We start from the raw sequence: 72,089 nt of genomic DNA on the forward strand, positions 1-72,089 counted from the left end.
AAAAGGCGACTAAAGGAGAGCAAGAAATGCGCATCCTTATCCCAGTCATGGGAGGGGGATGCCATTTCTTGCGCGCAGATCGAGATGTCTGGAAGCGGTAACCGGAAATAAGAGCGTTGCCGACTAAAGGTTCATCCGATCGCAAACACACACGGCACAGGGGAGACGGCTGTGTCGTGACACCAGCCGCCCTCCTTTATATGACCTCAGGGTTATATCGAGGAGGGTGGTTACCGTGTCCCCTAATCTCAAGGAGGCGTCGCGCCGAGGAGATGCATGGCCCTGGGGTGACAAAGAAGCGGTCGATAGCGATAACCTCCGTACCGGGCGACCCGGAGGAATGATAGCCCTACCAGCGCAAGCGGGGCTCTGCGCTGGCGGACCGAAAATTTCCCTAGCTACTCGTGGGAACGTACATGGAAAAACCAGAAAAAAATGGGGACGACGGGGAGATCAAGCATGAGGAACACAGGAACAAAGACGCTGCCCAAAACAAACAGCGGAAACGAAGTAGTCAAGGACCAACTGTTCACAAGCAGTGCTGGGGAGAACACTCCGGTAAAGGATGTTTTTGCGAGAAGCTCAAAGATAGCGCACTCCCCTCAAAGAATGAGGTTTAACTCGCTTCCAGACTACACAGACCTAGGTACTGAGCACGGAAACGAAGGCGAGCGCAGTAAAACTGAAGAGCAAACCAGCAAAAGGAAAAGAATGGATACGCCAGTCAATAGCCAAGAATATCGTTCACAAACAATACAAATAGCCGAAAGAGAGTATCAAATGCTAAAAGATATCCTCAATAAAATTCAGGAGGAGGCGAGTGTGTTAAAAACACTAATCGTAGAGATACCTAACACAAAAAAAGGTATCAAGAATGCAATAATCAAAATTGACAGCCATACAAAAAGAATACCCAAAGACATGGGATTCATTGACGAACTTCTAAACGAGTTTAAATCAGAAACCATCAATAAAAAAGACGTAGTTGAAACCACCGCCTCTACGGATTCCACCGGAAAGCAAATGGTGCAAACTTCAACTCAAACTGTGGAAGGAAAAATCAAGAAGAAGACCGTGGCAGATGCTGGTACACAGACCGAGAGTCCACAGCAGGTGCAAATGTTAAGACTTACCTCCGAGATCGAGAGGTCCCTGGAGCTAAACTTGGATGATGGGAACTTCCTAAAATTTGCCGATAATGCATGGCCAGAACAGGTGTACGTTAAGTCCAAGCGTCTTAGAGGTAATCTGACGGGCGATGAAGAAAATCTAGTCATCGTTATCAAAGAGGACGGCTTAAAAAATGGAGCAGTCATAAACAAATTAAGAGAGAGAAATCCGCAAATAATGAAGTATGTAAAAGAAGAGATACTTAAACCTGGTGAGATGGTTGGAGGCTTCACGGTAAACGGCATAATTGAAGAAGAACAGAGTAGTGGCCAAAATACAGAGAGGTATACTTATGCCACTAGAATAGGAAATTTCTCGACAATGGAGGGCAAAAACAGCCTTAGAAAGAACCTTGCTAAAATAGGTAAGGCCATCAAAGAACGTAACGGGAGAGAGGCCGTCTGCATCATAGAGGAAGGTGTATATACGAGAAATATCATGGAGCACATTGGCAGAAAGGAAGGAATTACCTTTAATATTCTGATGGATAGGAACAGGGCCACTACGATAATTCAAGATGATCCAAAATGGGAAGCTGCTAAGCGAAAAAGAAACCTTGAGGAAACAATAATTGTTAAACCAAAGGGAGATAGTACATACTCGGACATCATTAGGAGTATGAAAAAGGAGATAGGTACAAAAGGGGTCTCGGAACATAGTCCTAAAAATCAAAGGTAAAGAAGACAAAGATAGGGAGGCTTTTACAACCGCCTTGAACTCCAAACTCACCAACCTAGCCCAGGTCGATGTTAAAAAGAAGGGGAAAACCTTTATGCTAATCGACATAGACGAAACGGTAAGTGAAGATGAGGTGAGAGAGGCTATCACAAAGGAGTTAAATATAGAAGGAACCTCTAGAATAGACATGACGATTAAGTTAGCACAAAAGACCAACCAAAGAGGGTATAAATTCGCCTTTGTCACCATGGAACATGATGCAGTGGATCTTATCACTAAGAAAAAAAGAATAGGCGAAGGCTGGAATCGATGCAGAATCAGAGAGCTCGACCTCTTAGATAGATGTAGGAAATGTTTTCAGATAGGACATATAGCAAAAGAGTGCCAGAGAAAAGGGAGTCAGGATAGATGCCATAGATGTGGGGAAGAGGGTCATAAGAGAGGACAGTGCAGCGGAGAAGAGAACTGCTACCTCTGCAATGAAAAAGGGCATGGAGCGGAAACCATGAGGTGCCCGAAATACAGAGAACTATTAAAGAGAAAAATGAGGAGAAGAGGGACCGACTAGATAGTGTCTTTTCGTAAGCTTGACAAAAATGTATACAAAACTGCTACAAGTAAACATCGATAGGAGTCCTGCGGGAACTGACCTACTATTCAAAAAGTGCGAAGAAGAAAACGTAGATATAATCCTGATCTCTGAACCGAACAGAAAAAAACTTATAACAGGCCATTGGTTTGTAGAACAAAATCTGGATGCGGCCATCAAAGTAATCAACAACCAAACTAAAGTTCTTAAGCATGGTGGAGACAAAGGTTTCACATGGATTGAAATAGGCACCATGGTGATATACAGCTGTTATATCTCGCCTAATGTGGATATACAAACCTATACACAGTTTCTTGACAGACCTAGGACAAGTATGAAAAAACATAAAAAAGAAATACTCGTAGGAGGGGACTTTAATGCCAAATCAGTTGAATGGGGCTCGAATAGAGACGACAGGAGAGGTGAAATAATGGCAGAATGGCTAGCCGAAGAGAACCTTATAGTTCATAACAAAGGAAATACCCCTACATTCGTTCGTGGAGACTACGGATCAATCATTGATGTTACCTTTTCGACAAGGAAACTAGCTAAATGTATACACAACTGGAAGGTGCTGGAGGAAGAAAACCTAAGCCCACATCAGAGCATCATCTACGAAATAAAACAGCATAATAAACATCAAGACCCCACACCGGTAAGCAAAGGATGGCGAGTTGTAGAGCATAAAATCCAAGCACTCACGTATAGAATCGGCGTAAAGCTCGAGAACAGAAGTGATAATATGACAGCCGAACAGCTCATGGCATACATTACCAGCGCGTGTGATGAGGTACTTCCCAAAAAACATTGTAGAGGAAAGAAGAAACCAGTCTACTGGTGGTCAGAAAAGGTGGCAGAGATGAGGACTGCCTGCAACCAAAGCAGAAGAGCCAAGACCAGGGCAAATAGAACAAACAACGCACAACAAAAACTGTTGTTGAACGAACGCTATCAGGAAAGTCGACGAGCCCTAAAGAAGGCTATTCTGGAAGCCAAGAGCGATGCCTGGAAAAAAGTTATAGAGGAGGTCGATAACGATGTATGGGGCAAGGGATATCGCATAGTTACTGACAAGTGGATACATAGATTACCGACATGTTTGTCCGACGAGGAACAATACCAAATCGCAGAACGACTTTTTCCCTCGGATCCAGAAGTAAGGTGGAATAAACTGCCAGTATTAAAGGAGAAAATCCCACCTTTTACACTAGAAGAGTTACAAACGGCGACCGACCGTATTAAACCCAAGAAGGCACAAGGTCCGGATGGCGTACCGCCCGAAGTTATCAAAGCCGTGGCAAATGAACATCCGCTTAAACTGCTGCGATTATTAAACAGGCTCCTCTCGACTGGAGTTTTTCCCGACACGTGGAAGCAGGCAAGGCTCATACTCATCGAGAAGAATAAACCAGGGCAAAACGATAAAGCATACAGACCAATATGTGTACTGAATGTCATAGGAAAACTCTTCGAGCAACTTATATTAGGTAGGCTAAAGGAACAGATCGTTCAAACTGGTGACCTAGCATCGGAACAATACGGATTCCGGAATCAAAAGTCAACCGTACAAGCACTAAAGAGAGTACAGGAGATAGCGAACGAGGCAAACGAAAGAGTAGGAAGAAGACGATGTGCATTGATAACACTAGACGTCCAGAATGCCTTTAATACAGCCCCGTGGGAGGGTATAATTGAGGAACTTCGCCGTAGAAATATAGCCCCATACGTTTTTAATATTCTTGCGAGCTATTTAGAAAATCGTATCCTATATATAGGAAACAATAAGGAAATGAAAGTAACGTGTGGAGTCCCCCAAGGATCCGTCCTAGGGCCCACCCTCTGGAACATCTACTACGATGGAGTGCTTAGGATACCAGTTCCTAGAGGTGTCAAATTGATTGGGTATGCCGACGATCTCGCAGTAGTTGTGGTAGCCCAAGATGCCGCCAGCTTAGAAGATACATCACGTGAAGTGATAGAAGACGTGACGGAATGGATGCAAAGAAAGAAGCTAACACTAGCATCGAAAAAAACTGATAGTCCTCCTAGCCGCGGGAAGAAAAATTAGACATTTCTATGCAACTGGAGAATACTGTCACGAGTAGGGATAGCATCAAATATCTAGGCATAAATATGGACAAAAACATGAGGATGGGAATACATGTTCGCAAAATAGCAGAGAAAGCAAACAAGGCAATTGGAAACCTCAGCCGAATTATGCCTAACGTAGGAGGTCCCAAGGAATCCACAAGAAGACTACTGTGCTCCGTGGCAAATTCCATAATACTCTACGGAGCAGAGATATGGCAAAGGGCTCTAAGAAAACAAGTACATAGAAACGTCCTTCTCTCTGTCCAAAGGAAGATAGCCATACGCATAGCCAGTGCATATAGAACTACCTCCACTATGGCCCTTCTAATAGTAGCGAGGGTACCTCCCATAGAACTGCTTGTCGAAGAACGAATAAGAGTAGGAGAAGGCGAGAACAGAGCAGAAGTTTGGAGATCAATAATCGATCAATGGCAAAATAAATGGACACTGAATGAGGATAAGGGGCAATGGACCAAACGCTTGATACCGGACATAAGGACCTGGATAAATAGAAAGCACGGCCAAGTCAACTATTTTATAACACAAATGCTAACAGGACATGGAGGTTTCAGAGAATATCTACATCGATTTAAGATAAGCCAGACAGACGAATGCTTCTACTGCAGTTTAAGGGATACCGCAGAACACACATTCTTCGAATGTCAGAGGTGGATCCTGGAAAGAAATAGGGCAGAAAATGTTCTTGGAATACATAGTTCATAAGATGTTGGAGAGCAAAGAAAATTGGGAGATGCCAGAGAAAACCAGATGGCTACGATAATAATGTCCAATAAAAGAAGGGAAATTGACAACTAGGAGTGCTAAATAACAGGCGCGGAGCGTACTTGGGATTAGGGAAAACAGGAAGAGAGAAGACACAGGAGAAGACAGGGACAAAAAATGGAGAGGGAACCACCTAAACCCTTCCCGAAGGGAACGGGTGGACGTACCTCACGACTCATTCCACCAAATACAACTTCACCTCTTGAGGTAATGCAGGAAGCGGTTCCGAGAGGTCTACTACAAGTTCATAAGGGCCACTAAGTTGTTCTGAAAAGAACCAAACCAAAGCTCGTTTTCTTACATTGTAAATTGTATGTACACCTAAAAAATAAAAGCGGTAGCTGGGAATTCCAAAGCCTCGGCGGGTGGAGCCTCTGATGACAGAACAATATATTAAAAAATCAGCTGTCTTAAAATACTTACTCGAAAACGTTGCTAGCTCTTAGACCAAGCCTTATTGGAAAGATCGGAAGTCAGTAACATATTATGAGCCCTTACCTCACGATGTGATGTAGTTAAAACCAAAAAGGTTTTTTAAATTATGAGTTATGCATTAATTTTTTTATGCCTGGTTGCACCAACAGATCTTAAGCTTAAGACGTGCCTTAAGCTCAGCTTACGAAACATACGCGTTGCACGGTTGAGTCTTAGATCAATTTGCTGCTTGCCACAATGGATTGCATCTTAAATTTCGTCTCAGTTAAGACGTGCTTAGCTAAGAATCGAAAATTATGGTGCAAAGTAAGTGAGACTTAAAGCGGCCCTATCTATATGCTGAGCTCGGCTAAGCTGGAGCTTAATATTTGTTGGTGCAACCAGGCATCAGTTACCTACATAATTAAAAAAAAATACCCCATGAAATTAAAAACTCATTACCACTTATAATAAGAAAATAGGAAACACGAACTTTGTAAAGTTGTATCTTAGGCAGATAATTACCTGTATTTTCTTTCCGCTCTTTAATTTTCAACTTCTCACTTTAATAGCAGTACTATTTTTGGATTTATAAAACATATCTTTACTATTAGACTCATAGAATACTTTGTCTCATACTTACATACATACTTACTTGTTCCTTAAACCATGTACTTAAATCTTCATATAATACTATATAGTAACATTAGCAAGTTGACATATATGTAGTTTGCATACATTATCGAATAATTAGTGTTTTTGCGTTTAAACGGTATGGCTTTAAGGAAAATACATTTTTCTAGTATTCGTAACTAACTACATAATATTATAGCAAGGTGCTATGCAAAACTATTTGCAAAGAAAAAAGTTTTAAGGAGGAAACGCATTAGAGAGTCGCGGACGCGACTTGGCTAATTGCAAACTAGTCCAGCTCAGATTCTTAACGTTGTTTTTAATCTTCATGGATGCAATTAAAAGTCGCGGCCGAGGCGCAGTCCCGATGAGGACTCGATTCAGTCTTTGATGAGGATCTCAAAACGTCTCGGTCGCGTTTTGTCAAGCCATCGACTCTATAGTGCTCGTCAACACAGGGACTCGGGCACGTCACAGACAAGGCAACTTTGAGTATTCGTTTGTATTTTGTAACTGAATTCCTTGTTCTAGCAGCTTTTCCAGCTGCCTAAATTTTTCGACTGACAGTCGAAACGACTGTTTAAAACGTATTTCGTCTCTGCATAATCTGTAGAATGATGTGTAAAATTCGCCTTCTAATGGCCGGAAGAGATTTTTTGGATGTACCCAATATTTTGTCATGGGTTTTGAAGTGAATACTTCTTATTCTTATTTTTTTATATATTGAATAAAGGAATTATATTACTTATTTATTATTTGGATTTAAACAAATTTTGTTATATTCAAATAATACATAAAAATAAATTATAATGTTTGTATGTATCAAAAACGCATATACGTTGTTTAAATTTGAGTTTGACAGATACGTCAGAGACAAACTAAATTTTAAATTACCTATTAGTTATTTTTTGTCATGGGAATTTCTGTCAGTCTATGTATCATGCTATGTATCATGACAAAAAATAACTTCGAGATAGAACTAAACATCATTAAACAAATAGCAGTAAACAACGGCTATAACGAACAAACAGTTAACAAAATTTTAAACCAAAAACTCCATAAGAAACCCTGAAATTAGTGTATCCACCACCACAGAAAGAACCCAGTACCTTCTGCTCTCTCACATATACTGGCAAGATAACAACAAAAATAGCCAGATACATAAAAAAGAAAGGAATAACACCAGCTTTCAGAACTAACAACAACTTAAGCAAATATATTAAGAACAATAAATGCCGAAAGAGAAAGCAACTACAGTGACTGTCCGAAAACGTACATCGGTCAAACTGGCAGAACTTTTGACAAACGGATAGCAGAACACAAAAGGGCATTCAACAATTGGGACCGTGCAAGTTCGGCAAAGCGACCCCTATTTCTACGCTCTGTACTTTTATTCGCACTTTTAATTATATCGGCCAATTATATTAGTCCTGGTTACTGGATAATTGTCAAGGCCATAGTCCAAAAAATAATAAGAAGAAAAAACAAGATGCAGGTTATGTTATGCAAACGTAAACAATTGTATGTAGTAAATAAAATTAGTTATTAAAATGCAGTACTGCAAGCAAAATACAATTAATTAAATTTACCTTTATATAATAATTGCATATCATATCGATATTGTGGAGCAATATATAATTTTTCTGCTTCAATGACAGAAGCTATGAAATATACGTCAATTTGACAATTTCAATTGACAATATGAATTATTTAAGCTAGTTGCAATATTTCTCCACGACTCGCGCACGGTCGTTTCTCGTTTCCCTTCCAAGTACTTGCACATCGCGAATAGAAAAACAGATTCTACATACGCACTTCACCTTCTAGATCATAATCATTCTTTCAATGAAGAGTTCCAAATTCTGCATATTCAAAATAAAGGCCTTAAGCTATCTTTTTTAGAATCTATGGAAATTAATAAACTGAAAAATACAGATATAATTCTGAATTACCAACTCGAGACAAACAGCTCCCCACTCCTCAACCTCTTCAGTTGAAGACTTAAAAAGGCAAACACATTGTAAACTATATCACTTGAGAAAGGCACTCTGCCGAAACAGCTGTAGTCACTTAGTTATAATAAATTTTGTGGAAGTATAGAAAACAAACGTTTTCAGTGTTTTATTGTTAGATAAAATGAACTTCCATCAAGTAACGGTCAAATCCATCAATTATTATACGAGGTATTTATGTCAAAAAATTATATTTCGCGCAATAAATATGTACCTTTATAGTTCACAATATTTCGATTAGAAGAGTGTAATTGCATATTGACACATCGTTTTTAATTCTGAACAAGTTTCCATAATAACAATTTTCAGTATTATGGAAAATATAGGTATACTACTTAATGAAATTTTTATTTATCGACATATCTTGTACAAAATTGATAAAAATTAGAACTGATAAAGTCTTAGAATATGTAGAGCTTTTTACTAAGAATAACTTTTTTATTTATGATCCCATTTCAACAATTTTTTGAATATTGAAGAGATAGATTTTGAATAATTTGTTCTTTTGTGAAAATTATTTGTTTATCTTTTTTTTAAGAATGAAATTCCATATTTGTTTGATTGGATTCTACTCGTTTTTCATTTAAATATTCGCCATTTTGGATCCGCCATTTTGAAATTTAAATTTTTAATCTTTAATTCAGATTCAACAACCTGTTAAAAATAAAGACAATAAACGTTTTAGAAAAATGTTCTTTTTAGAAAATCCGCATTTTGGATCCGCCATTTTATAGTTTATAATGTTAACATTTGAGTTAGGTTTATCAAAGCTCTCAAAAATAAATATATGTAGAAATAAATACATTTTGTAAAGATATTATCATTTTACAACTATTTTTTAAGTTATCCGCCATTTTGAATTTGCAAATTGTAATGTCAGATTCGGGTTCAGCATAATCAAAACTAAAATAAAAATATTTTTTATCAAAATAAAATGATGAATTCACCCATATTCTTAACATTATTTATACAAAACAATTGTTATTGTTTAAACAATTAATAAACAATTAGCGGCGAAATTTGTGAGTAGAACTTTTTACTTTAACATATTTATAAACTAACAAAAAAAGTTTTAGAAAAATATACCCTTGTTTGATTTTTTCCGAAACATTGTATCTTTTCGTTCTAATTGCACTCCCTTAATTAATAAATATCATTTTTGATAGTGAATTTAATTATTATAAAAAATAAACAAGATGTTTAAAAATACAATTTGAGTTTGAGTATAGTTTGTAACGAATTGATTAACTTACTTTTACTTATATTTATATTTATAACGGCTTCTACTTTTAACGGGAGTAACTATACAGTGATGAGCGCGTTAATAACCGGCAAAATAGCTCAAAAGATAGTGAAGGTGGAAATTATCGTTATAAGCGTCTAAAATAACATTACATTACATAGTTTCCTACCTTCAAACGTCTGTGGCAGGAGTATTTTATAAAATTCTACTGTCATAGTGACAGTTGTCATACTCCTCTGATACGTCTAAAGGTGGGAAACTATGTAATGTAATGTTAATTTATACGTTTATAACGATAATTTCCACCTCCACTAGTTTCATCTCTTTTTGTTTCGCAATGTATTATGTTTTCCAACTTTTGAGCTATTCTGCCGGTTATTAGCGTTCTCATCACTGTATAATAGAACATTCCGGAGATAGCCCCATGTATTTCTTATGAACGATAGAAGCGCGCCGATGCCACGCCGTACTGATTAGAATGAATGGTATATCGGCAGTCGATTAGCCACCCGTGCCCTAGAGGTTTTGCAACACTGATCTCCATAAACGTAATTCTATTCTTAACGTGAAACAAAGTATAGTAAGTAATAGACTCGTCCATCATTAATTTATTTTATGTACCTAAATGAACAATGTTTTAAAATGGAGTAAGCCCAAATTATTTAGCGGGAATTGATAAAATAATGTTTGAACTTGAATTTAGATACTTCGTAGTTTCCAAATTAATATTTTTTTACTTGTGTTTTTGACCCTTAAAAATCGTAGTTTTTCGATTTTTTTTTCAATTTCAAATTATTTATAACTCGAAAACGATTAATAGAGAAAAATTACCGAAAACCTTTTTTGTTCCCAAGGATCCAAAGAACCTAAAATAGTATCTTAGTGTAGGAAACAAAGGTTGAACCTTGCAAAATGGACACAAGTCTGGTTTTATTTTTTTTTCTGTTATATCAAGGGGTGCTTATTATAAGACTAACTTTTTCTGAAAAAATTTCGCCCCGGAACCCCCCTTTTCACCCCTTTGAAGGGGGTAATTTGTGGTTTTTGCGGAACGTAGCCCTTCCTGTACCTTTTACAAAAAATTTCTTTTATAGAAATATGAAGAGGACTATATTTTCTACGATTTATTTCCCGACAGCATATGTCTATCATCCATTGTTTAGCGGGGGTGGCGCCCCAAAGTTGACAAGTTTTTAAAAAAGATGTTTTAAAAAATATATATTTTTCCCTAACTGTAACGGAAATTAAGAAGAGATCCTGCGGCAATTATTTACAAATAAGTGAGAGATTTTTTGGTATAGGTTTTACTTAAGGGTAATTACCCTATTTTTAATTACAGGGTGTTACATTTTAAAAAACCCCTTTTTATACCATCTGAACCGTTTATGCTAGAGTAAAAAGACTTTCAGCGATTACCCATGTACTGGTCCTATTTACAAATTTGTATAATGCACCCCCATTTTTTCCCCGGAACCACCCCAAAAAAAGATGAATTAATAAATGAAGTGATTTTCTTGGAATCCTTCACACACAATACCCTTTATTAATATGCTTCATATATCATTTTTTGCACGTTATTATTACCCATGCATGGACACAAAAAGCGATTTCCTAGTGCAACCCCTGTAGCAAAAAAAAAATAAATAAAATGGGGAGTTGAAATTTTTTTTGTTTTTTGCTTTTTGATCCATATGGGCATATGCTTCATCAATAGTGCTTTTCAAAAATATATATGGTTACTGCAACATCCCTGCGGAAAATCCTTGAAAATATACTGCAGAAACTACCCCTATCCCTTGGCGAGGATGTTTTTACGATTTTCTCATTACCTATGCATTCTTTTTAAACAAAACTTATACAAGGTTAAAGACCATTATTTACTCTAAAAATTAGGTCCTATTCATTTTTTTCGTATAAGCAACCGTTACGACACAGTGGCGCAGTAAACCTCATATATGCTTTGGCGGGCTCCAGTTTTGTTTTTTTTTCGTCATCTGTTCGTTTTATTGATAAAGTACTTATGTAAAATAAAACAACACAGTGTAACCTACAGATTATGACCTATGCACATTTTACAATCTTTGCGCCCAAAGCCACAGTGGTGGCCCAAAATCAGTTTTTGCATATTTTCGCCACCTAATTTTATTGCATGGACTTGGCATCGAGGCTTGACCTTGAACGATGCTGTCAAAATACGTTCCGTATTAAAATATAAAAATTTAGTGTAACAAAGTGAAAAATAAACTAATACAAACAAACTATAGTGAATTTAGACAGACGACAGTGCTCCCGATAAAAATAGTTCGTCAAAATTCAGCAGAAACTAGTGAGTAAGCATTGCAAAAAGCATAATAACCTCTCAAACAATTAATAAACAACAGACAAAAACATTCCGATAAGAGGTGAAGTTCCGTCGAAAATAAAAGCGACGTTGCCGGCTATTGAAAAATTTCTGCAATAAAGCCGAAACATTAATACGAAAATCTATATCTGAGTAAAACTTTAAAGTGCTGAGAAGGGTTGACGCTCCGCCAAGTCGATTGGGCTGACCCCCTTACCGCGGTACAATGGAGCAGATATTAGAAAAATTAGAGAGAATGGATGAAAGAAATGTAAGAATCGAAAGCAAAATAGATAAAATGCAAGTAGACCTGGATAAATTAAATAAAGAAAACGAGCAGTTGAAAGCAGATAACCAAGCAATGAGAACTAAAATCACGGAACAAGAAGTTAGAATTGAATTACTGGAAAGACAAGCCAGAAGAAAAAACATAATAATACAGGGGGTCGAAGAAAACCAAACAGAAAGCGAACAAGAGATGATAAATAAGATAAAGGGGATAATGAAAAAAATCGACGTACAACCAAACCTAGATGAAGAACTGGTAGAGATGAGAAAAATAGGTAGACAATGTGATCCCCAAAATGTACCCAGACCCATCTTATTAGAAATGAAAAAGGAATCTACGAGAATGGAAATTCTGAAGGCTGCTAAAAACCTAAGAGGAACTAAAATATATATCAATGAGGACTTCCCGAAAAAAATACTACAAGAAAGGAAGCATCTTCTCCAGCACATGAAAATGGTACGCCAGGAAGGACACACAGCCGCACTAAAATACAACAAATTATGGATAAATGGTGAACTGTTCTCACTGGACCAACTAGAAGGCATGGATGTAAATTACTGGAGGAAACCTGAAGAGAAGAAGAGTAACGCTAGGACAATAAACGACAGATCCCCCCTATCTGATGATATAGATCCACGCGGAAAATTGATAAAAATGACGTCAAAAAACTAACAAAACATATAACAAAAGACGGCGACAGTATAACGGAGTTGGCAATGAATACGGACATGAAAATATTTTGTAAGAAAAGACGCAAAAACAAAACAAAAACAAATAAAATAAAAGACAAAAACAGGAAAATAAGAATAGGAACGTGGAACATTAAAACACTTCTAAGACCAGGCAAAATGGAAGAGTTGGCAAAAGAAATGACAAAATACAGGATGGAAATACTAGCGCTACAAGAAATAAGGTGGGCAGGAGAAGGGATGATCAATAGAAGAAACCACACAATGTACTACGCAGGAGAAAGCAAACAGGGTCGCAATGGAACCGCCTTTCTAGTTAGTAATAGCGTAAGAGACAAGATTATTAACTTTAAAGCGGTTGATGGAAGAATATCATATATAAGAATGAAAAATAAACAAGCAAATTTAACATTTGTTAATATATATGCACCTACAGAGAATGCTCCCGAAGAAGAAAAGAATGAATTCTATGAGAAACTTGAAGAATTGTACGAAGAAATACCAAAGAACGACATACTAATCCTATTAGGAGACTTTAACGCAAAGATAGGGAAAAAAGACACGAACAGAGAAATCGCAGGAAAAGAAACGATCCATCAAAATACGAACAACAATGGCAGGAGAATATGTAATCTAGCAGCAGCAACCAATACTTTTATTATTAGCACCCAATTCAAGCACAAAAAGAGCACAAAGTAACGTGGCTAATACCTGGAACGACAGACGGAAACCAAATAGACCACATCCTAATTTCAAAAAAATGGAGAACAATTGTACAGAATGTGAGGTCCTACAGGGGAGCCAATGCTGATTCGGATCACATTTTGGTGATAGGCGACATGAAATTGAATATACTTAAAGACAAAAACGACAGAAAGAAAAGAAAGAGGTGGAATAGGTCAAAACTAAACACAGATAATGCAAACAGAAAATTCTGCACTAAGTTGGAAGAAAAACTACTAGTCCTAAAACCATCGGACATAGATGAAACATGGGAAGACATAAAAGATAGTATTTTAACAGCAGCAGAGGAGACGATAGGACTAATGAACGACAATAAAAGAAAAGATTGGTACGATGAAGAATGCGAGCAAGCTAGTAAAGGCAAGGACCAAGCAAGACACAGGTGGTTGGCCACAGGGAAACAAGAAGATCTCCTACACTATAAAGAGAAAAAGAAAGAGTCAGACAAATGTTGCAGAACTAAAAAGAAGAAATGGATTGAAGACTTACTGCTGGAACTCGAAGCTAATAGTAACGATAATGCAAGACTATATAAACACATAAAAGCACAGAATAAGAAGAAGATTCCGGCAAATATTGGAAAAAAGGAATGGGAAACACACTATAGAGAATTGTTCAAAAAGAAAGGCGATGCTGAAAATGCAGAAAATGAAGAACAAACAGTAAATAGGAATGAAGAACAATCAGAGCCTCCCTCATACAACGAAGCATTGGCGACCATAAACAGATTAAAGACAAGGAAAGCAGCAGGACCAGACGACATTATAAATGAGTTCTTCAAGAAAGGGGGAGAGGAACTAGCCCACAGAATCCACAAGCTGATAGAACGAATATGGGAAGAAGAACGCATGCCGAACGACTGGAATTGCGGTCTGATAACACCAATCCCTAAAAAAGGTGACAAGACGAAATGCAGTAACTACAGGGGAATCACGCTATTAAATATAATGTACAAAATATTAACTAATTTGATCAGACAAAGAATAGAAAAAGAAACGAGAACAAAAATAGGTGAATACCAACATGGATTCAGAGAAGGTAAGTCAACAATAGATGCAATACACATTGTAACGCAAATCGTCGAAAAAAGTTACGAGCATGGAATAGATCTACATATACTGTTTATTGACTACAAGCAAGCCTTTGACAGTGTAATAAGGGAGGAGCTAATTAATGATATGAAGCAACTAGGCATTCAAGAAAAACTAGTAAGTCTCACGAAAATGATGATGAAGGAATCCAAAGCACGAATCTTAACAAGGGAAGGCCCGTCAGATGAAGTACAAATGGAGGTAGGTGTCAGACAGGGAGACTCCCTATCAACAACATTATTTAACATTGCCATAGAGGGTGCAGTAAGAGCAGCCAAAATTAGGGTAACAATTATCGAATCTTCAGCCCAACTGATAGCGTATGCAGACGATATTGCACTGGTTACTAGAGATTTAAAAACCATGCAGAATATAATATTAATACTAGATAAAGAAGCAAAGAAGAGAGGGCTAGTAATAAACCAAAGCAAAACGAAATACCTCAAGTGCTCAAGAGAGAATACGAACATCGAGAAAGAAATTAAGCTTGGAGCATATACATTTGAAAGAGTACACCGTTTCAAATATCTGGGAGTGATGGTGAATGGCAGAAATGATAGAACGGATGAAATAAATGAACGCATCCTACTGGGTAATAAAACCTATTGGAACTACCAAAAATTCTTGAAAGAAAAACACATTAGTAAGACAACCAAATTAAAAATTTACAAGACTGCAATCAGGCTAGTGATCAGAGACGATGTGCCTAACACAAAAAGATGAAATGAGATTAGAAATCTTAGAGAGAAAGATAATTCGACGAATAATGGGACCGGTGAGGATAAGTGTAGGCGAATTTAGAAGATTAACAAATGAAGAAATTAAAGAAGTCATCCAGGGTGAAGACATAATCAAGTTCGTGAAGGCGCAGAGGCTCAGGTGGCTGGGACACACAGAAAGAGCTAACCCAGACTCTACGCTAAAGCGAGTAACTGGCTGGAGACCAACAACAGGGAGACCAAAGGGAAGACCCAAAACAAGATGGAGAGATCAAGTCTTAGGAGACATAAAGAAGCTGAGAATCTACAATTGGAAGGAGCGTTGTAAGGACCGGAAAGAATGGAGAAAAGTTGTAGACAAAGCCAAGTCACACACGCTGCTATAATAATAAAAGACAACAGCGGACTGATTCTCCGCAACAAATGAATCAGAGAGCCCAAAAGGGCGGCAAACACTCCGCCAGGAGTGAATAAGCCATGATGATGATGATGAATTTTATTGCATTAATGCTACCTTAATAGCACAATATTTACCCTTAAGTGGTAGCTAAGCAGTGGCGAATCCAGGGAGGGGCAATGGGGGTGATCACCTCCCCCCCCCCCCCTCTCAAACCAAGTGATATTATATTCAAAGATTATAAAAATATTCATTTATTTTTATAGAAATACTTATATTATATTATTATTATTTTTATAAGAATGTCGTACTTTTTATGCTTTAGCGACAGAGGAGGACCCAGCATCGTTAAGAGGGGGGTGCCAATTGGCTAAATTTCTATAAAAATAAAAGAACATTTTTATAATCTTTGAATATAATATCACTTGGTTTGAGAGGAGGGGAGGTGATCATCCCCATCACCCCTCCCTGGATCCGCCACTGCTTAGCGACCACCTAAAGGTAAATATTGTGCTATTAAGGTAGCATTAATGCAATAAAATGCGTGTAGGTGGCGAAAATATGCAAAAATTGATTTTGGGCCACCACTGTGGCTTTGGGGCGCAAAGATTGTATGCGCAAAGAATGAGCATAAGTCATAATTTGTAGGTTACACTGTGTTGTTTTATTTTACATAAGTACTTTATCAATAAAACGAACAGATGACGAAAAAAAAAACCAAAACTGGGCCCGCCAAAGCAAATGAGGTTTATGGCGCCACTGTGCCGTAACGGTTGCTTATACGAAAAAAATGAATAGGACCTAATTTTTTAGAGTAAATAGTGGTCTTTAGCCTTGTATAAGTTTTGTTTAAAAAGAATGCATAGGTAATGAGAAAATCGTAAAAACATCCTCGCCAAGGGATAGGGGTAGTTTCTGCAGTATATTTACAAGGATAAGGGTGGTTTCCGCAGGGATGTTGCAATAGCCATATATATTTTTGAAAAGCACTATTGATGAAGCATATGCCCATATGGATCAAAAAGCAAAAAACAAAAAAAAATTTCAACCTCCCATTTTATTTATTTTTTTGTCTACAGGGGTTGCACTAGGAAATCGCTTTTTGTGTCCATACATGGGTAATATGTAATAATGTGCACAAAATGATATATGAAGCATATTAATAAATGGCATTGTGTGTGAAGGATTCCAAGAAAATCACATTATTTATTAATTCTTCTTTTTTTTTGGGTGGTTCTGGGGAAAAATGGGGGTGCATTATACAAATTTGTAAATAGCATCAGTACATGGGTATCGATGAAAGTCTTTTTACTCTAGCATAAACGGTTCAGATGGTATAAAAAGGGGTTTTTTAAAATGTAACATCCTGTAATTAAAAAAAGGGCAATTACCCTTAAGTGAAACCTATATGGATATCGCTGAAAGTCTTTTTACTCTAGCATAAACGGTTCAGATGGTATAAAAAGGGGTTTTTTAAAATGTAACACCCTGTAATTAAAAAAAGGGCAATTACCCTTAAGTGAAACCTATACCAAAAAATCAATCAATTATTTGTGAATAATTTCCGCAGGATTTCTTCTTAATTTCCGTTACAGTTAGTGAAAAATATATATTTTTTAAAAACATCTTTTTTAAAAACTTTTAACTTTGGGGCGCCACCCCCGCTAAACAATGGATGATAGACATATGCTGTCGGGAAATAAATCGTAAAAAATATAGTCCTCTTCATATTTCTATGAAAGAAATTTTTTGTAAAAGGTACAGGAAGGGCTACGTTCCGCAAAAACCACAAATTACCCCCTTAAAGGGGTGAAAAGGGGGGTTCCGGGGCGAAATTTTTTCAGAAAAAGTTAGTCTTATAATAAGCACCCCTTGATATAAAAGAAAAAAAATAAAACCAGACTTGTGTCCATTTTGCAAGGTTCAACCTTTGTTTCCTACACTATCTGCCCAGACCGAAAAATTTGTTTTTATAATTTGTTTTATATTTTTTCATAAATAAATGTAGTCATAACTCCGAAATTGCGCCATTTAGGTATAGGGAATATGCCATGAAAAATAATCAGTATTCCTTATGGGCTTCAAAACGAGAAAAATGTACAGGGTGTTCCATTTGAAATAAGAAAGTTCATTCGATTTCAAGAAAAACGGAATATCTGATAACAATGTAAATACCACTGTAATATCGGTCGCATTAAAAGACCCTTACCCATCCCATTACAATCTAAAAAAATCGTGCAAGCCGTTTCCGAGATAATTGAGGCGTTCCATACACTCTGTACTCTGTATAATATAATATATTATATTAAATAAAATTAAATAGAATCGGATCGAATGGAATCGAATTAAAGCGAATCGAATATAATAGAATATATAAGAAGTATTCACTTCTGACGGCACTCCTCAAGTGTCACGCTCTCTTTTTTTTTTAATTTTCATGTCTTCTTATTCTAACATAGCCGCCAAGAAAAACAATTCTTTCAAATGCTCACAAACCATTTTTCTTTTTACACTGTGGTTATCGAAAAACTGTGAACTTCTACGTAGACTGCGACGAGTCCGCGACTGCCAAGTGCGAATACTTTTTTCTGCCAAGGCGGAAACGCATTACGGCTGATTTATCTTACGACAGGACGTGGAGGGCACATGCCGTAGAACAATAGATGGTGCACGTCCTCGTTGTCGCCTCGTTCCGTTGTATTATAAACTAGCCAATGCTTTTCATATCAGACGATTCTTCAACGTGGCCCATTGAGGTGGAATGTCCGTGGCCCGTGGCGTGGTATTGACTATTAGAGATGGCCCGGCCAGCTATTTTAATATAGCAGTAGTTGCTTTTTCAGCATTATTCAACTTTTTCATGATGATATAAGAAAAGCAAAATCATATTTGTTTGTTTTGTTTCAAAAAGCATTTTTGTTGGTATTTAATGTGAACATATAAATAATAATTGTTGCTAAAATAATACATCTAAGTACGGACATTTTTTGAAATGACAAAAAAATATAACAAAATACATGGTGGTTGTAATATTTCCCTAATAGCACACGACGTCCATTGGACGTCCAAAATAGGTCCATTTTTGGTCCTTACGTCCATGGACTATAAACGGACGTCCTTTGGACGTCCCATGTTGGACGTCCTTCGGAAGGAATAAATATGGACGTACTTTGGACGTCCGACGTTGGACGTCCGACGTTGGACGTCCTTCGGACGGAATAAATATGGACGTCCTTTGGACGTCCGACGTTGAACGTCCATACTGGACGAAATACGGACGTTTTATGAACGCTTATATATTATATTGGACACATTATACCAATTACGGGATCAAATAGCAAAATAATTCAATAAAATATTAACTTACGCGTTAACTTTACGTTAATGAAATACAGTCAAACCTGTCAGTAACGGCCACTAAAATGAAAGAACTATTGGCCGATATAGAAAGGTGGCCGTTATTGCCAGTTTTTGTAGTCTAGATATACAGTAAAACTTGTGTTACTGGCCACCTGATAAAATCGGCCACCTGTACTAACGGCCGGTTTAAATATTCCCCAAACCAATTATATCTGGACTACAAAAACTGGCAATACCGGTCACCTTTCTATATCGGCCAATAGCTTTTTCATTTTTAGTGGCCGTTACTGACAGGTTTTACTGTAATTGGTTTGGAGAATTTTTAAACTGACCGTTAGTACAGGTGGCCGGTGTTTGCAGGGGGCCGGTAAAACAGGTTTTACTGTAGTTTAAATCGAAAAGATTAAATCTTAATTCAAAATTGTATATACAATTATTACAATTATAAACAAACTATATAGTTTAATATCCAAAACATGTTTTTGATTTTATGTAATGTAATGAAAATCTTATTTGTAAATTATTGGTTACAATGTTTAACAATAGGAAATATTCAAGAATAAATAAAATAAAAGTTTAATCCTAACAACACAAAACATTCCAGGAATATAGGTACTACCGTTCTATTCCGTGAACATCTATCTGATTAAATTATGGGTGGAAAGTTACCACAAGATATTCTATGAACATAGTACAATGTCTTCCTGGAGGGGTAAAATTTTCCATTACAAGATTTTAAGAGAGGCCATTTACTGTTCAATTTGCGTTCATTTTCAAATTTGCCGCGCGAGTATCTATGTAGCGTCGCGTGGTCGCATATTCGCCGATCCCACTACGTATAGAATAGGCAAGTAAATACGGCTCTGCGATTGGTGATAAATATATCGTGGGAATATTATGATTTGGCGCTAAATACAATTTGGCTATGTCACATAACTTATTTTTGGATTTAAATGCATTCATTGTTTTTAATCCTGAGAAAACTAATAAGAATTTTTGAAAAATTTAAACGCAGAATGAAAGATTACATTAGTACCGAGGGCCGAAAGTCCCTTAAAACTTCTATAATATTTATTTTAATAAGTTACAGGGGTGAAAAAAAAAGAGAAAATTTAGTGATTTTTAATTTCAAATATTTCATTAAAAAAACTTTTTGTTTATTCTAAGGGACTTTAGACCCTCGGTAATAATTTAATCTTTTATTCTGCGTTTAAATTTTTCAAGAATATTCATTAGTTTTCTCAGGATTCGAAAAAAAAGACTGCATTTAAATAGCATTGGACCGAGATTTTGCGCCTATCCCTTTAAAAATATTTAGCTATACAGTTTTAAGTAGAATTCAGTGGTATGGGGTGGATTTTTTCCAAATATGTATTTTGATAAACGGAGCAATTTGAAGGGAATACCATGTATTCATTTTTTAACAAACTGTCTGATACTAACTGAAGACGAAGACTAATCATGTGTAATGCTAGTTTTTTTAGTTTAGCCATTCTGTTATACTGAAAAATATCAAATTTGGAAAAATATAGGTATCTTAATTACTGGATTTTACGGGGAAACTATATAATTTGTTTTTGAGTGTTAGAAAATCAGTTAAACCTTTTGAGTGAAACGTGAAACTCTTGGTTACAAGAACAAAAAACATCAATTTCGCCTGAAGAGGACTATAATAGGAATTTTTTAGATCTTGGCATCTTATAGTTTACTAGTATTAAAGAAAAGGAGTATAGTCTCTTATGCCTACAGTAACTAACAGCGCTACACTGCAAATACAAGGAACGTATCAGTGGCGAATCTATACATTTAGGGGGAACTTCCAATGAAACACCAACCAAAAGACATAAAAAAGATTAACCAAAACTACATAAAAGACATAAATAATAACTTATGCATTAAATTCTCTTAATTTTCCTTACTAGCGTGTTTATTGGGTTGAATCTGTTTGTCTGTGGTGTAAGTTTCATGTCAGTTACTATATATATTTGTTTCAACATTTTTTCATTTAATTTTAATCTTGGACCTTGTTAGGGGGGTATAAAAAGGATAAATAATTTTTGTTGCTACTATCTATATAGCGAAAAAATAAAATTTAATTTAAGGGTATAGTCAAAATTTATATTTATATTACATTTTGGCTTGTTTTGTCATACCCAATGATTTATTGTCATATACACAACTTTCCAAATTATGAGGAGCCTTTCTTTTCCTAGAAGGTAAATGGCCAAAAGTGGTATAGTTGTGTGGCTGTAAAGCTTCTATGGTAAGTCGAGATCCTGCTGGCCGACCAGCACTTACTTTTCGTTTTCCTGGCAAACAATACTTTCGACGTCCAATAGCAGTTGGTTGTACTCCAATTTTTATTCGATGAGACCTGCGAGATTTTGTAGATTTCAAAGTTCTCTTATTTTTTTGTTCTACTCCACTGTAACTTCCAAAAGTGTAGAGAGCAGAAACCAAACCTGTCTCTGTGTTTGCAAAACTGGTGGCATTGAATAACATTTTCTGGATCGCAGGTACGAATATAGTGGGATTAGATTTAGCTCCATTTTTTATTCGGTCAAAAAGAGTTTCTAATTGGGCTAATTCTTGGTCAGAAAGTGTTTGAGATTCTCCAGAATCAGCATCATTTCCATGGTCTTCTGCAAGTAATTCAGTATATTTTTGTGTCCCAGATGTTTCTGGAAGTGTTTGAATACTGCTGTCTAAACTCTTTTGCAATGGGGAAAACCATTCTGGTGGTGGCCGAATACCATTAGCTATATATAGCATATCCCTCTTGGTACTTGTACACACCAAATTGTATGCAGTTTTTATGTCATTCTCAAGTGAGAATATTACTGCAGATGAATGTTTACACATTTTTCCTGAAGTACCTAGGCTACAGGTACATATTCCTCTAATGATGTCTACTGTTTGCTCTTCCTGTAAACATTTAACTTTATAGATGTCTGGTGTATCAAATTGCTTCTCTACAGAAAAGTCATTGCTACTTTTGAATGGCAGCATTTTTTTAAGGAGAGAACTAGAGTATCTTCCATTGCCAAAATCAGTTAGTCTCTGTTTCAAGTACAGTTCATAACGAGTTAGGATAAAGTCCACTAATTGTGTAAGATTAAAAGCCATTGTTCTATTTAGTATACAGTCTTTTAAAATCCTAAATACTATTTCAATATAATTTGTGGTATTGTTCCCACGAAGCGGCAATGCATTTCTATAATATGAAATCCATGTCTCTTTTTTTCTCCATAAATTGTTTAAATATTGATTCAATTTTCGATAACCTTTACTGATGGTAAAGAAAATAAGTTTGCTAAAGGCTTCATTCACACAATTCAAACTTGCTGAATACAATAAATTTTTGAACATAAAATAGATTTCTTGCCTATCTTCCTTCATTACATCATGCTTTTGATTACATAACCAGGACCATACTGATTTTAACATGTGAAATTGGCAAAGAAGAGTTTTTGATTCAGGAAAGACTTTTTTTATAGCATTAATTTCCTTTAAATCATTATCAGTAATAAATACTTTTGGATGTCTTTTAAAATTAAAAGCACAAGTTCCAACTAAATTTCTCAAGTATGTAAGAGCTTCCAGAAAAACACTTTCCTTTTCAGAATCTGATATAATGACTCCTAAAGGCAATCCTCCTGCAGCTGTTGGAGTAACAAGAAAATATATTCTATGCCTTTGTTTGTCTACTCCACCAGAAGCATCAACCATAACTACTTCACTCGTCTGAACAACTGTTTTATGGATTCTTAACATTATTGGAGTACACAAAACAACAAAATAATGTTCCTTGTCTGTGGTGTAACTAAATCCAGCTCTTGCACTATGTACCTTTACATATTCATTAAGTAAATTTTCTAAATGATCAAAATTTTCTTTATCAGTTAGGTTGCCATATTTACTATTAAATTCTTTTTCAAACAGTTTAGTTACTATTGAGATGCTGGGCAAGAATTTTCCATCTGCAGCTATTCGATAATAATCATTATCCTCATATTCCATCATTAAATCTAATTTATGGGAATTTAGAGCTGATGATGGGTTGTGTCCTTGTCGGAATAAATCAATGAGTTTTTCTTTCACTTCATTGGAGACATCTCTGTACTTCAAAACTGCAGCAGTATTCAATTCATGGTTGTGTTTGTTTTTTATAGTTATAAGTGTCGGAAATTCCTTAATAATCATAGGATCTTCTTTTTTGGATTTCGAATTTTTGATGAACCTAAAATAGAAAAATACTCTTGTCGCGACCAGCTACCACAGCTAGTTGAAATACTATTCAAAAATAATATTTCAATCAACTATGTTAGTTATGATATGATAGCTCAGATTCTCAAGGTGTGTGTTTGTCTTGTTCTAATCAAAAATATGAACAATGCAGATCTGGATTGGAAACAAACAAAATAATATTCTAACTACTCATGTTTATTTAACAACAAAGATATAATAAAATATAACTTCAAAAATTCAATAACATATATATTCAAAATCTTGCCGAAAGCTAACAATTCTGAGTTATACTTATGTATGGCTTGTGGTATTTGACGGTAAGCAGATCTTCTTGATGGCGGATGGTACAGCTGTTGACTTGTTGTAGATGTTGAGATGCATCCATCATCTCCTTCCTGCCTTGTCATCACCGATGATGAAGGCTTAGGCTCCCGAAGAGGGAAAGGTTCGATTTATTTCCAAAAACTAGAACTCAAACTGTGTATTAGATTGACATCAAAAAGAAAAAGTACCTTGCCAAAAAAGTATTCAAAAAACTAGCAGATGGCAAGGGGTAAAATAAGTGGGTCGCCCATGTTTCCTCAACTGTCATCAATACGACTAACTTCACGTGTAACTTCAATACGAGATTTATAAAAAAAATATGCATTGAAATCCAGATCCCGTAATTTTTTAAGCGTTATAAAGTGAGTACAAAGACATACATATTTCTTTTTTGTAATTACAGGTTCAATTTACTGTACACTTCTCGAAGAGTCTGCTGATAAGGTAGATTCGTGTTGAGGAAACCTGGCGTGCCCAAATTAAATGAAATTATTATTAATTGAATCGGTCATTGCGAAAACAATATATGTTACAATGTGTAAATTTTTCAGGAAACGTAAAAATCTTTCCATTAATAGTTGGATATTCCGAGGTAATACTATATTTTCTATAAGTATTCTGGGTTATAAATGCATCTTTCTGAGTGACAAAAAAAGTTTAAATGTTGCATATTTTTTTTGATATTTAGATTTTAAGTTTGTGGGTTCATGTTGTTTTCGAAATAATCCATAATTTTTAACGGTTTTTCTTTATTTTCAGCAAGAAACAGTCAAAATACATAGAAATTTAGATATATTATGTATGTATATACAAGAAAAAGTCTAAATGTGACTTAATTTGTTTAATATTAAGTTTTTAATTTTTTGGACTTATGTTGTTTTCGAAATGAACCATGATGTTTAATGTTGGTACTAAAACCTTTTTTTTTATTGTCAGCAAGAGACAGTCATAATACGCAAGTAAAGGACATGTGTTGTTTTCGAACTGACCGAAAAACATACCGACCTACCATACAATATTTAAACATACAATATAAACAGTAACTGGCATTGTTTTTATGCGGAATGGTTGATTCAAATTTTAAAAACATCATGGCGTCGAAATGTCATTTTTACCAAAAATATGGACTTAGATTGTTTTCGCAATGACCGATTCAATTATTATTATTAGTTGAATTATTCGACTTCTACATGCATATTAATAAAGAGAATACAAAATACCCAACAAATACGTGTGAACAGTTGAGGTTAGATACAGAAAAAAAAGGTTATAAAAACTGTGAATGTAGGCTAACTATGAATACAATAAGATATAATGAATTTCTTACCCCAGGATATGATTCCGTTGAAATAAATGAAGGTATTATTAGCTCATCTTTTTAAATAAATTAATTTTACCACCTCCATTGTGAGAAATATGGAGGTAGCTGTCACTGTCGTCAAAATGACAGCTTAAAGTATAGAAAGATGGATAAGCGTGTTATGTATTATGACTGAATGGTTAGATGAAAAGAGAGATAGGAAACAGAGGACGCCAAACAAGTTTTTAATGGGAAAACAGGTAAAACAAATAGAGAAGATTATTATTAATGAAATATTAAAGAAAATACAATAATAAAAATTATAATATTTATAAAACAAATACCTAATAAATAAAATAATTTATTTAATAATTATTTGAAAATAAAATTATAAAGATGTCATGTTTATAACATTACACTCTTATCCAAGGGTAAACAACATAATAGATAATATAATATTATAGCAAATATTTATTTTTTTTAACCAACTTGAGGACTTGGAATTTGCAGATGATATGCCTTTTAACAGAAAAAATACAACACATGCAACGCAAAACTGAAAAAGTAGCAGAGGCAGGGAAGAAGGTCAGACTTAACATAAACGTCAGAAAAACTAAGATAATGAAAATAAATACACCAAGAGAAGTGGAAATATCACTGGGAGGCACGGAATTAGAAACAATAGAGAAATTTAACTACTTGAGCAGTATTTTGAACAACAAAGGAGGGATAAAGGAGAACGTAGAACAGAGAATAGGAATAGCTCAAAACGCATTCAATGTGCTAAGGAAAATGTGGTCGTCACATCAGATGACAAGAAAAAGCAAGATAGATTATTCAACAACAATGTGAAGACTGTGTTACTATATGGAGCAGAAACTTGGAAAGTATCAAGAACATGTATCAGACAGATGTAGGTGTTCATAAATAAAAGGAAGATTCTTAACATTTTACTGGCCAAACTGCATATCGACCTAAGAGCTATGGACAAGAACTAACGAGGATGGGAGTTGAATTAATAACATATTACACAATATGCAAAAGGAAATGGAGTTGGATGGGGCACACACTAAGGAGACCTGACACAAATATAGAGAGGCAAGCCCTAGAATACACACCACATGGAAACACAAGACCAGGTAGACCCGTAGAAACATGGAAAAGAAGTGTTGCGGCAGACAGTTGACGCCCTATGCTCCGCATGGAGAGTAAAAAGGAATAAGTAAGTTATGGTAGCTCATTTCACTGAGCTAATGTGCATTATTTATTTATTAATTATTTCTGGAAAAAAATAGTTCTGCGAGATAATACTTGAAGTCAAAAGTTTACAGTGTTAATAATAGGGTAATTCCAACACACATGAAAACTGTATATTATTGTATGGTTATTAAACCACTCTGTAGATGAAAGGCCAGAACATTTTATTTATCAAGTGGTTTCTTGATAGTACAATGAAGGGTCTCTGTGTGTGTTGGAAAGAACCTAATAGAGCACTTGTTCACTAATGCAGTAATTTTATTACCTTCTTACAACAATTGATAATGTAACTGGACAGTTTGTATTTTTGGTAGATCTTATACCTTGAGTTCTTTTGTCAGTGTTATGCTGACACCTCAAGTCCACCTTGTAAACATTAATTTTGCCAGAGTTAGGATATGTTCGCATAACTCTCCAGGTCATCAGAGTTGCTTCAGACCACTTTTGTATCCACTCCTACAAACAAAAAAAGACAATTTAAATTTTTATTCAAATTATTTTTTCATTTGAAATTAAACCCTTGATTTATAATATATCTATATGCTTCAGTTGAGCAGATAGATAAAAAAGTTGAAAACTGAACTTTCAAAGTCGAATTGTCAGAATTTCATACAGTAAAACCTCCGTTAACTGAAACCTTTTTAACTGAAACATCGTTTAACCGAAACGGCTGACAGTTTCAATGATTTCTTCAATAAAAAGTAAATTTTTAAATTCGATGTTAATTTGTCAACATCGTCAACATTACCTTCATACAACTATGAAAGAACGCAATTAAATAGATATACAACACATATTTTTTATTACTGTACCTAGTTATTTAATTATTATGTTTGTACTAAAACATCATTGTCAAAGAAAAACACAATAGAAAATAGATTTATTTAAATAACAATTTAAACATGTTCATTCTCCTTCATTTTGTTGCTTTATTCAGCATTTACATATTAAAGAAAACATTACAAAATCACCTCATAGTATTTTTTAATACCAACTTTGACCAAGAATACTGCGTAAATTGGTACAAGAAGAATACAACCAACAATGTCATGTTTAACCGAAATTCTTGTTATCCGAAACGGCCTCCCCCCAATTATATCGGTTAATGGAGGTTTTACTGTATCAGCAAAAATAAAAAAGCATCAGGTTTTTTCGAATAAAGTTGCATTTTGTGAAATGGAACACCCTGTATATTATTCCATAAATAGGAAGACCATTTTTGCTGATTTCTCTAATTATTTATACAAAACTTTTGAATATGCCCACTATCAACGTACGACCTTTGACAAAAATTACCTACTACAGCTATGAGGACTAGAGCCTGAAAACAAGATCTGTTAAATTAAATATCATGCCTGCTTGCCCAAAGATTTTAAGTCTAAATATTTGGAAATGGCTGAAGATAATTATATATATAACTATAAATTTTTGAAACTTATAAGTCAAATTATATATTTTTGAAATCAGCATGAAATAATCTTCCTATTTATGAAATAATTTACAGGATGTTCTATTTAAAAAACTAACTTCTGAAGCTTTTTTTTTTGGTGTTATGAAATTCTAATGATGCATGTGAAACTATGAAACTTCTTTATTCTATCTCCTCAAATAAGGGAGGTAGCGTAGAGGGGTTGCGAATTATAAGGAAAGGTCCTGTACATATAGTCTTTATGCAAAAAAAGAAACCTAAACCCAAGACTATTCCAACAAAAAAATTTTTAAATCTATATTGATTTAACTGCAGGTGTATGAAGTTGATATAATAATATGATATACTCAAAACTCAATCCCTACCCCATCATATTTTTGCAGTCCTTTTGTTTAACAATTGGAGGAAAACCAAGAGAAAAAACATATATTTTAAAATTTCATTGTAAAACAACAAAATCAACATAATGCAACTTACCTTAGCAGTTATCTCATCACTAATCTCCTTTACTTTTACTGTTATTATTTCATCACTGGTAGTATCACTCCATGCATATGTATAGTCTTTTGGAAAATTTGGGAAGGATGCCATAACGCCAAACTCTGATTTTATTTTTTATATAAAATAACAAAAGTACACCCACAAGTAGAAACCTTGTAAAAACAATCCACTACAAAAAGCTTCAACGCAAAGAAAATTAAACCAAACGGTCAGTCAAAGGAAAATAAACAAAAGTGAAACCAACTGAAACACATAAAAATTTGAGGTTACGTTGACTCTGACTCGTAAATGACGTTTATATTAGGACCAATTGACCAATCCGAGGTTCGTATTTATTTTCCTATGCCGTACGTTGTGGGATCGGCGAATATGCCGCGTGGTCATTGGTCATCACATTTCATTTTCATAAGATAACCGATAACCTAAAAATTTAGTAAAAATTTTGATTGGAAAAAAATGCATCGATAAGGGGGTGTGGGAAATGGAAATTAGTGGCTTTTCTGCTGTACTGTCTGCTAGTCAAATCACACAACACTTTTTTCTATGCTGCTAGTTTTTGCTCTGGGCTCTGGCTGGATCTCTTGTTTAAACAATTTTGTAAGTATTATAAAATCCGTTTTCAATTTTCTTTATTCTTTATGAAACGAATCATTTATGCATGCATATTATTACCTGTAAATAGTACCTATTTCCTATTTCTTTTGATTTTTAATTGTAAAGAATAGAAAAATTACCCTTCATTTTAATTTTTTTTAGAATCAGCTGAAAGTGGCCTACAAAAAAAAAACCAAGAAGGAAATGTATAGCCTTGTGGCTATGAAAGGCAAAAGAGAGATATAAAAAGTGTATTGGCTAGTTGGAAGAAAGTCCACATTGTCCATGCATAATAAGTTATTACTTTATCAACAAATATCAAGAAGATAGCAGGGTCACGAGCAACAACTTCATAAGTTCAAGAATATCGAGGAAATCCAGCTCCTCGATACTACTGGGCAAACTAGAAGATTGATGAGGACAAAGCCTTTTGAACTAGTTTGAGTGATAGGTGATAGTGAAAAACGGAGCATAGTGCTTGTGTGCTGTGCCTGTGTATGTTAGAATAGTGCACGATCTTGTTAGATTAGATAAGAGACGCTATGGGGTAAGCTCTTCATTTTAAGAAACAGTAGTAATTTAGGTTAAATTAAAATTGCTCATTGGTCAGTTATGACCAGATTGTTTTTTTATGTTTGGCAAAAAGGACTTAAGTCAGAATTGCACATTGATAATGTTTTGATGATTTCTGGACCAGAAAAAAACTGTTGTAGATGTAAACTATATGTACAGTAGAATCTACTACAGTACTGTAGAAATCATCAAAACATTATCGATGTGCAATTCTGACTTAAGCCCTTTTTCCCAAACATCAGAGAATTGTAATGTACAATAATTCTCCTATCTGCTTTTTCATGAATTTTGTAGGAGATGAAAAACCATTTTTAGGATCATCTGCTTTCACATGTAAATTTTGACATGTTTTGTAGTAAATAGATAGTTGAATTTACTACAAAACATGTCAAAAAATATATGAAAACAGGAGGTGACTATAAAAAAAGTTTTTAGTCTCTCTTACAAAACTCATGAAAAAACAAATCGGAGGTATGTCACATCAGTGACTATATCCAGGGAATGTCTAAAAAATATACTTTGATGTCCCAAGAACCAAATATAACCTACAGTCCATCTAATTTACTTACTGTTGCAGGTCATTATCTACGCCAGAGATCTAAGTTGACATAGTTGCCAAAGTATAAAAAGATCCTGAATCCATTTTAAATCAAATATATCACATAATTATTGTAAACGTGGATTATACAACAAAACAAATTAATATTCAATGTAAATAAGTAAAAACTTAAGAAATAGAGAACAAGAATTAAGTTATAATCTTTTAAGATTTGCAGTGCAAGAGTTTTTGCACTGCATTGTTAATAATTAAAAAACGGCTCCGAACTCTTGGCAAAAAGCTGGTAGGTTTCTTTGTATAAGTTTGTCTACAATAACAACTAAAAAAGTTGTCAGATACCTCGATTATTCCAAGTCGTTATAAAATTAGGTGAAATTTATATTTTTATAGTAGAGGATCTTTTTATAGTAAAGTAAATAATAAAAACAGTAAATATAATAAATAAAACAGATACTTATAGTAAAGAATATAAACAAATATGAAGTGTCATCACCGTAACTGTCAAATAAATGTTACCAATTTATTCTAAAATGTCACCTTCATTCGATTACAGTTACAGTGTGATCCGAACAAATCTGCTTCATAAAAACGCTTTATAATCCATTTATACAAATTAAATGAAACATATTATTGTGTATTTCTTTAGGTTAACATTAATAGAAATCTTCAAATATTATTTCTACGCGTATATAATAAAATATGTCTAGTGGCTGTAATTCCATTGTACTCGGCAAAGTGATTCTAAAAAAGAACACACCTACCGCCTAAATATTTCAGTTAAAATAAATAACAGTTAGTAAATTAGACGAAGTATGTAGATATATACAGGGTGTAACAAAAATACAGGTCATAAATTTAATCACATATTCTGGGACCAAAAATAGTTTGATTGGACCTAACTTACCTTAGTACAAATGTGCACACAAGAAAAGTTACAGCCCTTTGAAGTTATATATATATATAATAGCACTAAGGGCCTTAGAGGCCCATGGCTTGAAAAGTTTGTTTTTTTCTTCATTTTCACGTTTCTTTATGTACTGAGATCTCTGGCTTGATATGTGATTTTTCTCCATTCCTTCCTGTTATTCATTTTTCTTTTCTGACCCTGTAGCACCATTCTTTCCAAATCTTTTTCGACCTCTTGCTTCCATCTATTTTTCGGCCTTCCTCTTCTCTTTCTTGAAGCTGTAGTGTAGTTTAGTACCATTTTTGGAGTCCTCGTGTTTGGCATCCTTTCAATGTGACCTCGCCATCTAAGTCTCTGTGCCTTTATCACTCATTTGAAGTTACAAGATGAAGTGATTTTTTCCAATATATCGAAAACTATTAGAGATTTTTTATTGAAAATGGACATGTGGCATTATTATGGCAGCAGTATCTTACGAAAAAACTATAGTAAAATTTGGACACCCCATAAAAATATTTTGGGGGTTTTGTTCCTTTAAACCCCCCCAAACTTTTGTGTACGTTTCAATTTAATTATTATTGTAGTACCATTTAAACACAACGTTTTAAAAACTTTTTTGCCTCTTATTGCTTTTTCGAAAAGTCAATTTTTATCGAAATATTTTGAATATTTGTCAAATCCACCACATATTTGTATATGGTTAAGTACGATTATGGAGACTTGGTAATAATATGCAGACTTATTTATGCTTTACATTTTTAGGTATATTTTGAACCATATTAAAAAAGAAGCCAGATCTCGATAAAATGTGCCTTATCGAAAAAATACAAAGAGGCAAAAAAGTTTTAAAAACATTCTGTTTAACTAATGGTACCTCAGTAATAGTTTAATTGGAACGTACACAAACATTTGGGGGGGTTTAAAGGAACAAAACCCCCATAAAATTTTTATGTAGACATGTTAAAAAAGAAGTCGCAACTCGATAAAAACTGCCTTATCTGAAAAATACTAAGAAACAAAAATATTGAATTTAACTAATGGTACCACAATAATAAAATTGAATTGGAACGTACACAAAAGTTTGGAGGATCTAAGGGATCAAGACCCCCATAAAATTTTTATGCGGTGCACAAATTTCACCATAATTTTTCTTTAAGATATTCCTGCCATAATACTGCCACATGTCCATTTTCAATACAAAATCGCTAATAGTTTTCGATATAATCGAAAAAATCGATTTTCATTTTGTAATTTCAAAGGGCTGTAACTTTTTTTATGTGCATATTTGTACTAAGGTAAGTTAGGTTCATTCGAACTATTTTTGGTCCCAGAATATGTGATTTAATTTATGACGTGTATTTTGTTACACCCTGTATATACAACCGATTACGCACCACCTTAAAAATTGGGCATATTTGATGTCTCGAATTTCCTAAACCTGTTGTTGCATCTAAGTGATTTTTTTATAATATTCTAGCCTAGGCCCTAGGCTATAGGTTAAGTACCTCCTTATGCTTGTCATGCACAGGGAGCTATACTGTAATATATATTATATCACATCGCACTCTATAGTAATGAGTGAGCCTGCACATACGGAACCATTTGTTTCCTGTCTGCAGGCTCACTCATTACTATAGAGAGCGATATGATATAATGTACATATATTACAGCATAGCTCCCTGTGCATGACAAGCTTAACGAGGTAACCTTAACGAGGTAACCATCACTTAGATGAAACAACAGGTTTAGGAAATACGAGACATCAAAAATACCCCATATTTAAGGTGGTGCGTTAATTTCTTGGAGAAGTGTATTGTAATTTAATGTAAATAATGTAATATCCAATAATTGTAATTTAATATAAGATGTAATATAAGTTCCTTAAAAAATATATTTTTTATTTCCCACGACATTAGATGGATGTTCGGCAGCAAGACATTGGACCAAACTGGGACGTCCTATGAAGGCCAATTGACGTCCACTGAACGTCCCTTCGGATGTTAAGTGGACCTCCATTGGGCGTTTGGCAACGTGGCATTTGGACCAAAATTGGACGTCCTGTTAAGGTCCAATTCACGTCCCCTAGAACATCCGGTTAAGGTCCAATTTACTTCCGATTAAGGTCCAATTTACGTCCGATTAAGGTCCCATTTACGTCCGATTAAGGTCCAATTTACGTCCTATTAAGGTCCAATTTACGTCCGATAAGGTCCAATTTACGTCCGATTAAGGTCCAATTTACGTCCGATTAAGGTCCCATTTACGTCCGATTAAGGTCCAATTTACGTCCTATTAAGGTCCAATTTACGTCCGGTTAAGGTCCAATTTACGTCCGATTAAGGTCCCATTTACGTCCCATTAAGGTCCAATTTACGTCCTATTAAGGTCCAATTTACGTCCGATTAAGGTCCAATTTACGTCCGATTAAGGTCCAATTTATGTCCGATTAAGGTCCAATTTACGTCCGATTAAGGTCCAATTTACGTCCGATTAAGGTCCAATTTACGTCCGATTAAGGTCCAATTTACGTCCCCTAGGACGTCCGATCAAGGTCCAAATTACGTCCGATTAAGGTCCAATATACGTCCCCTCGGACCTTAGATGGACGTCCAATGGACGTTCGGTAGCGCGACATTTGGACCAAAATAGGACGTATAAAGGACGTTCCTCGGACGAAAACGGACGTCCAATGGACGTCCCTGAAGTCCGTGAAGGACGTCCAATGGACGTCCATTGGACGTCCTTGTGCTGTTAGGGTTATATCGTCGTAGTATTTATTTAAATTTACTGTTTAACTGGGAATAAGCGACAATATTAGTTAGAAATTGAATTGGAAAGGATTGGAATTTGAAGGTGAAATTAAACCTTCACTTCGGAAATCGTTCCAAATGAAATATATAGCAATGCATTGCACTTTCCTAATAGACATCAAGTAGAATAGTACTGAAAAGTACGTGAGTAGTGTAGGACACACAGTTTTCGAAAGTTTTGTTTTCACCAAATTTTGAAAAAGTGTAAACGTCGAATTATACCCGTCCGTCTGTCCGTCCTTTAGTCCGTAAACTCAACTCCTCCGTCACTATACCAGGTAGAATGACAAATGAGGTGTCGAATGAAAGCTTATAATCCAAGGATGATACTAAAGGTGAAAAATTTGACCTAGGATTTCCGGTTTTAAAAATGAAACCGGAAGTACTGTTTTAAAGTCGCCGGAGTAGTATAAGCGATATATTATTCGACGTGCCTTAGCAAGATGGGAACAAATGTATACTTTTGGTTTTTATATCATTTCCGGTTAAAAAGTTCTAACCGGAAGTGCCATATTATAGACACAGAAATAGTACCGTTGGAAAGTCACTAAAATAGTATAAGATATTATATTATTCGACGTGCGTAAGATGATAACAAATATGTGGTTCTAATATTTATATATTTATTATTTATATGGCTACTATGGGTACTAAAGGCGAGAAATTTGACCTAAGACTTCCGGTTTTATAATATGAAACCGGAAGTACTGTTTTAAAGTCGCCGGAGTAGTATAAGCGATATATTATTCTACGTGCCTTAGCAAGACGAGAACAAATGTATACTTTTGTTTTTATATCATTTCCGGTTAAAAAGTTCTAACCGGAAGTGCAGACACAGAAATATTACATGTGATATATTGAAATTTGACCTCAGAGTTCCGGTTTTAGAGTTGCAATACGAAGTACCGTTGGAAAGTCACTGAAATAGTAGTAAGATATATTATTCGACGTGCGTTAGTAAGATGAGAACAAATATGTGGTTGTAATATTTATATATTTATTATTTATATGGTTACTATGGGTACTAAGGGCGAGAAATTTGACCTAGGACTTCCGGTTTTAGAATATGAAACCGGAAGTACTGTTTTAAAGTCGCCGAAGTAGTATAAGCGATATATTATTCGACGTGCCTTAGCAAGACGAAAACAAAATGTATACTTTTGGTTTTTATATCATTTCCGGTTAAATAGATCTAACCGGATTATAGACACAGAAATAGTACATGTGATATATTTGAAGTTTGACCTTGGATTTCCGGTTTTAGAGTTGAAATAGGAAGTATCATTGGAAAGTCACCGAAATGGGGGCAAATGGAAATAGTATAAGATATATTATTCGACGTGCCTTAGCAAGATGAGAACAAATGTATAATTTTGGTTTTTATATCATTTCCGGTTAAAAAGTTCTAACCGGAAGTTAGGCCACATAATGAGACGGGAAAAGTACTCCCCACTAAGGCTCATAATCCAAGGAAATATTTCGGGAAAGAGAAATGTGGAACGTAGGAGGATTTATACAAATACAATTGTTCAGAGCTGCAGCCTACAAAGGTAAGATTGCTGTGATGGTAGCCAACCTCCGATAGAAGACGGTACTTCAAGAAGAAGTAGAAGCGGATACTTTTGGTTTTTATATCATTTCCCGTTAAAAAGTTCTAACCGGAAGTACCATATCAGATTCGCAGAAATGGTACATGTGACATATATTAATTGAAGTGTATTGAAAAGTCGAGTTTGAATCTTTAGTTCCGGTTTTGAAATTATTTCCGTTTAAACAATGACCGAAAGTTTAGTAAAATGACTCAAAATTAGTGAAATCGTTTATCCATCAACGCAAAGTTACACGAAGAGTTCAAATATCGACTTCCGGTTCTAATTTCGATCCCTTTGGGTGAAAACCTAGGACATAGAAAGTTCAATTACTTGTAATTAATTAATACATAATTTGTAAAATTAAAATAATAATTCTTATGATTTATGCGTTTTATTCACTTTGTAAAGATGTTTTTGTCGCCATTGTAATATAATACAGCTTATACACCGCATCCCTCAGTAGACCGCAAGCTATAGTAGAAACACGACGGTAGACTAAGGCCCGTATTTATAGTCGAGTCTCAAGACAGCGTCGATGCTCAAGACCGACCTTGAACCAAATTTGTGTTTTATAAAACGATCTCGAGACACGACGCTGTCTTGGGAAGTGTGAAATGACAGCCGAATCTCAAGTCCTCGATCGACCTACCTCGAGGCTGCGTTTCTAACCTAACTTTGTTTGTTTTGGTTTGAATTTTGGATAATAATTTTTTGCAATTCAGTTCCAATGTATATTTTTTGTTTTTCTAATAACAATAAAAAATGTATGAAGACTTTTCAGAGTTTATTGATTATATTGAAGAAGAAAATCGCCCGGAAAGTATACAAATTCGTGATAAAAATTATATCTAAAATCCAATGGAGTATTACAATATTGAAGTTCATCAAGGCATTAACTTAAACAACAAAGATTTTATGCTACTTATAGGAATATAACCAGTTTTTATGAGGTTGCCCATTTTCCAAATGTACAGGTACTGTAAAGACATATTTGTTATTTAGGCCCTTATTATGTAAATTAATAATTGTAGGTACTAGAAGAGAGATTATGTATATTGTTGTTCAACAAGGTTATCAAGTCATTCAATATTTGATCTAAGAGCATTAAGAGCTAAAATGGAATTTTAGCTCTTGGAATCCAGGATTATTAATAGGAATATATTGACAGTGGGTATGCATGCAGACACTATCTTCTCACCCCACTATTACAGCCAGGTATTTATTGATAATTGCTAAATAAATAGTAGGTTATTCAATAGATATAAATGAGCCCCTGAGAGCAAAAGTGGTGTAAGTCAAAGGTACTCTACTATTGTACTTTCACCATATATTTTTGGAATATAAATATATAGTTATCTTCTGTCTTTCTCTTGTTCTACATTCAACTGGAATTTGTTTATTTATTCTGATAATACATTATTGAATCTGTATTATGTTAGATATATTATTTTTTATTTTATTTCTTAATATGTATTTTTTATATTTTATTTTAAAATAAATGAGTATGAGTTTCCCTCTTTTTAAATAAGTATTTATTTGAAAAACCTTTCCTTACCAAATATAAAATTAATTACACATCTGGACCTCGGAGGTAAACTACACTATGTCATTTCACGGAACTGTGTTTAGCGTGTGTTTGCAACAAAGTTTAGAGCACTTAGAATGTTAATAAAAATCTGATATATCCCATAATTAGTTGAAAGACAATATGACTATATTTTAATGATAATATATAACCAATTTGTATAATCCAACTAATAAAATAAGTGGATTAAAGAAACTTATTCAAAAAAACACCATGTCGACATAGTGTAGATTACCTCCGAGGTCCACACATGTAAACAGCAATACTGTGATGAGCACTCTAATAACCAGCAAAATAGCGCAAAAAAATGGAAAACATGTTGTGAAATAAAAAGAGTTGTAAAATTATCGATAGGAAACATTATATAGTTTTCCACCTTTAGACATATTGGAGGAGTATGACAACTGTCACAGACATCTAAAGGTGGGAAATTATGTAATGTAATGTAAATTTATAGGTTCCTATTGATAGTTGTATACCTCTACTGGTTTCATCCTCCTTTTATTTCACAACATATGACGTTTTCCATCTTTCGTCATTTTGCCAGTTAGTTATTAACACACTCATCACTGTATACTATTATTTATGCAGATGACATAGTCCTCTTAACAAGAAAAAAAACTGAAGTTGTTTAGAAACTTGAGAGGTGAAGCAAGAAAATTGCATGTCTATAAATGAAACAAAATCAAAATATAAAGTGTATTGAAATGTGTGGAGAGATAAAATAGAATAAATTTTTCACACTAAAAACAGGAACAAAGGCATACAAAATTGAAAATGTCAGCCAATTCAAGTATTTAGGAGTGGCAATAATTGATAAATGGGAAGAAGAAAAAGAAATAGAAAAGATACTACTAAGAGAAAGCAGATTGATGGTATATGATTGAAGTCAAAAATGTATGTAGGACAGCTATAATGCAAATATGTATATGAAGCAGTTATTTGACTAGTGGCATTATATGCTTGTACACTTAAAACAATAAATAAGAAAGATGAAATGAAAATATACCCTATTCCACGAACATACACCTGTTTTGGATTACTTCGACAACGAATATTTTACTGTGCAAAATAAGAAGAACGAAAGTAAATTGCAAATTACATTGTTGTTTATTGGAATAATTATTAGCGCCATTTACTTTCGTACTTCTTATGTTGCACAGTAAAATATTTGTTGTCGAAGTAATCCAAAACAGGCATATGTTCATGGAATGGCCCATAGACATCTAGTTCTGGTAGGGGCTGGCAGTTCTGGTAGACTTCTAGTTCTAGAATTAGGACTGGCAAAAAATGATAGATATGGAAAGTCAGGTGGCTAGGTCAACATTACTTGAATGTAAGAGCGACATGTAAGACATTATTTTTGGAGGAAAAAAAAGAGAAAGACCATGAAAAAAGTTGTTCGAATTAGTAAGGAGATTTTGATGATATAGAAGTGTAGAATTGGAGGGGGAGCGTTAATGTCCAGTAGAAATGGGTCGGATATATTTACTTTTGTGCTGTTATTTGGGTAATATTGTTAATATTTTATATCAATATTGTTGTCGCTTGATAGAAACTTCTTCTAATAATTTAATTTTATCTGACTCATTCATATTGACAATTCAGACATATATTTATACATTTTAGAGTAGATGACTTTAAAACATTATCGCTAATATTTATGAGTTGCATTCATGGGACGATTTTATTGAAAGATTGTTAATTCAATTACATAAAATCAACTTTAACTCAAGAATTTGAGTTTAAGAATTTAAACATTAAATAAATTTAATTTCAAACTTAAATTTCCGCTTATTCCCATGAAAATAGTAAATTGCATTTTACATAAGTTCCACCTGTCATGGTTTCTTCTTTGTTTTAAGTCAGATGAAGTCTATAAACATAGAAGAAAGCTTACACCATTAATAAAAAGGCAAGTATTACTAGGATGTACCAGAGTTTTGAGAACTTTGAATATTTCATTAAAACCCATTACTCCCAACCAAGAATAAAGTAATAATATCACAGTATTGTTATACTGGGGTAATATCAAAGAATATATTTATACATACTTTCATTTAATATGCAATCTTTTACCACAAAGAAAAGAAATCCTTTACCTCCTAATGAAAAGAAATTAGGAGAAGTCATTAACCTTTGAAAAAATAGCATGTTATTGATTTAGAAAAATAAAAATGTAAATTTTCCAAAAATAAAATAAACTTATTTAACTCTAAACATTGTAATAATTTATTTTCAAAAAACAAATTACATCTATAAAAACATTGCAAATATATTTGACTTGACGATTGACAGAATATCGTTTTTAGTTGGTGTTCTATGTCAAAATCGCTTAAAATCCATAATTTTCCAGCCTCGAGATCAATCTTGACCGAGAATAGCCGAAGACTCGTTTATAAAACAGAACGTGGTCTTGAGCACGACGTCGATGTAAGATCGTCTTGGCTGAGACAGATCTCGAGATCGGTCTTGAGTACTGACTATAAATACGGGGCTAAGTACTACAGTAGCACCGATTACCTTTTATTTCTTTAGTTTTAGTTTGCCAATCTCAATGCTAAAACCCCAAAGAAGAGAAAACATCATTATTGGGTGCACCCTATCTGGCAAAAAAATAAGAGGTTTGCAATTTTCAACGTTTATAAAAAGGATTTGAACTTGAAGGGGTGGTATTTTGGAAGTGCCGTAGCACCAGTCCCCTTGCCACTAATTGACAGCAGGTTTAATTTTCGAGTGGTGCTCGATTGTGACCACGTTGAGTTTGTGTTGCAATATACGAGGACGTATTTACAAATTTTAAAATCATATAACGGCCGGTTTCACAATCTGTGGTTAACCCTAGCGGTCAACTAACCTTTACCCACAGTCTAACTGACAGTTGCTGTTTCACAACCACAGATTCAATCATGGTTAGTTGACCGTAAGTTTTGTTTTATTTTTCTTATGTTGGTAGGAAATTATGGACAATGATCACCAGAAATAACATTTTTATGGAAGAATTATCAAATCAGCTGATCAGTCAGATGAGTTTCCATTGATTTTTATTAGGATATATTCAATAAATTGTTATATTTTTTATGACTATTAATTTGTTGTATATATTTTTTAAGGATTTTATATTTAGTTGTGGAGTTTATTTTGCAGATTAAGGAAAAATAAATGTGTGTATATGTGTGGTATTCAGTCAGACTTGTGGTTGATTTGCATAATCATATATTTTAACATAGCTCCTATGGGATTAATAAAATTTGATACATGATGGTTGCATCTTAGATTTTGGACCATAAAAATTACTATGCAAAACTTTCTTGAAGTATCTTTTTTTCGTAAAATTAATATTAAAAATGCTTCCCATACGTAGCCAACTAAAGTACACATACTGTATATTACATGCACATTATACAGTTTAAGTTTTGTTTAAGAATAATATTTGTTTTAAGGTCTTTCGCCAATATTGTTAAAATTAAATTGTTAATATAAAAACATGTACCTAGCAAGCAAGAGACTATAGTATGTACTTATTAATAATTACCCCAGGAAGCAAATCATTTAAAAATCGAACAATTATTGGCCGCTGAAATGCTAAACGCATTTAAGTACATCATATAAATTCATATCTGTAATTAATAATTTACGTGTATACACTCTGTCCTGTCAATAAAACGAAATTAGGTTAGGATAACCTCTGGTTAAAAGCTTAACCATCACTCCAAGCTCTGGTTAAAAATTCTGTCGGTTAACCACAACTTCGCCGTTGACCTGATATTGTGAAACACATATTTCGGGGTAACTTTTGGTTATCTCTTAACCACAAGTTAACTTCGACTTGTGAAACCGGCCGTAAGACGATCAACAATTTAACGAAAATAAACTTACGTGCATAGAAATCGGACCTCTTAAAAATTTGGTCATTTTTGATATCTCATATTTTCTAAACCTGTTGGCCGATTTAAGTGATTTTTTGAACATGTTATAGCCTGATTCTTTAACAATACCACAGTAATAATATTGTTGCTAAAAAGGTAAATTTTTATTGTATACCGGGTGTACCTACCAATCAAACTGCGTTTTTTTTCTCAAAGTTCGCATCACCCTGTGGAATATTCTAGCATTTATAAAATACTGAAATTAAAACCCAACTATAGCCTCAGATTTTCTTAACATTCTCTTTTTTGATTCATTCGTTTATGTTGGATAATAAAAAAGTTAGGTACTTTAACAACTAGACATGTTTTCATCAATATACGTTGTTTCTAAAATAATGCGACAAACTTTAAGGGCTAATACTCTATGAAAAAATAATTACAGCTGGCTTTATAAACGTATGTCCGCAAACGTTTCGTTTCCGAGATACGGGATGTAGAATTTTTTCTTACAAACTGACGATTTATTTATTGCTTTAAAACCAGTTTAGATAGTTTTAGGAGATAGTTATTGCGGATTTTCTGACACAAAATTAAGAATATAATATTATCGGTCATATTATATAATATGATCGGTCATATTACCCGTATGCGCGCCAATGGTGAATATTAAATTCTTAATTTTATGTCAAAAAATCCGCAATAACTATCTCTTAAAACCTACCAAATTTCATTTGCATATCTCAACTGGTTTTAAAGCAATAAATAAATCGTCAGTTTGTAAGAAAAAATTCAACATCCCGTATCTCGGAAAGGAAACATTTGCGGACAAACGTCTATCAAGCAAACTGCCATTATTTTTTTCATGCAGAATTACCCCTTAAAGTTTGTCGCACTTATTTAGAAACACCGTGTATTGATGAAGAACATTTCTAGTTGTTAAAGTAGCTAACTTTTTTATTATCCAACATAAACGGATGAATAAAAAACAGAATGTTAAGAAAACCTGAGGCTATAGTTGGGTTTTAATTTCAGTATTTTATATATGCTAGAATATTCCACAGGGTGATGTGAACTTTGAGAAAAAAACACAGTTTGATTGGTACACCCGGTATACAATGAAAATTTACCTGTTTAGCAACAATATTATTACAGTGGTATTGTTAAAAAATCAGGCTCTAACATGTTCAAGAAATCACTTAAATCGGCCAACAGGTTTAGGAAATACGAGTCATCAAAAATGACCAAATTTTTAAGTTGGCCGATTTCTATGCACGTAAGTTTATATCAAATATTTATTTATATAGAAAATTTTTAAATCCTGGATTTTTCGGTAAAACTCTTTTCGGCTATTTGCTATTTTTAATAAGCACTTTAATTAATAATCATTATATTATATTGCTAGCTTTGTTATTTGACTATTGACAAATTATGGCATAGAGTGAAATCAAGAATCGAATCTAGCATCTCAAAAAGCCAACAAGTAAAAATTGTAAGTACCGGTTATAGGAATATCCCGGTTTATGGAATATAAATTCGAGGTCCCGAACTTTTTTAGGGGGTAGGCACAAAATCTTGGTCCAATGCTATTTAAATGCATTAATTTTTTCGAATCCTGAGAAAACTCATAAATATTTTTAAAAAATTTAAACGCAGAATGAAAGAATACATTATTACCGATTCCGAAAGTATCTTAGAATAAACAAAAAGCTTAGTTTGAATGAAATACTTGAAATTAAAAATCACAATAAATTTTTTCTTTTTCTCAAGCCTGCAACTTATAATTATAAACATTATAGAAGTTTTCAGGGACTTTCGGCCCTCGGTAATAATGTAATCTTTCATTATGCATTTAAATTTTTTAAAATAGGTACTTTTAGTTTTCTCAGAATTCGAAAAAAATGTATGCATTTAAAAGCATTGGACCAAGATTTTGCGCCTACCCCATTAATAAATTTATCCGTTTGTTGAAATATCTTTTAATAAAATAATACCGCTTTTTATAATACTTCTCAAGTAAACTAATAAATTTTTACCTACAATATCCTAAAAATTTAAATTATATCGGGTATTATGTTTTGTCGCAAATGCCTCAAAGGCATAGCTGTTTTATATTATTAGGGCTTGTCAGGTATTAAATACTTTATTACTACTGTTATGAGTACAAACTCACCGACAAATTTACTGGTTGTAAAATTATTTCACTTTTCTACAAATTTCTATACAGTGCCCACCCACTTAGTATGTATACTTCGTCTAATCGTTGTCTGATATACTTACCGTTGCACGTCATTCGCGTCATTGCCCGTGACGTCACATGATACCAACACGAAATATTTAGGCGGTAGGTATGTTCTTTTTTAGAATCGGCAAAAAATTTTGCCGGGTACACGGGAATTACAGCCACTAGACATATTCTATTATATACGCGTAGAAATAATATTTGAAGATTTCTATTAATAGCCCGATCAGGGAACGCAAAATTTTACGAAAACCTCCAAAAAAATAAAGGAAGGATGAAAATTTGGCAATAGGTAGTTGAAATTGGCTATTATTATATAAGAAAAAGTTTACTATTCTACATCCCCTCCATTTTACAAAAAATGGAAAATACGGGGTGAAAAATTTTTTCTCGGGGTGAAAAAATATACGTTCAAAATAAGTGCGGAATTGGATAAAATGACTAATTCTAAGTAACTTTTGTCCTATAGAGTTTTTTTACTAAGTCAATACTTTTCGTGTTATTTGCGAGGGAATGTGTTCATTTTTAACCAAAAAAAATGTTTTTGGACGGTTCTTCGGAGATAACTCAAAAAGGAAGTATTTTAGCCAAAAAAATATTCTGAGTAAAAATATAGCTTATAAAAAATTGAAAAAAAAATGGTGTATGCGTGAGGTCTGCAGATCCAGTGAAAGCAGAGTTGCAGCTAATGAAATGTAGGTTCTTCTTCGTCAAATTCCAAATCGAATATTTTAATGTGAAAGAAACAAAAAACGGAGTAATTTTCGGGGGAAGTTCATTACAACTTTTTTAAAGTGTTTAAAAAAAGGTTTATTTTTGTTTTTTAAAAAAACTTTTAATATTAAAAGTAAGTGAGTTACGCTCAAAATATTGTTGGTCCCTTTTATTTTTTTGGTAAAAAAATGGCGAAAATCACCCCTTAATTAGCTTCTCAAATAAAATTAATCGTTACCGCTTTACAAGTTATTTTTCTTATGTATTCTTTATATTATCTATACTATAAGTTTCATTGATTCAAAGTGCTCAGTTTTGAAAACAATTGGGTTTAAAACAAAACATTTTTTATAATTTTGAAAAAATCGTAATTCTTTATGGAATTAACTTAAAAACAATTAGGAATACTAAAAATCTCAAAGAGTAATAAACTGTACGTTTTGCTTTTCTGAATATTTTTGATTTTTTGTTTTCTTGTTAGACAAAAATTGGTTATGCTATGGCTGTTCAAAATTTGCCTAAACTCGTGATTAGTTACTCGTTCAAGCCATTTTAACTACAGCTTTTTTAAAACGAAGCACTTTGAACCGATAAAACTTACAGATCATATAAATAATACATAGACAAAATAACTTGTGAAGTGGTAATGTTAAAACGTATGTGTGATGCTAATTAGGAGGTGATTTTCGCGATTTTTTTACAAAAAAATAAAAGGGACCAACAATATTTGAAGCGTAATTCACTTACTTTTAATATTACAAGTTTTTTTTTTTAACAAAAATAAACCTTTTTTTAAACACTTTAAAAAAGTTAAAATGAATTTTCCCCTAAAAGTGCTCCGTTTTTGGGTCATTTCACATTGAAATATTCGATTTGGAATTTGACGAAGAAGAACCTACTTTTCATTAGCTGCAACTCTGCTTCTACTGAGTCTACAGACCTCATGTATACACAAGTTTTTTTCAAATTTTAATGGGCTATATTTTTGCTAAGAATATTTTTTTCGCTAAAATACTTACTTTTTGAGTTATCTCCGAAAAACCGTCCAAAAACATGTTTTATTTTGTTAAACATGAACACATTCACTCGCAAATAATTCGAAAAGTATTGACTTAGTGAAAAAACTCTATAGAAAAAAAAAAGTTGTTTATAATTAGTCATTTTATCCAATTCCGGTCACAGTATTAGTGTGTCTTCCGAACAGTAAGGTTGGTTTTGTTACACGCGCTTAATTACTTTTTGCTCGAATTTAGGCAGGTAGATATTTTATTTTGGAGTTAAGGTAAGTACAAGTTTTTTAATATTATAATGAGTAACTCTTCCGACGGGGGTAACTCTTCCGACGGGGGTACTCCCCCCTCTGGAAAAGACTCACCAGATGAGAAAGATATACAAGGCGAAATGGAAATTGATAATAAAATATATAATTTAGACAACAAATATATTTCGACAGACATCGGACCGTACTATGTTATCGTTGAACCGGTTGATCAAAAAGTCATTTATCGGCTGTTAAAGTTGGGCACTATTTATTTAAAAATACTACTTTTAACACACATGTTATTGACATAAAATTAGTCGGGAGAAATAAAGTAAAAATTATTTTTAAATCTTATAATATTGCTAATGCCATTATAGGACATAAATTAATAAAAGATAACAATTTGATCGCGTATATACCTATTTTTTTCAACCATAAAAAGGCAATTATCAGACAAATTGACACATTTTTGTCCGAAAAGTATATAATGGAGAATATCGAAAGTGAACATAAAGTTGTAGATGTAAAAAGAATGAAACGTAGGATAGTTGATTCTGATAATGAGACACAGTTTGTCCCTAGGCAAATGATCGTCTTGACGTTTTTAGGAAATAGTTTGCCAAAATTTGTTAAAATTGATTTGGTGAGATTTGCTGTACAGCCCTACATATATCCTGTAGTTCAGTGTTTCAGGTGCCTTCGATATGGCCACACAGCCAAATACTGTAAAAGCACTACAACTAAATGTAGAAAATGTGGTCAAACCCACGATGAAAATGATGATACCGATTGCACTTCTGACACTTACTGCATATACTGTGAAAAGCATGACCATCAGTCCGTATCAAAAATTTGCCCGAAATACCAGGAACAATTAAAAATTAAAAAGATCATGTCTGAAAAAAATGTATCATTTAAAGAAGCTGAAGTTATTGTAAGAAATCCGTCTTACGCTAAAATAGTAACACATAATAATTTCGATATTTTAAATAATTTAAACAATTTCCCTGAGCTGAATGGTAATATTGACACGAACAATTCCCCCTCCACGAGTAATAAAAATTGGGTACCACGTCCTCATTACCAACAGCGGAAAAAGCGCAAAGTAAGTTCGCCCCTTTCAGTTAATAAACCCCCTTCATTTAAACTTAAAAATACCGCTTCAAACCCTATCATTCCTAATCCACATAGAGAAGCTTTCCATTCATACAAAGAAAAATTAGAATCACAGATACTGCAGAAACTTCCTTCTATTTTTGAAAATATGCTTAAAAAATTTAATTTGGTAAACCCAGATCCACTAGTTATCCAGGAAACACAAACAGAACTCAGAACAATCTTAGATACGATACAATACAATGATAGTGATAGTGACGAAAATTATTATTAAGTAGATGATAAATATATTGCAATGGAACTGTAACTCCATTACAAAAAACAAAGCTAATCTTATTAATTTTCTAAACGATCACGCTGTTAAATTTGATTTAATTATGCTTAACGAAACTTGGTTATCTAAAAAGAAAATATTTCATTTACCAACTTACAATATATTACATGTAGATCGAACTGATGGATTCGGAGGCACTGCCATACTTATTAAAGATTCCTTATGCTATCATGAAATTTCAATTCGTAAAAACTTTAATTCCAAAATAGAAGTATGTGCAGCATATATCGATGACCTTAAGATATCCTTAGCCTCCATTTATAAAGCTCCCAACATAAAAGCAACTAAGACTGACTGGAATAATCTTTTTTCACAACTACAGGGTGATGTCATTATATGCGGTGATTTTAACTGTCATCACAGTCTTTGGGGCTCTACAATAGATAACTCACAAGGAAATCGACTTGTAGAAGCTATAGAAGAAACTAACCTAATTATTTTAAACGACGGACGACCTACTAAGATAGTCAGACCTAACGAAAGACCTTCTGCCATAGATCTTACCTTTGTCTCACCTAGCCTTTTAAGTTTATCTGAATGGAATCCTCTGAATGATACACTTGGCTCAGATCATCTCCCTATCCATATTACTATATCTCGGGAATATATCCCCACTAACAAAACACCTTCTAGAAAATGGATTGAGTCTTCAGCTGACTGGACGCTTTTTCAAAACCTAATCGAAACACAAATCTATAACAATAACAGTAATAATAACTCCTTTGATTTTTTTATGAAAGTAATAAATGATGCAGCTTCTAAGTCAATGAAATCTCGTTCAGGTAACAGTAAAAAACCTCCGAATCCTATTTGGTGGGATAATGAATGCACTTTAATTGTTAATGATAGAAAAGACGCATACCATGAATATAAAATTACCACGAATTATGAAAATTACCTCAAGTTTAAGCATATTCAGGCCAAAGCTAAATTACTTTTTAAACAAAAGCAACAACTATGCTGGAAAAATTTTATTAACAAATTAAATAAAAATACCCCAATATCAAAAATTTGGAGTTTTATAAAAAAAATATCGAACAAAAACTCAACTTTTAAAAAACATCCTCTATCTGAAGAACTAATAAACCAAATTTTTGATATTGTAGCACCTAGCTTTGTGCCAAATATGCTTGAAGGTCCGAACGAGAAAATTATCAGCCACTACATGGATGCACCTTTTGATATAACAGAACTTGAAGCTTCAATTAAGACCTCTAGATGTACTGCTCCGGGTAATGATTATGTTACATATGACATTATTAAAAATCTTCCCCAAGTTGCTAAAAATTTTATACTAAATATATACAATGATTGGTGGGTGAATTCAAACTATGTTGAGCATCTCAAACAAATTACCATTTGTTTAATTTTAAAACCTACTAAAGATAGAAATATGCCTTCCTCTTATCGCCCTATATCTTTAATGTCATGTATAACTAAAACGTTCGAAAGAATGATAAAAACAAGACTGGAGTGGTACATCGAGTATAACAATATCTTACCTAATACTCAATACGGTTTTAGAAGGGGATATGGTACTTTGGATGCAGTAACTCATTTAGTAAATGACATCCAGATTGCCTTTTCTGGCAACAAGTATCTAGCTTGTTTATTCCTAGATATAAAAGGGGCTTACGACTCTGTAAATATAAATATACTTGAACAGAAAATGGTTAAGATTGGTCTTAGCGAAACGACTGCTCTAAATATATTGCAACTATATTTTTCTAGACATGTCTATATTAGAGACCATAGAAATGTGTTACATGGTCCAAGGGTTGTTTATCATGGGTTGCCACAGGGATCCGTACTTAGTCCTATACTCTTTAATATATATTCTGCCAATATTCATTCACTATTTCATAATTCCGTAAATTGCATACAATATGCAGATGATATCTGTATATACACCATCCAAAATAGTTATGAAGCATGCACTGAGGCTCTTGATAATATTATGCATAAGGTAAGTACATGGACAGAAGAAACTGGTATGACCCTTTCAACAGAAAAATGCTCTATTATGTTTTTTACCAGGCATAGACTACGTGCACCAGAGAGATTAACTCTGTGTGGGCGTACCTTGTCGGTAGTTAAAGAGTTTAAGTATTTAGGTATCATTGTTGACACCAAGTTACTATGGTCGAGTCACATACGTCACTTAATAAACAAATGTGAGAAAGGCTATAATTTGCTTAGGTGTGTAACAAATCGAAGTTGGGGCGCAGCTACTGGTATAGCTTTATTGTTTTATAGAGCCTATGTGCGGTCTATCATTGACTATGGATGTTGTTTATACGGATCTGCTTGTAACATTAATCTAAACAAAATAAACAGAGTTCAATATAAATGTCTTAGAACTTGCATAGGTGGAATGATATCATCACCGGTGAAAGCAATACTGGCAGAATGTAATGAATTGCCTTTGGATTTGCGTCGGCAGCTATTATCACAAAAATATCTTTTAAAACTAAAATCCTTACGAGTCAAACATGATCAACAAATTAAGTGATATTGCAAAAGAAGATTTAACAAACCGCTTTTGGAAAATAAAGAATTCTCCTCCACTGGCAGAAGCTTTCGTTGAGACCAATGCTGATCACATTTCTTTTGGTAAAAATAAAACATTGTTTATGTATACCATACCCTATAGATCACTAATAAAACCACACAGAGTCATAATACCCAATTATACAGAATACCATCATATAAATCACACCCTTCTAAAATCCATATTAGGTGGATTAGTCAATAAGCCATTTATATATACAGATGGATCAAAAACAAAACACGGAGTTGGTTGTGGAGTTTTTATCCAAAATACAAAACAATCATTTATGTTTAAATTACCATCAATATGTAGCATATATACTGCTGAACTTATAGCAATTTGGAAGGGCATTACTTGGTTAACATCAAATAATTTACGAGATGGAGTAATACTAACTGATTCTAAGTCTGCATTGGAGTCAATAAAAAGCATAAAATTTGAAAGAATGAAATGTCCTATATTATGCAATTTAAAAAATTTGATAGCAGATTTAAATATAACATTTGTATGGGTCAAAGGTCATACAGGTATACTAGGTAATGAAAAAGCTGATAGTTTGGCTAAGGAAGCAGTACTTAACGGAGTTCTTTGTAATATTTATACATTACCAGACGTCTTTCATTTGATAAAAAATAAAATAAGATTAAAATGGGAACGACAGTGGGAAAATACTGTAGAAAACTCACAAAATACCTACTTTAAAATACATTCTACCCTACCATCCCCACCTCTATAAATTTTCAACTACCCTACTTCAAAATTCTTTTCGGCAAGTGTTTTTCGACTTAAAACAAATCATGGGCGATTTCCATCGCACCTTGCTAAGCTGGGCATTATACAGTCCTCGGCCTGTAGTTGTGATCAGAACTCTTACGGAGATCTAAATCATATATTTTTCGGTTGCAAAAAACATTTAAAAAAATCCAATGATTTAATTCGTACACTTATTGAAATGAAATATTTTCTTCCATTAAATCTCACACACATTTTGTTAGCTGCCAATAAAAACACCTTGGAACTTTTAGTAAATTTTATTAAAGAAAATAAAATACAAATTTAAAACGGCATAACCCACATCTCTGTAGTTATACTATAACAAAATTCCTTTTACAACTTTCTGTGGCAAATGGACTTGATTCCATGCCATTATCTTTCCACACACACACACACACACACATCCAATTCCGGTCTTATTTTGAATGTATTTTTTTTTCATCTTCGAGAGGGAGGTATTACCCTCCATTTTTGTAAAATGGAGGGGATGTAGAATTGTAAACTTTTTCTTATATAATAATACACAATTTCAACTACCTATTCCCAAATTTTCATCCTTCCTTTATTTTTTTTGGGGTCAGATTGTTCTTTGATCGGGCTATAATGTTGACTTAAAGAAATACACAATAATATGTTTCATTTAATTTGTATAAATGGGTTAAGTGTTTTTATGAAGCACTTTACTTTAACTTAAGATTATAACTTAATTCTTGTTCTATTTCTAAAGTATTTATTTATTTACATTGAATATTAATTTGTTTTGTTGTATAATCTACTTCCGCAAAAATTATGTGATATATTTAATTTAAAATGAATTCAACAATTATTGCGCAATCCCTCTTCAGGTAACAGCCATAACTGATTTTTTTAAATGGGAGAGTACATCATGTGACACCTCATTTAAAAGCCTTTGAAATGCTGATTACAACAATGTATAATACTTTAATGTTTTTTTGAGAGCGTAGGCACAAAATTTCGGTTGAATTCTTTTTAAATGCAATAATTTTTTCGAATCCTGAGATAACTAACAAGTATTTTTGAAAAATTAAACACAGAATGAAAGATTACATTATTAACGAGGGATAAAAGTCCCTTAGAATAAACAAAAAGTTTCTTTAGAATGATATATCTGACATTAAAAATCACACTCAATTTTCTCTTTTTTTCCACCCTGTAACTTATTAAAATAAACATTATAGAAGTTCTAAGAGAGTTTTGGGTCCTCGGTAATACTGTAGTCTTGAATTCGGCGTTTAAATTTTTCAAAAATACTTATTTTAGTTTTCTCAGGATTCGAAAAAAATTAATGCATTTAAAAATAATTCAACCCAAATTTAACGCATATGCTCCCAAAAAGGATTAAAGTATTATATATTTTTGTAATCAGTATTTCAAAGGCTTTTAAATGAGGTGTCACAAGATGTACTATCCTATTTAAAACAATCAAAGATATGACTGTCAGCAGAGAAAACAAACTTTGGAAAACTGTATGTCCTACACTACTCACGTAATTTTCAGTACTATTTTACTTGATGTCTATTAGGAATGTGCAGGGCATTGCTATATATTTCATTTGGAACAATTTCCGAAGTGGAAGTTTAATTTCACCTCCAAATTCAAATCTTTCCAATTCAATTTCTAACTACTATTGCGGCTTATTCCCAGTTAAAACAGTAAATTTAAATAAATACTACGACAACAAACAAACAAATATGATTTTGTTTTTCTTATATCAACACGAAAACGTTGAATAATGCTGAAAAAGCAACTGCTATATCAAAATAGCGGGCCGGACCATTTCTAGTCAGTATCACGCCACATTGTCGCCACATGCCACGGACATTCTACCTCAATGGGCGCCTTGCCTAATGCTGGCCACTCACTTACGTATATCGAAGAGGTCAGGAATGAAGACCGTTATTTGAGTAGTTAAGTTAATGAACTGCAGTTGAGACGCCACACACATGCAGTTTTGTGATCAAGCGTGCCAACGCCTTTACGAAAACTGCGTGTATGTGGTGATTTTGGCCTTCAATTAACCGCCTGTCAGTCGCCCGGCCTCTTCGATATCCTCAAGTGAGTGGCCAGCATAAGACAGCCGTGCGGTCCACGTCCCGTCGTAAGATAAATCAGCCTTTAGAGAGTCGCGGACGCGACTCGACTCGTCGCAGACTAGTCTAGCTCAGATTCTTTACGTTGTCTTTAATCTTCATGAACGCATTTGGAAGTAGCGGACGAGGCGCAGTCCCGACGAGCACTATATTCATTATTGATGAGAATCTCCAAGACGTTTCGGTCGCGCTTTGTCAAGCCCTCGACTCTATAGTGCATGGAACACACATGTACGCGGACTAGACAACTTTGAGTTTTCGTGTATTTCGCAGTCCCGACGAAGACTCGATTCATTCTTTGATGAGAATTCAAGACGTTTTGGTCGCGCTTTGTCAAGCCCTCGACTCTATAGTGCATAAACACACATGTACGCGGACTAGACAACTTTAGTTTTCGTGTATTTCGCAGTTCCGACGAAGACTCGATTCATTCTTTGATGAGAATCCCAAGACGTTTTGGTCGCATTTTGTCAAGCCCTCGACTCTATAGTGTGTGCACACACAGGGACGCGGACTAGACAACTTTGAGTTGTCGTGTATTCTCGATAATAAACGAAAGCGGTCGGCTGATTATTAAAATAAATGTACCTCTCACGTCATTTAATTTGTAATGTGTAGTTGTATAATGAAACGACCCTATTAACCCTTTCAGCTACTCTTTAATATTTCCAAGCAGCAACGTGATGCCAGCATATAAAATTTTCTATAATATATTATATATATACAGCGTGTCTACTTAAGTTGGAAACATATGGGAAACTTTTTTATTATTAATTTTACGAAAAAAAGTTATTCTTTATAAAAAGTTCTGCATGTCCCAAAACCTAAGATTCAATAATCAGATATCAAGTTTTCTCAATATTATACGAGGTATGTCAAAAAATATGAATTTCGGTCAAGGGTAAAGTACCTTTATTTCTCTCAATATCGAAAATTCTTATGATAAAAAGTTGTTTGGAATTAAAAACTAAGATCAAATATGCAATTACATGCTTCTAATTGAAATAAAAATGTTTTCTCAAATTTATGGATACCCAACATCGTTGTTAAATATTACAAATATGATATACTTATTAAATAAAATAAATCGTTGTTAAATATACTCGTTTATTATTCATTTTACGAAAAAAAGTTATTCTTCATAAAAAGCTTTGCATGGTCTAAAACCTAAGACACAACCATGATATATCAACTTTTATTAATTTTATACGAGGTGTGTCAAAAAATATGAAATTCTCTCAAGATTATAGTACCTTTATATTTCACAATATTTCAATTAGAAGGATGTAATTGCATATTGAAACATAGTTTTTAATTCTAAACAACTTTTTTAATAACGCTTTTCAATATTGTAAAAAATAAAGGTACTTTACTCTTGAGTGAAATTCATATTTTTTGACATACCTCGTATAAAATTAATAAAATGTGATATCTGATGGTTGCATCTTCGATCTTAGGACATACAGAGCTTTTTATAAAGAATACCTTTTTTTCATAAAAGTAATAATAAAAGAGTTATCGTATGTGTAATAAATAAAAACGAAGTTAGTATCAATAAATTTGAGAAAAATTTGGAAAGTATTTTTTTCCAATTAGAAGCATGTGATTGCATATTTGATCTTAGTTTTTATTTCCAAACAACTTTTCATAATAATAATTTTCGATATTGAGAGAAATAAAGGTACTTTACTCTTGAACGAAGTTTATATTTTTTGACATACCTCGTATAATATTGACAAAATTTCATATCTGGTGATTGAATCTTAGGTTTAAGAACATGCAGAACTTTTTATAAAGAATAACTTTTTTTCGTAAAATCAATAACAAAAAAGTTTCCCATATGTTTCCAACTTAAGTAGACACGCTGTATATATATACAGGGTGAGTTTTTAGTGCGGGATCGGTCGATAATTCCATTATGGTATAGAATATCAAAAAAAGTTATTTAGAAAAAATGTAGGCAATGATGTTCTCCAGGCTTGGAAAATATGTCCATTTATACAGGGTGATCAGTAACTGCGTGGTATATCAAACATATAATTTTTTAAATGGGACACCCAATATATTTTTTTATATTTATATTCCTCTAGCAATTATTGTTCATATAATATAGGGTTTTGTATTATTATACAGAGTATTTAACAAGTTATGACCATTTTTATTTCGAAATCCCTATGAGATTAACACCATGTATATAAAGAAGTAATTCATAAACAATAATTTGTTTTATATAATAAGATAAACAATATACTGTAGTTTTTAAATTAAGTTTAATTAAAATCATTGACGAATATTTGTATACAGGGTGAACTACAAAACCAAATTACGATTTTCTCAATTTTTTTAAATGGATCACCCTATATTTTATTTTTTTTAAATATTGTATTTATAATACTCTTTCATTTTTATCTAGCATTCCCTATACTTAAACTCATTAGTTTCCGAGATATTTTAAGTTTTCTTCAAATTTCGGGAATACATTCAATTTTTCTAGTACAAATAAGTTAGTGTATTAAGTGATAATTAAACAAAATTATTTTTATTCAATAAATAACTAGCACAACATATAAACCATAACAATGTGCAGTGAATGTACCAATAAATGTGATATTAAGAAATTATCATATTTCCCTAATATACAAGAATCGTAAAATTCCAACAAAAAAATTGTCTTGTATATAATAATATAACAAGATTATTTTTATTCAATTAATAACTCACATAAAACATAAATCAAAACAATATACAACTGATGTAACAATTTTTAGATTGTCATATCAACAGTATTCTAAGCCAAGAAATTTTTAGTAAAACATCCAATTTTATAAGCACTTTTAAACTACAAAACCAAATTACGATTTTCTCAATTTTTTAAGTAGATCACCCTATTATTTATTTTTTAGGAATGTTGTATTTATGATACTCTTTCATTTTTTATAGCAACTCCTATACCTAAACTTCCTAGTTTCTGAGGTATTTTTAGTTTTCTTCATTTGCCAGAAATACATTCAATTTTTATAATTAAAAATAACATAGGTAACAAATAAGTATTGTGTAATAATCTAACAAATGTTTACATTCAATAAATAACTAACAAAATGTATAAACCATAACAATATTTAATGAATGTACCAGTTAATGTGATAGGCAGGCCGCACATCAAAGAAACATGAAACATAAATTACGTTTCATAGAAATAAAACACTGCTAAACAAATATACCTCCGGCCATTTATGAAACTCTCCGAAAATAAAAATGTGTTTTTCATTGGTAGGCGGACTTTGAGATTTGTTTAGCAGTGTTTTATTTTCATGAAACATGTTTCACGTTTCATGTTTCATGTTTTTCGTTTCATGTTTCTTTGGTGTGCGGCTTGCCTTAAGTATATAAGTCTAAAGTAAATGTTGAAAATGTTCACCTTCAACGTCTATGCAATTTTGTAACCGATGTTCAAATGATCGAGTCACATTTCTTAACATTTTTGTAAGTCAATATCATTAAAAGCTTCTCTTGTTCTCTTAGTCTATCAGCTTCTATTTTTCATATCATCAGGTGTTGCTTCTGATATACAATTTTTTTTATATAGCCCCATATGATAAAATCAATTTTGGAAGAACTGGAGCAACGTCGTGTAAAAACCTCAATTGTCAAAAAAAAAAATGTGGGCCAATCAAATAATCGCCAACCATAGCACCTTAAACATTTATAGATCACCTAGTTTGACTATGAGTGTTAACAAAGTAGAGATTTCTTGATGCATATTAATGAAAATTAGTATGAAAATAATAGTATTAATAACTGCGCGTCACATTCTGCAATTAGCAACGTGTTACTAAAACCTTCTTGGCTTAGAATACTGTTGATATAACAATCTAAAAACTGTTGCATCAGTTTTATATTGTCTTGATTTACGTTGTGAGTGAGTTGTTTATTAAATAAAAATAATCTTGTTATATTATTATACATACACAAGACATATTTTTTGTAGGAATTTTACGATTCTTGTATATTAGGGAAATATGATATTTCCTTAATATCACATTTATTGATACATCCATTGCATATTGTTATGCTTTATATTTTTTGTTAGCTATTTATGAAATAAGAATTATTTTATTATATTATCACTCAATACTAACTTTTTCTAGAAGAAAAATTGAATGTGTTCCCGAAATTTGAAGCAAACTGAAAATATCTCGGAAAGTGATGAGTTTAGATATAGGGAATGCTATATAAAAATGAAAGAATATCATAAGTACAATATGTCTAAAAAATAAAATATAGGGTGATCCATTTAAAAAAATTGAGAAAATCGTAATTTAGTTTTGTAGTTCACCCTGTATACAAATAATCGTCAATGATTTCAATTAAGCTTAATTTACAAACTACAGTGCATTGTTTATCTTATTGTAGGAAAAAAATTATTGTTCATGAATTAGTTCTTTATATACATGGTGTTAATCTTATAGAGATTTCGAAATAAAAATGGTCATAACTTGTTAAATACTCTGTATAGTAATGCAAAACCGTATATTTTTTGAACAGAAATTATGAAAGTAATATAAATATGAAATAATATATAGGGTGTTCCATTTAAAAAATTATATGTTTGATATACCACGCAGTTACTGATCACCCTGTAGAAATGGACATATTTTCCAAGCCTGGAGAATAACATTGCCTACATTTTTTCTAAATAACTTTTTTCGATATTGTGTACCATAATGGAATTATCGACCGATCCCGCATTGAAAACTCACCCTGTATATATATATATATATATATATATATATATATATATATATATATATATATATATATATATATACCCCACCATGTTTCACTCTTCCATTCATTGACATTTTTCATATGTTAGGTCGTCCGACCGACATAGCTCCACAGTATATGGAGGAGCGAAAGAAATCAATGTAAATCGATTTAATTTATCATATTTCACCTTTCTACAACTTTTTAGAGGGACGACTTATTATGGTTTTTTTAACATTTTGTATAATTTAGTTTGAGAATTGACCGAGAGTTGCGGCGGCGCCACCGCTCTACGTATATTGACTGCAGTATACGAAATGTAGGTATTTCCGATGGTAGGTCTTCCGCTGAATATATGTTTATATTTTTACATAGCATAGGTATTCCGCAAATCGGGCAACACTGCATGCAATTAAATCTATTTTAGGAATATTCGACTGTTGGTCTCTCGCGTCGTTTATCGCCTAATATCTTGAAGTATTAGCACGTAGCACCGTTTATTTATGACTAATACCTATATAGTGGTTTCATAAATAAATGCGTGTATAATTTTTCAGTGTTTTTTTATTTTTGATGTTTTTTGTTTTTGTTTTTTTTTGGTTTTGTTATTTTTTCCATTGTTTATTAAACTATGTTTATTTGTGTGTTCATTCTAATTTTTCAGTGGATTTAGTAGTTATTTTTTATATTTGTTTTATTTTGTTTAATCTTACATTTGATTTAGATGTGTGTACATATAATTCTATAATATAGATCAAAACATACATTTCGCTATTCTTACTATTATATTAATTAAAATTAATATAGTGAGTTTTAGTCCACGACAAACGCATGGGCATTTTAATTCCAATTATATTTATGTAATGTATTATCGTTTATTAGTAAATATACCTGTATTTTAATAATTAATACATACATACATAATCGATTGCCTCTTATACCCGTAGGTTATATGCTGCTCTCTGCAAATTTCCGCCACTTCTTCCTATCTGCTGCTAAAACTTTTGCTTCTTTCCACGATGTTCCTCTTTTCTCCAGTATTTCGTTTACATTAGTGTTCCAGCTTTTGCTTGGTGTACCCCTCGTGCTTTTATCCATTGCTTTGGCCTCCCATGCCATTTTCACTTATATGTAACCAGTCATTCTTATCATGTGTCCAGCCCATTTAACGTCTTTTCTTTAATTTTTTCGTTGAACGATTTTACCTGTAGTTCATGTCTTATATCTTCGTTTCTTCTTTTGTCTAATCTTCTTGCTCCCACCACTATTCTAAACTATCTCATTTTTGTAGCTTGTAATCTTTTTCTTTGTCTGTCGTTCAGTACCAAGTTTTCTGCCCCGTATATTTGAATTGTCTGTATAATTAATAATATTAAATATATCGTGTATATTTACCTATCAACGGTATTATTTATATTATTTTAAAGTGCGCATGCTCCACTTGTCGTGGACTAGTCCTTGACTGTCTCCGCGAACACACTTAATAGTACGGTATCCGAATAGGAGGTCGAAATGTACCTACCCATCTGCTTGCCGGATGAAACATTTTTTTTATTAAATTTCATACATAGACAAACACTACCAGCATGGGTTGCCTATTAAAATCGTGTCATAGCTATCCTTAAGGGCGGCCGTAGGGGTTGAAATCAACATTTTAAGCACATTTTTTTGAATTTTTTTTGAAAGTATGAGAGAATAATTTTATTTTTAAATTAAATAAGCATATTAAGTATAATTCGAAAACTATTTAAAAAAAATTCAAGAAAAAATATTGAAAAATAAGCCAACGGTTGACATCAGAATATATCATTGGATCATGGTAGACAAAAAATTCAAAAAGATTTTATTAGCTTATGACTTCTCGAGGTAACGCTGTCAAGTTTCTTTTAGTTTTAATGATCTTTGACTTTTTAGTATCACTCAGAAGACAAAACAATGAAATTTTTTACAGAAAAAAGGGTGAAAATCAACATATTCATTATTGTTAAACAAAATATAAGCATAAAACAAAGTGTATTACGATATCTCGACAGTGTTACCTAAAGGAATGTCTAACGAAAATATGTACAAAATTCCAGGTGAGTTGGTCAAGTGGTTTTTGAGTTACAATATCTAAAGTCTTTGAAAATAGCAGTTTTGAGAAAAACGCTTTTAAAGTATTGTCAACTTTTATTTTCATTTTTTTTGTCTGTCAAAACATATAGTGATGCAAACCGGAATGTTTTTGAATCGCGGGGTAATTTACAAAAGAAAATGAAAACAGCTGTTGATCGTTTCTCACTAAGCTCAAGCGCGCTGGCGCGAAGATACTGCAAACCGAGTCGAAGGTAGGAAGATAGTGTTGAATATCCCTATCTTCGGCTCGCTTTACAGCAGGTTCGCGTTAGCACGCTTGAACGTAAGAACAACGGTCAGCAGCTGTTCTCATTTTCTTTTGTAAATTACTCCGCGATTCAAAAAGATATTCCGGTGTACATCATTTGACGATTTGACAGACAAAAAAGAAATTGAAAATAAAAGTTGACAATACTTTAAACGCCTTTTCCTCAAAACTGCTTTTTTCAAAGGCTGTAGACATTGCAACTCAAGAACTACTCGACCGACCCACCTGGAATTGCGTATATATTTTCTTTAGACATTCCTTGAGGTAACGCTGTCGACATATTTTTTGCTTTATGCTTATTATTTAACAATAATAAATATGTTGATTTTCGCCCCTTTTTTGTGCAAAAAACTACGCCCTCTCCCTTAGAGATTGATATGACACGATTTTGATAGACAACTCATGCTGGTCGAGTTTGTCTATATATGAAATTTAATAAAAAAAAATGTTTCATCCGGCAAGCAGATGGGTACATTTCTACCTCCTATTCGGATTTTAGACTATATGTCTGTATAACAAATTTAATCAAAAATGGCAAATAAATATTACATATTAACGTCAAATATTTTAAATGTGTATATGTTTAATGCCAAATTGTGGAGTCATGCACGGAGCGAATAGTTAATTTAATGTATATTTTTTTTTTCGGCGAGTACCTACTCAAATCTAAGCGTTCAAGCTTAAATAACGAGAAAACGGTGCATTTTATAACATACACTTACTTAACACTTGTCAAAGTACTTTGAAATACCTATTAACTGAGCTACAGAAGAAGTTGATAGCATCCAAATTTATGCTCCAAACATTTTTCCAAGCAAATGTTATTGTTTTTTTTTCATAACTCCGTTAATTTTTATTATATCAGGTTGATCCAAAAACCATTTGAAAGGAAATTTTAATAGCAATAAAATTTTATTAAATTTAAATACATTTTTTAAAAGGATTAATTAAAGGGCCCCGGTTACATGGTTTTCGCAGTAAAATTTAGGCTTCAAGTGTTTCTGTCTCGGTTATTTTGTATCCTTCAAAAATAAAAAAAAGACAAGTAAATCTTTGCTAACAAAGAAATATAAATTTCGTTCTGTGTCAAAAAAAACTCTATAAACAGGTCAAAATTTATGATGTCATTACTTATGCCAAAAATAAAATAGTCGCATAGGGATTACTAAATATTTAATTTTTTGTGGAAATGGCGTCTGTTTTATTTTTCACTTTTTCCTAAAAAATCGAAAGGTTCTTCTATTAAAAGTTTTTTCAAGTAAGGAATTTATTAGATGTTTAATAATTAATTTTATTCATTTTAAGTTCAATTCTCTCTTAAGGCTGGAAGATGAGTAGGTTTTCTTGAGAGGGGGCTGTAGCTCAATAATCAAAATGCGCGAATTTTAAGAGTTTAATCTTATACTTTATATGCTATACGAATTATATCTGCGGTACAATAAATATTTTAATCTTTCCCAACGTTTTTCTCTTTGTTGAATCAATTAAATGGTTGTTTGGGGGGTTAAGACAACGATGACAAGACTACGATGATATCTGTTACATGACAAGAAAGCTAATAGAGGAATATAGAAAATGGAGACTAGAGATCAAAGAGACAAATATATGAATATCGATGGAACGCAGCAGGACTTGCTACTAGACGGAGGAGAAACAATTAGTAAATGTAACGATTATAAATACCTGGAGCTAAAACCACGAAAATCACGAACACTGGACGGAGCCATTAAAAACGGAATATTCAGGACAGGAAAGCAATTACGCTTTTAAACTCAGTACTCTGGGACAAGCAGATAAACAATCAAAACAAGAAATAGATCTATAATGTCGTAGTATAAAGCATTATAACGTACAGCTGCACAGTATGGCATATGAAGGAAAAATCAAAACAAATGTTAGAGGTCACCGAAATGGATTTCTGGAAGATCAAGAAGAGAACATGTCACCAATGAACGGATACGAGAAATAATGAAGGTCACACATACAATAAATGAGGAAATCAACTAAATATAACTAAGATGGTTTGGTCATGTACAAAGAATGGATGAGGATAGAATCCCAAAACAAGTACAAAACTCTCATATATAGCTCGTAATTTATCGCAGTTGTTTTTTAATTTGTGCAAAGTGGGGGGACCAGCCCAATAGGGGTATGACAAATACCTACCACAAGAATAAAGAGAACTTATGAATAAAAAACTGATGATGTTTTCTAATAGAATCTTACGAGCTTCCAGGATCTGATTATAATACACATATTTATAAATAGAATAGATGCCTACATTCTTTATAAGTATGGATTTTTCTAGTTGAAGAATTAATGTTTTATCAATAACTTTAAGATTCCAAACTCGTTTTAGAGCAAATGCTGAAGTAAAACATAATTTACTAAAATATTGTTGTTATGTTGATTCAAATTTACGGAACCCGAGTTAAATAACAAAAGAATAAACAAAATTTACACCTTACAGACATTAACCCTTAAACGCCCAACCTTTTTTAGGTTCCATGTACGCCCAAGGGTGGGTAAAAAATGTCCACCTCAAAAATAGCTAATATATTTATTGAGAGTTGTTGGAAATGGATTAAACTTAGGAACCTTATGCTTAATAAATACAGCATCATCTATAACATTAATATAAACAATTTACAAACCTTACAACAAAATTACAATGCATATCAAAATTAACATACCAGTAAAAGCCAGTAATTCAGATTTGTCGATTTTCTCCACATTCTCCCTTTCAGCCTCCTCATTGGTGGATAATTATGTCGATTATGTAATTATACGTCGATAATTATATGGATTATGTTCCTACCAACCAGAAATTATATAGAAACCTTTAGGTACAAGTTTTACCAAGGTTGTACTTTTTATGCCCACCCATATTTAACTCAAGGTATTACTTTTATTTTCAAAAATATCGGTAGAACCAATTTAACATTTGATTAAAGGCTGTCTTTTTAACAATAAATAATTTTTGGAAAATTTTTAAACACGTAATAAATATGTTACAAGGGAATACGCATTAGGTGGACATTTTTTACCCACCCTTGGGCGTTTAAGGGTTAATATTATTTTAGAAATCGACTTTTTCATTAACGAAAGTAGGTACATAACGCAATTAAACTAAAACAAAATATACCTATAACATTTTAAAAACAGAGATAATAATATATTTATAATAATTATTATCAGATTCACCACAAGTATTCATTTCATTTAAATGTTAAAAACCACAAAACAAAACCAAATTAAAGCAAAGGTATAACATCAAAAATAAAACTTAAACAAACGCATCACTATGAACGAACAGGTGATTTCATGACGTCACAGTTCCTTTAAAATTTTGCCATGGCGAGACAAACGTCTAAATCTGGCAACACAGGTTGGTTAATCTATTAAATGCATTTTGTAACAAAAATATACTCAGGAAGACCGAAACCTGTTAGAAATGGATAATGTAATTATACACGTGGAAGATTCAAACATTGCACAATGTAAGGAGGAGAGAAAAATAGTAGATTAAAAAAATTACAAAAAAAAAATGATTTATATTTTTCCACACTGCATAGCATAAAGCTGTTTCAAGCGATATACTCAAATCGAAAAGTACATATACTCACTCCTTCTGGGAGACGACTTATAGCTGCTTTCCGAAAGGAGGAGTTAAACATACTGGGGTGTATATATATATATATATATATATATATATATATATATATATATATATATATATATATATATATATATATATATATATATATATATTATTACATATATATATATATATATATATATATATATATATATATATATATATATATATATATATGTAATAATGAAAACCTGGTATGTAAAAGGCTAAAGGATATTTATAAAGAAAGAGAAGAATAATAAATATTCTGACACTAAATTGACATAAATTTTTATCGTTTAACTTTGTTAATGTATTATATGTTATTGTTAATTTGAAGATTAGAATGTTAAAGACTTATAAAACCGATTTTCTTTAAGGTATGTAAATATTGTTTTTATAATTGTATACAAAACTAATAAATTTTGTTCTTTAAGGAGAAAAAACGGTGTTTAGTCTATGTCCCGAGTTTCCAGAGTTTTTACATTATAAATCGGTTTTTGGTCCCCTTGAATACAGGAAGATGTCAACAAAGAAGGTACGAATCCATTTGGAACTTGGTGAAGAAAATAGCTTAGAGGTAGTTAAATTAACAACAATTAGATTATTATCAGATGATATCACTTATTTGTTTCCAAAAAAATTACAAAATTTAAAACATCATAAAGATTTATTTGACACAAGTAGTACTGTCAAAATGGCAAGTAAAGCTTTGACAAAAGTAGGTCAGTGTAGGAACATCACGATTACATTAAATCCTCAGATTGTTACTTTGTATTTAGATGAAGATTGTAATTTTGTTTTTAAAAATTTTTATTTAGAGGAATTAGTAGAGAATAGCACGCTGATAAATACTCCGGTTTCATTAGAAAAAACAGATAAAACTAAAGTAGATTTAATTAGACTAATTGATAAATTAAGCACTAAACTCGAGACAAAAGTAAACAGGGGGCTGGATATCTCCCAAATTCAAAGCCAGTTTGTTTTAAATAAATTTCAAGGCAAAGAAAATGCTAGACAGTGGATGAGTAATTTTGAAAATGAGTGCGAAAGACATGAAATAGTAATAAATGAAGCTAAAATACAAATATTACGTCTATTTCTGGAGCATAATTCTGTAGAATGGTATACCTCAACTTTATGTAAATTAACAATACATGGAGCATGGTCGGAATGGCAAAATTCTTTTTTAGAAACTTACGGCGATAAAAGTTTTTTTTTTTTTTTTTTTTTTTTTTTATAATTGGCTTTGGCATGAACCAATTAGCCAGACTTATTTTTTATTTATGAAATATAAAGGGAGCATTTTTTTTTGATCCAATATAAATAAATTGATTTTTCAAATTCTCACACCCTAGGATAAATGTTATTGTGTTAGTAAAATGTGTGTTTCTGTTTAGTGCATTTTTTTATATGTATATTTTTTTTTATTTTTTTTTAATTATATTTTTGTTTTTTTTTAATGCTTTATTTATGTAGTATTTTGTTTAGTTTTATTTCCTTTTTTTTTCATTGTTTTTTTTTTGTTTTTTTTTTTTATTTGTTTATCATTATTTTACTTTTTTTTTAACTTTTTTTTTTTAATTATTTTTTTTTTGTTAATTTTTTCGTGAACACACTTACAATAATATTTTGTATCGCAGAATTGCTTACAATGGTGTTAGTTTTTTACAATTTCATTTTGCAACGAATTAAATGATTATACAAACATTGATATAAGTTAATATTATTACTAAAAATTATACAATTTAGACTGGTTGGCAAACAAAATTTGAGATTTACCATTTCTTCGAAAAATGATTCTATGCTCTTCTTATTTCTTGAACATTCTAGGATTACATGGTTCATATCACCAACTTCTCCGCATGGACAATATGGGTTTTCATCCAGTCCTATTTTATATTTGTACAAAGGAGTCATAGCATGATTAGATCTTATTCTGTTTATTGTAACAATGAAGTTTCGTTTGGTTAATTCATGAAACCAGCTTTTCAATGGTATGTTATTTTGGTGGCCGACATAGTTAAGCCCTGTGACTGATGAATTATATTCTTGCTGCCACAATTGTTTTAAATGTGAAGTAAACTTGGAGGTAAGATCTGTATATGGAACAATATTGGTGGTTAGATGGTAGCCTGTGTCAGTGGCTGATTTGGCTAGTGTATCCACTGCATCATTACCTTTTATTCCTGAGTGCCCTTTAATCCACACTACAGTTATTGTTTTCCTTTGTTTTGTTGCTTCAAAGTTCAGTTTTAATATTTCTGCCTCTATGTTAGTAAGGTTTTTCGATGATTTCAAGTTTGTTATTCGGTCAACTGCACTTTTACTGTCAGTGAATATAACATGATTCTGTGTGTTTCTCGACTGGACGTATCTAAATGCATTTGCTATGGCAATTGTTTCGGCGGTATATATGGAACACTCATCTGGTAGCTTGAACTTGTAATATTGGGAAGAGTTTGCGTCATAAAAGGCACAGCCTACTTTTCCATTCAACTTGGATCCGTCAGTATATATGTATTGGTGTTCAGGCCATCTTCCATTAATGGTTTCTAGAAAGTTTTCTTTTGGGTCCAGGTAGTATGTTTTTATATGTTTTGAAAAGAAAACATGGGGAGGTTCGGTGTAGATAGGTATAGTTTTGTTGATAGACAGGGAGTTAGAGATTTGTGCCAGTGTGGTATAGCTGTTTACTAGGAGTGGAGTAGCTTTTGAGTGCCAATATGGATGGGTGAGTACTAGGACAGTGAGGTCGTGAATGTTACGAAGATAGCTGGCTTCTTTGGATATGGCTTTAGCCATAAATTTATGACTAATTAGCTGCCTTCTGAAAGATAGTGGAGGTTCTACAGATTCGACTTCTATAATATTTATTGGGGTAGATTTAAGATAACCAAGACATATTCTCAAACTTGTGTTTTTCTGGGTCTCTATTTTGTTTCGGTGAGTATGTGCTGCTGTTCCATATAGGTGACTGCCATAGTCTAATATACTTCTAACCATTGTTTTATAGAACAGTAAAGCGGTATTTGGATCTGCTCCCCATTTGGTATGGCAGAATGCTCTCAAAATATTCATAGCGTTCTCGGTTTTTTTTATTGCATGGTGGATGGTATCTTTCCACAGTAATTTTCTGTCCAAATAGAGTCCAAGGTATTTAACACAATTTTTGATTGGAAGAAGATATGGTCCCAGTTGTAACTGTACTTGAGTTATGTCCCTTTTTTTAGTAAAAATACACACTTCAGATTTTTTTTCAGAAAGAATTAAGTTGTTTGAATCTAACCAGTGCTTAACTGACCATAGGTTTGTGTTTAAAATGTTCTGACAATTTGAAATAGTAGTACCGTTGGTGTAGATAACTATATCATCAGCAAACTGTATCATATTCACGTTATTCAAATTTACTTCGAAGTCCATTGTATATAGTATAAAAAGTAGCGGGCTGAGTATGCTGCCTTGAGGGAGTCCTAAATTCGATGTTCGGGATCCTTGAAGATTTTGGTTTAATTTTAGTGAAAGTCGTCTATCGGAGTATAGTGAAATTAAAAATGAACATATTTCATGAGGTATTCCTATTGATGTCAGCTTATGGTATAAAATGTTTAAATTTACGTTATCAAAAGCCGAGGAAAGGTCAATAAAAACTGCAGCTGTATGTTTTTTTATTGTATATCCTGTCAGTATATCTGTAACGAGAACAGTAATAGCTTCGAGAGTGGACCTACATTTCCGGAAACCATATTGTGAGTTTGGTAGGATGTGTTCAAATTCTAGCCATTGTTCTAATCGATTCTTTATTATTCTTTCCAAAGTTTTAAGAATACAAGATGCCAGGGATATAGGTCTGTACGAACTTGAGAGGTCTAGCGGTTTGTCTTTCTTTTTAATAGGTAATATTATATAGTTCTTCCAGCTATCCGGAATAGGACTTGCACCAGTCCAGATACTATTATAGATTTCTAATAGAGACTTTTTATGTTTAAATGGGAGGTGAAACAGCATGGAGTAAGTTATATTGTCCTCGCCTGGTGAAGTATTATTAGATAGTTTCAACGATCTTTCTAATTCCCACATCTCAAAACGTTCAAGTAAGTACAAGTTGTTTCTGGGAACAGTTTTTAAAGATAACTGATTGTATTCTATGCATTCTTTTGCCCAGTCTGGTGAGATTGTGGCATGGAATTCTTCTATCCAATTCGCTTCCAGATCAATAGGTAACTTATTCTGCTGCTTACGATTCTTAAAACTATTTACCTTTTTCCATACTTCAGTGATGGGAGTTGTCTGATTTAGGCTCTCAACATATTTCCTCCACTGAATTCTTTTTGTTTCTTTGAATGTTTTTTTTGCGATGGCATCAACTCGTTTGAATTCAAGTAAATTTTGTATGTTTGGGTTTTCTTTCCATAATCTGAAAGCTTCTTTTCTCCTATGAGCAATGTTGTTGCAGGTCTCATTCCACCATTGTTTTGGTTTGTGCTTCCAGTACTTATTTCTTATTATTGTTCTTTTCGGGATACAAATGTTTGCAGCTGAGTTTATCGTGTCTATGAAATTGTTGTAGTTACATGCGGTGCTCATTTCCTCTAGTGTTGTCGTGTACAGATTCCAGTTGGCTCTTTTAAGAACCCATATGTTGTGAACTGGACCATAGGTTTGTACGCCTGAGTCAGAGTTATTAAACTTCATATATATAGGAAGGTGATTGGATCCATGAGGATCCTGTATGACTGACCAAGATATTAAATGTACTATGTCTTGCGTACAAATAGACAGATCAATGGCACTTTTTCTACCTGACGTAACAAGTGTGGGTGCACCATCATTGAGATACACAAGATTGCAGTGATTAATAGCATTGAGCAAAGAAACACCATAGACATCATTAAACTCACAACCCCAAGAAAGATGATGAGCGTTGAAATCTCCAGCAATTATAAAAGGTCGTGGTAAGTTTTCGAAAAATTGTATCCATTCTCTTACTTCTATCCGAGTCTTTGGTTTAATGTATATTGACAATATGTACACTGCTTTGTTATTAGGTAGAAGTTTCACTTCGATGCATGTACACATCATTCTTGCTGGTTTCTGTACTACGACTTCTGAAAATAATCTATTGGATTTTACTAGTATGGCTACCCCACCGTAACCATCCATACGATCTGACCGAACAATATTATAACCTTGGAAGTTATAAAACCTTTCCTGTTTGAACCAGGTCTCTGACAAAGCTGCTATGGTAGTTTCTGTTGTATTTAAGAGATATTCTAAGTTTTCTTTATTGCCAACTGCAGATCTGCAGTTCCACTGTAAAATGTTGAGTTTGTTTATAGCTGAGAAGACGACGAAGTAGTTGGTATATTGTGCACGTTTAATAATTGTTTACTAATTAATATTTGCTGTAAGTCTTGTTTAGTAACATTGGGATTATTAGTTTCCCTAAAATTTTTAAAAAGTTCGGTAACAATAGTAAAAATTATATCTAAAATATCAGAGTTTGACTCTGTTTGTAGCGTGTGAGAATTTGAATTTAAATTATTTTTATATGAAGGACTATTTATAATTGGAATATTAGTTCCTGATTGTCTAAAGTTAAATGTGTATTCTGGATCTGACTGTGTCAAGACAGGACTATTTGGTCTCTGCCTTTTGCTGCCTTTAGAAGATTTGACGACTGTATATTTATTATGATTACTATTGGCCGAAAATGTGAATGGACGAGTAACAGAAGAGCTATTTAAACTTTGGTTAACAAGAGGGTAATTAGAAGAAGGCAAATTTTGTTGATGAGAATCTTTAATAATGTTATTTGATGTTACGTCTGCATAAGATTTGCGGGGAATTTGTTTGTTGGCATCATGGTAATTAATATTACTATTAGTCATGCATTCTTTAATTAATTTCTGTCTTTTGAATTCTGGACATGACTTAAGATTTGTTGTGAAGTGGTCTCCCATACAACTAAAACATTTTGGGGTTAATGTTGTTTCCTGACACTCTTTTGTATTATGGTCTTTCTGGCAATTGTTACAACGGGGGTTACTCCTACAATGCTTCCCCTGGTGGCCAAATCGCAAACAGTTGAAACAAAGCAGGACTTTTTGTTGATATGGTTCAATTTCTTTCAACACCTTATTTATAGTAACGTATTTTGGAAGTACTTGTGTTTTAAAGCTTACTACACACGATTTAGTAGGAACATAATTTATTTTATCATCGGTAACCGTTTTTCTATTTATTCTAGAAACGTTTACTACCTCAAAATTAGAATTTATTTCGAATTTTTTAATTTTATTTTTAAGATATTCATCGGAGAATTCTGTTGAGACATCCCGTATAACACCTTGTCTAATAATAATAAATTTAGGTATATAAACATCCAAATTGTTTTTAACAAAAACCGGATCGTCTTTCTTGTCGATAAGGTAATTAGCGTTTTTAGAATCCGTAAATTTAATTCTTAATTTATTTCTGCCAATTGTATCGATACTAATTATTTTATTATCTAATTCTGGGAATTTTGTAAGAATAATGTCACCAATTTTTAATGCATTAAGTTTACCTTTAAGATCGCTATCTTTATTTTCAACATATATATGGAACGGTCCACGGTCATTTATGGTATACTTAAAAATTTCTTTTTGTTTGTCATCGTTAGATTTAATAGGATCGGAAGTACTTACAGTTTGGTTGAGTTCAGCCTTACTAAAACCTTTAAAATTGCTAGGGGATTCCATTTCAATATCTGGACTACTAAGGGTGGTATTGGGAGGTCCATCAGGTTCAGGGGGCGGTTTACCGCCCGTGTCCGCACTCATTTAATTAAAAAATAGAAACAAAAACGCGAGTTATTAGTCTATATATTATTTGAATAATTATCGATACTTATTATTCGTATTTGTAAAGCGTTTAGATTACTCGTCAGCACCGGCTATTGACACGTCCGACTCACACGAGAACTAAAACTGCGCGATAAAAGTTGGCGAACAGTATATCTAGCATATACTTATAAGTATATAAACGGTTCTTTTCTAGACTATGCGCTAAAAAAAGAAAGGATGTTGTTAGAGACTGAGCCATCTATGTCAGATCAATCGCGCATAAATCACATTGTGGTGGCTCTGCCATTGGATATTCAAGATCGCTTGGACAAAGAGACCATTAATACTACTGAACAGCTTATGAATCAGCTACGTAGATACACATCAATATTTCCTAGATTAAAAAAAAGTGAAGGAAGGTTTTTAAGTGCTACGAATAGGACTGATCGTTTGAATGAAAATAGAAATCAGAAATCAATAGAAAAACTCCCATGTAGTTATTGTGAGGCTCGTGGGTACACGGGACGTTTTCATCCAGTTGACTATTGCAGATACAAAATACGTAGCACTGATGCGAGAAGGGTAAATCTTACGGATGTTAGTGAAGTTGCTGTTAATGCTCAAGAGGAAGAACAACAAAAAAACTAGATTATACACCACTAATTAAATTAACTGTTACAATCAACAATAATAAAGTTACTGGAATTTATGACAGTGGATCTAATATAACACTGATAAATTCAAAGATTATTGAAGATGTTAAACATAATATGTTGGAAAATGAACAGACATTTAGAACAATTAGTGGTGTGGAAAAAAGTTATAATAAAATAAAGTTGCCTATGAAAATCCATAAAATAGAAAAAGAAATAGATGCTTATGTGATTAAAAATGATAATTTTTCTTATGACGTATTGCTGGGATTAGATGCTATTAAACAGTTTCGTTTGCTGCAAGACGAAAACTTGAATATTCTCCAAAGAGTGGATGAAAACAAGATAGAAGATATAAAGACATTAAAGGAAAATTTAAGATATAGTTATGATAATAAAACCGAGACTTTGAAAAACAATAAAGTTCAGGTAAGGTATTTTGAAGAAAACTCCTACGACTATTTAGATAAAATAAAACATCTAGACAACATTAAAATAAAACAAATTTCTAAAATATTAGATGAAAATTTTTTTTTTATGGGAAATAAGCCACAATTTTACTAAAAAATGAATTTATTAACGTTTCGAAGCCCAAATCGGGTTTCGTTGTCAAAATACAAAATACTATTAAAATAAACAAACATGTTGTTGCTAAGTAAAAAAATTCTTCTAATAATTTATGTAATCTGACTCATTTATATTGGCAATTCAGACGTATATTATACATTTTAAAGTAGAAGACTTTAAAATGATATCGCCAATATTTATGAGTTGCGTTCCTGGGACGACTTTACTAAAAGATAGTTCATTCGATTACATGAAATCAATCCCAACTCAAGAATATCCGTCGCAAAAAAATCATAGCATGTGAACTGTCTTTAAAAAGACAACCAAATGCAACGATGACAGTAAAATTCTCGCGTTAGAGATTCCATAGTAAATCACGAGGGAAAACCAGGAAAAACCTCGTGATACTATCCCGACATCGTAAGTATTTGGTCTTACATTTAATCTACCTTCAAAAAACTAATACCAAATTCTGACTTAATATGTTTAAATTATAAATAATATTAATATTACATAGATATACAATAAGTAATACTAAAATATAAAATTTGTACTAACTCGATATGTTCGTGGTATTTTCTTTCTATTGACTTCCTCTTTCAGTATGGGTAACCACATCCTACTGCATTCTACCGAGGAATTTGCGACACAATTGGTTTCATTTAGCATAATTAGAGCCGCTTCTTTGATTTTTCTCTTTTTACTATCTGATTCTTTCAGGACTATACTTGAATCTCTCCACTGAACTCTATGTTGAGATTCAAGTATAGTCCTGAAAGAATCAGATAGTAAAAAGAGAAAAATCAAAAAAGCGGCTCTAATTATGCTAAATGAAACCAATTGTGTCGCAAATTCCTCGGTAGAATGCAGTAGGATGTGGTTACCCATACTGAAAGAGGAAGTCAATAGAAAGAAAATACCACGATTAGAAGTCAATAACATATCGAGTTAGTACAAATTTTATATTTTAGAATTACTTATTGTATATCTATGTAATATTAATATTATTTATAATTTAAACATATTAAAGTCAGAATTTGGTATTAGTTTTTTGAAGGTAGATTAAATGTAAGACCAAATACGATGTCGGGATAGTATCACGAGGTTTTTTCCTGGTTTTCCCTCGTGATTTACTATGGAATCTCTAACGCGAGAATTTTACTGTCATCGTTGCATTTGGTTGTCTTTTTAAAGACAGATCACATGCTATGATTTTTTTGCGACGGATATTCTTGAGTTGGGATTGATTTCATGTAATCGAATGAACTATCTTTTAGTAAAGTCGTCCCAGGAACGCAACTCATAAATATTGGCGATATCATTTTAAAGTCTTCTACTTTAAAATGTATAATATACGTCTGAAT

At 33.0% G+C, this 72,089-nt stretch overlaps 2 protein-coding genes and 1 long non-coding RNA gene across 3 annotated transcripts; 2 read left to right on the forward strand and 1 right to left on the reverse strand.

The window, feature by feature from the left end:
- The first annotated feature begins 1,942 nt into the window (after positions 1 to 1,942).
- On the forward strand, positions 1,943 to 2,416 carry LOC126880806 (uncharacterized). Its single transcript, XM_050644868.1, has one exon. The coding sequence runs from the start codon at positions 1,943 to 1,945 to the stop codon at positions 2,414 to 2,416; it is 474 nt and encodes a 157-aa protein (XP_050500825.1).
- Positions 2,417 to 21,290: 18,874 nt separating this feature from the next.
- On the reverse strand, positions 21,291 to 28,628 carry LOC126879645 (uncharacterized). The gene is made up of 3 exons (XM_050642835.1): positions 28,279 to 28,628; positions 26,638 to 26,828; positions 21,291 to 23,956 (listed from the first exon to the last, which is right to left on the reverse strand). Exon 3 carries the CDS (start codon positions 23,444 to 23,446, stop codon positions 21,371 to 21,373), a length of 2,076 nt encoding a protein of 691 aa, XP_050498792.1. The 5' UTR covers positions 23,447 to 23,956; positions 26,638 to 26,828; positions 28,279 to 28,628; the 3' UTR covers positions 21,291 to 21,370.
- A 79-nt stretch (positions 28,629 to 28,707) lies between these two features.
- LOC126879646 (uncharacterized) lies at positions 28,708 to 33,693 on the forward strand. The gene is made up of 3 exons (XR_007696169.1): positions 28,708 to 28,899; positions 29,059 to 33,386; positions 33,431 to 33,693. It is a non-coding gene; the product is annotated as an uncharacterized LOC126879646 (long non-coding RNA).
- Positions 33,694 to 72,089: the final 38,396 nt, after the last annotated feature.

This window comes from Diabrotica virgifera, chromosome 2 (assembly GCF_917563875.1).
Source record: "Diabrotica virgifera virgifera chromosome 2, PGI_DIABVI_V3a".
NCBI classification, from domain to species: domain Eukaryota; kingdom Metazoa; phylum Arthropoda; class Insecta; order Coleoptera; family Chrysomelidae; genus Diabrotica; species Diabrotica virgifera.

Bases quoted from the DNA above. Each gene is read 5' to 3' on its own strand.
- LOC126880806 (XM_050644868.1), top strand. From the start codon at position 1,943: ATGCTAATCGACATAGACGAAACGGTAAGTGAAGATGAGGTGAGAGAG.
- LOC126879645 (XM_050642835.1), bottom strand. From the start codon at position 23,446: ATGATTATTAAGGAATTTCCGACACTTATAACTATAAAAAACAAACAC.